Source organism: Engystomops pustulosus, chromosome 6 (genome assembly GCF_040894005.1).
Source record: "Engystomops pustulosus chromosome 6, aEngPut4.maternal, whole genome shotgun sequence".
Taxonomy (NCBI): domain Eukaryota; kingdom Metazoa; phylum Chordata; class Amphibia; order Anura; family Leptodactylidae; genus Engystomops; species Engystomops pustulosus.
This window is the reverse complement of record NC_092416.1, coordinates 23,439,167-23,511,255: the sequence shown is the minus strand read 5'-3', so window position 1 is coordinate 23,511,255 and position 72,089 is coordinate 23,439,167. Positions and strand designations below refer to the sequence as shown.

The following is a 72,089-nucleotide window of genomic DNA, read 5'->3' as shown; positions in this document are numbered from 1 at the left end:
GAACCTTTTAGAGACCAGGAGCCCAAACTACAACCGAGACCCAACATGACAATTTAAACAGTAACTTATTGCTCCCTGTTCTTCCACAACATTAAATCGTTTGGGCCCCCTGAGGACATCAATACAATTAAAAGCACAAGGGCAAATTTAGACATCATTATAGCTTCTCTCCAGACTCTCTCTGTACAGGAAGAATCATAGGGCCAGCAAGGGGACCTCCAAAGATAATCTGGCCCTGTTTATACCTTTTCACTTTTCCTGCAGTTCCAATCAGTCAAGGGTGTGTCACCTTAAAAGAGCATTGAGAATAGCATCTCAAGATGTCTGGAACTGCAAGAAGATTCAAGTCTTGTCTGGTGAACTTTGTCCTGGGGTGACAGCCTGGGTGCCCACTGAAAAGACTCACAGTGCCACCTCTGGCACCCGTGCCATAGGTTCGTCATCACTGGTCTATGGTAACCATTTACAGCTCAGAGCTCATATTAATGACCTGTGGCAGAATAGCAACCAATCACAGCTCAGCTTCTAACCGCTACAGCAGCAGACAATGGCTTCTGTATCGTGGCTAATAAGTGTATTTTGGAAAGCGCATTGTTAAAATTTTGGCTCAAAATCTAGTTTATGGCGTTCCCTAAGTCACAGAGAGCGTCTGTGCAAAATTTGGTGATTGTAAACGCGATGGTACAGATTACTTTAGCGGACACATACACTCAGCTTTATATATTAGATAATCTTGTGTAACTTCATTCATATATTTTATTAAATTATATTTGGGATCTTTGAGAACAAACTAAAAGTCTTCCACTAAAACCTGTTTTCTGAATTTTAAATAAAAAGTTGTAGAATATTAGGAAATTATATGAATTTCTCTCTTTCTATTTCAAGTGGAAGAAACTCGAACTAAAAGAAGTCTTAAGGAAACCGTGCAGTCAGGTAGGGGGCGCCGTCTGCTGTGACGAACTTATCCTGACACATGGATGATACATATTATAGTTTTAGATATAAAATATCCTCAACCTGCCCTGATGGGTTTATTTTGGATGCCTTTATTGTTTTTGTGTTTTCCTGCTTTCTTCCCCTCATTATACAAGTCAGGGCTTGGTTTTCTGTTTCATGTTTCCATGTACAGATCTGTATGAGGGCTCTTTATCTGCAGGATAAATTGTAATTCCTGGGGGATAATACCATGTAATGTATGGGGGAGCTGGAATAAAGCTCCAAATGTAGTGACATTCATGAAAAAAATGCAGTTTATGGACTTAGTTTTCACGGCTTTCACTGCGTGATCCAAATGACACATCTCCTACATTTTTGGGGTTAGTGTCCTCATTGACAGTATAAATGTTAAAACGTTTATTTACTAAGAAGAATTAGATATTAGATTCTATTCCTCTGATCTTCATTCAGAAAAAAAAACTGAAATAGAAATATGGTTTTTCTTCGATTCCTACAGGAGAGATATCTGTAACATATGGGCTTCTGAAATACAGTGAGTATAATAAGTATCTGCTATCAGAGGATATAATAAGACACAATCTTTAATTAAATTTAGTGTTTTAGTTTTTATGATATTTTAATTCCATGAAATGGAAAAGTTGAAACATTAAATGCTAAGACCAAAGGTCATGACCTTCTGATCGGCTCCTGTAGAGATGAATACTGTATCCCCAGCGGCTGGAAAGAGGAGCTTCAGGAATGGGCTGAGATCTCTATGTGACATAGTTAGTGATGAGCGGATTGGTTCATGTTCAGGTTGGGTGAGTTTGACTGAACCTCAAACAAGAGTGAACCGTTCAAATGCCATTAGAGCAGTTTCCTCAACACAATTACCACCCATGATCAGGGACTCAAACCTGCAATGTTTGACATATACCTGAACATGTAGTTCGGTGCCCCTTATCCCTAGACATAAGTGTTCACCAAGACAAGGTTGAGTATAAAATATGAAATATAAAATACTAAAGGGAACCTGTCACCAGGGATGTCATTTTAACCAAAGACAAGTTGCAGAAGTCCATTACAGCTGGATTGCAAATGTATTTCTGCTTTCTCTAAGCATTTGCATTTCAATATAATCATGAGTTTTAACTTACCTGGCATCCTGACAGAATGCTCTGCATAGTCCTAGGGGTTGGGCTTTGTTTTGGATGCGTTTAAAAAAAAAACAACATGTGACTTGTTTGTGCTGCTCACTCCTCAGTTCTCAGCCCCCACTTTTGTGCTCCTTTACAACTCCCCTCTTGCTTCTTCGCAGAGGTTACAGTGTGGTGAGCTGACGTCAGTGGGGGGGGGGGGGGGGGGAGGGAGGAGCTGTACAGGAGCACAAAGGTGGGGGCTGAGAGCTGAGGAGTCTGCAGCACAGGCAAGTCACATGTTGCTTTTTCAAATGCATCCAAACCAGAGGCCAATCCTTGAGACTACACAGAGGATTCTGTAAGGATGCCAGGTAAGTTGTAACACACAATTATATTGAAATGCAAATGCTTAGAGATGGCAGAAAGACATATTTGCAGTCCAGCTGTAATGGACTTCTACAACCTGTCTCTAGTCAAAAAGACAACCCTGGTGATGGGTTCCTTTTAAGTCAAGAACCAGACAAGAACTCATAAGAAGAAGCAAGACCTCACTCAGGATCTAGAACTCTTAGACTGTAAATTGCTCAGGAGTCCTGTTGAAGAAATGTATCAAAATATATTGGCAGGTCTTGTACAATGGTGTGAACACTACATATCTTTACACAACTTGTAACGCTGGCAACAGGTTCCGCCCCTGCATGCGTCCCGCTTCATGAGTTTACTTGTACTTGCCTTTTCCAGCCATGTTCATCAATACTCCCTACTCTGTCATGCGTTCTTCCTCCTCCATCTTCTTTAGGGTGCAACCCAGCATGCTCTGCTCCCCTTCACCTAAGCAAAGGTTCCTGGCTTGCTAGTCCTGCTGTATGGTGGTGTTTTTGACTACCTGTGTGTGACCCTGGTTTGTTCTAAGACTCTATGGGGGACATTTATCATATGCATATTTACATGCTTCCGCCTCTTGATGTATTGAGGTAGGAGGCTGTGCAGCATTTATTCTACGGCGGCAGCAAGTGTAGCAGCAAGTGCAGCAGCGCGGGGACAGTAGCACCCCACACCAGCCCACTCCCGGCCGGCTGCGCCCTCGGATTGGGGCAAATAATCGCAAGTGCTAGCAATAAGCAGAGATGTGGCGCAGAAGTCGTAATAAATAAGCCCCTGTGTCTGTTCTGTGCTCCTTGTATCTTGAACCTGTGCTGCCTGTGACGACCCTCTGCCTGGACATAGACACACATAGGTTGAAGATCTTGTGATACCAAATCAATTTTTAAAAATCAGATGTGCCTGAAAATGTATCATGACATGGACAACCAAGAGAGGAGATTACAAGGATCTCTATAAGGATATTCTTACACTTTACAGCCTATTCCTAAAGGTCCGAATGGAAGGACAAATTGTGATTAAACATGAGCAAACCTGAAGTTTAGGTTCGGGTGTGTCCTGCTGACATGGACATATTGTCAGACTGTAAGACATGTAGACAATCTGGCAAATTGGCTGTACGTCCACAAATCCTGCAAAATGTCTGGGTCGTGTGGGATGCACCCGAAACATTGTAACTGTGATTAGATTATTATTGAACAAAATACAATAATGGGGTTGGGTTCCTTCAAGTGTGTAAATAGGGGTAACCCGAAAAAAATCACCTATAAGTATCAAAAAAGAATACAACGCGTGATTTATAGTTGAAGGAGTGCTGTTTTATTTACAAATATTTACAAAGGAGTATATGAGTGGGGTATTTGTTAGACGTATTCGATTCCTCGGCACTGATGAGTGGTCTTTGAATAAAAAGAGATAGATGAGTGTGTAAAAAGTTTACCCAGGATGTCTTCTTGTGTGTAATGAGTATCTATCCAGAGGACTCACCTCATGGGTTTGTTTATACGTCTCAAGAATCACAGATGGGTCATCTATGTTGCTCCTTGAGGAGATATCAAGAATGGTTCACCCCAGTGTGGGTGACTGTCTGTGGAGTCAATATAGGAAAGGTAGATAGGAAATACATGTGGAGTGCATAGAAATCCCTAGAATAGCCCTGATTTAGGCTATTGCACCCTGATAGCCTAGCTTCGGATCAGTGGTCCTATTTAACCACCGTTCCGACAGGAACCTGACCCTGCAATATCTGGCCCTATTACAGACCTATTCAGCAGGTATAGTCAGGTAGTGAGTATTACTTGCGTCAAAAAGAGTCACAGGTAGGATATAGGTACTGTGTCATAAAGTTATGTCACAGTTAAGGAAAGAACCCCTATTCCCGACAAGGCTTATTTCGCCCTATTGGGCTCATCAAGGGACTGCTGGGTTCCTCAACAGAACCCACTGGTTCACATGGCTGACACCGGGAGCTCTACTAACTTCCTCAGCCATCTCCGCCTGCCTGGCCGCCATTTTTAACTTTTCATCGCCCTCCACAGGGATAAGGACGTTTTTTGAGGAACCCAGCAGTCCCCTGATGAGCCCAATAGGGCAAAATAAGCCTTGTCGGGAATAGGGGTTCTTTCCTTAACTGTGACATAACTTTATGGCTATTCTAGGGATTTCTTATGACTAACGAGTCAGCAAGACCCAAGCCCATACGGACATCCATCACTCCTCCCTGGATTTTTCATTCTATGCACTTCACATGTATTTCCTATCTACCTTTCCTATATTGACTCCACAGACAGTCACCCACACTGGGGTGAAGCATTCTTGATATCTCCCCAAAGAGCAACATAGATGACCCATCTGTGATTCTTGAGACGTATAAACAAACCCATGAGGTGAGTCCTCTGCATAGATACTCATTACACACAAGAAGACACCCTGGGTAAGCTTTTTACACACTCATCTATCTCTTTTTATTCATAGACCACTCATCAGTGCCGAGGAATCGAATACATCTAACAAATACCCCACTCATATACTCCTTTGTAAATATTTGTAAATAAAATAGCACTCCTTCAACTATAAATCACGAGTAGAGATGAGCGAACATGCTCGTCCGAGCTTGATGCTCGTTCGAGCATTAGCGTACTCGAAACTGCTCGTTGCTCGGACGAATACTTCGCCCGCTCGAGAAAATGGCATCTCCCGCCGTGTTGCTTTTTGGCGGCCAGAAACAGAGCCAATCACAAGCCAGGAGACTCTGCACTCCACCCAGCATGACGTGGTACCCTTACACGTCGATAGCAGTGGTTGGCTGGCCAGATCAGGTGACCCTGGAATAGACTAGCCCCTGCCCGCGCTGCTCGGATCATTCTGTGTCTGGATGCCGCTAGGGAGAGAGCTGCTGCTGGTCAGGGAAAGCGTTAGGCTGTTCTATTAGAATAGTGTTAGGCAAGAACCCAACAGCCCTTCTTAGGGCTACAATAACGTTATACTTTTTTTTTTTTTATTTGCTTGTGGCTGGGCTTGCTGGCACTAGTAGTGCAGCTAGTACCATATTGTGAGGTATTTGCAAGGGGACTTGCTACCGTTGTGTTTAGCTCTTAGTGACACACATATCCACCTCAAACACCAAAGTGGGACAATTTATTAGGGGTTTGAGTAGAATTAGGCAGAGTCTGCTGATTTTTTTTTTTTTCAGCTGTATTTCATTTTATAGCTCAAACTCATCTTGCAAAGCAGTGTGCTCTCATTGTAGGCTACAAAATAGCCATAGGAGAACCCCAACGGCTTACTTAGGCCTACAATAGCGTTATATTTTCCTTTTTTTTTGTTTGCTTGTGGCTGGGCTTGCTGGCACTAGTAGTGCAGCTAGTACCATACTGTGAGGAATTTGCTGGGAGACCTGCGACCGTTGTGTTTAGCTCTTAGTGACACGCATATCCACCTCAAACACCGAAGTGGGACAATTTATTAGGGGTTTGAGTAGAATTAGGCAGAGTCTGCTGATTTTTTTTTTTTTAGCTGTATTTCATTTTATAGCTCAAACTCATCTTGCAAAGCACAAAATCCAGTTGTGTGCTGTCAGTGTAGGTTAGAAACTAGCCAAGTTTACACTTTAATTTGGAAAATGTTTAACCCGAGGGCTAGGGGTAGAGGACGAGGGCGTGGACGTGGGCGTCCAACTACTGCAGGGGTCAGAGGCCATGGTCCTGGGCGGGGTGAGACACCACCTGCTGATGGGGGAGCAGGGGAACGCCGCAGAGGTACACTCCCTAGGTTCATCATGTCTCAAGTTACTGGGACTCGTGGTAGAGCACTGTTGAGGCCAGAACAGTGCGAAGAGGTGATGTCGTGGATTGCGGACAATGCTTCTAGCCATTTGTCCACCAGTCAGTCTTCCACGCAGTCCACCCATGTCACCGAAATCGGCACTCCTCCAGCTCCTCCACCTCAGCCTCCTCCCCCCAGTCTGCCCCCTCCCAGCAAAATTTGGCATTTGAACCGGCATACTCTGAGGAACTGTTTTCTGGACCCTTCCCACAGTCACAAACCACTTGTCCTGCTGCTGCTGAGCTATTTTCCGATGCCCAGGTTTTCCACCAGTCGCAGTCTGTGGGTGATGATGACATTATTCACGTAGTGGAAGAAGTGTGTAAAGAGGTGTCGGACGATGAGGAGACACGGTTGTCAGACAGTGGTGAAGTTGTTGTCAGGGCAGGAAGTCCTGAGGGGGGAGCAGACTGAGGGATCGGAGGATGATGAGGTGACAGACCCAAGCTGGGTTGAGAGGCCGGGTGAACACAGTGCTTCTGAGACGGAGGAGAGTCCTATAGCAGAACAGGTTGGAAGAGGCAGTGGTGGGGCCAGACGGAGAGGCAGGGCCAGAGCAGCTGCATCAGCGCCAAATGTGTCACGTAGTGAAGCTCCCGTGGCGAGGGCTCCCGCGGCGAGGGCTAGATTTTCAGAAGTCTGGAGGTTCTTTAAGGAAACACCGGATGACCGACGGACTGTGGTGTGCAACCTTTGCCAAACCAGGATCAGCAGGGGTTCCACCACTACTAGCTTAACTACCACCAGTATGCGCAGGCATATGAATGCTAAACACCCCACTCAGTGGCACCAAGCCCGTTCACCTCCGGCCGTGCACACCACTGCTCCTTCCCCTGTGTCAGCTGATAGTCAGCCCCCTGCCCAGGACCCTGGCACAAAAACCCCATCGTCGCCTCCACGATCCTCCACAGCATCCACCAGCGTTCAGCTCTCCATACCCCAGACGCTGGAGCGGAAACGGAAATATAGTGCAACCCACCCACCCGCACGCCCAAGCCCTTAATGTCCACATCTCCAGATTGCTTAGCCTGGAGATGCTGCCCTATAGGCTAGTAGAGACCGAGGCCTTTTGCAACCTCATGGCGGCGGCCACCCCTCGGTATTCGGTCCCCAGCCGCCACTACTTTTCCCGATGTGCCGTCCCAGCCCTGCACCAGCACGTGTCAGACAACATCATCCGTGCCCTGACCAACGCCGTTTCTGACAAGGTCCACCTGACCACGGACACGTGGACGAGTGCTGCCGGGCAGGGCCACTATATATCGCTGACGGCACATTGGGTTAACTTGGTGGAGGCTGGGACCGAGTCTGACCCTGCGGCTGGTCATATACTGCCGACGCCGAGGATTGCGGGGCCTACCTCGGTCCAGGTCTTTCAGGCCTACTATGCCTCCTCCTCCTCCCACGCCTCCTCCACCTCCTCCCCCGAACTACCATCCGTGGGCATGGCGCCATCAGTCGCTAGCTCTAGGCACAGCAGCAGTGCCGTCGCTAAGCGACAGCAGGCGGTGCTGAAACTGCTGAGCCTAGGCGATAAAAGGCACATCGCCCAAGAACTATTACAGGGCATCACGGCGCAGACTGATCTGTGGCTGGCACCGCTGAAACTGAAGCCAGGCATGGTTGTGTGTGACAACGACCGTAACCTGGTGGCGGCTCTGCAACTCGGCAGACTGACACATGTGCCATGCCTGGCCCATGTGTTAAATCTGATAGTTCAGCGTTTCCTCAAGACATACCCCAATCTGTCTGATTTGCTCACGAAGGTGCGCCGCATCTGTGCGCATTTCAGGAAGTCCAGCACAGATGCTGCCACTCTCAGGGCAGCGCAGCGCCGCCTCCAACTGCCTGCTCACCGACTGTTGTGCGACGTGCCCACGAGGTGGAATTCAACATTAACCATGTTATCCAGAGTTTACCAGCAGCGCAGAGCGATTGTAGACTGCCAGATGTCAACTTCCACCAGAACTGGTAGTCAGGTCAGTCAGCTTCCTCAAGTCTACAATGAGGAGTGGACATGGATGTCTGATATCTGTCAGGTGCTGAGTAACTTTGAGGAGTCAACACAGATGGTCAGTGGCGATGCCGCCATCATCAGCCTCACCATCCCGCTGCTTGGCCTGTTGAAAAACTCTCTGATCAGCATGAAGTCGGAAGCTTTGCGCTCGTCACAAGAGACGGGGGAAGAAGATTCCCTTGTTGATAGCCAAAGCACCCTCAGGTCTGTTTCTCAGCGCATATCGGAGGAGGTGGAGGAGGATGAGGAGGAAGAGGAGGAGAATGTTGGCGAGACACAAGAGGGGAGCATTGCTCAGACCTTCACTGTTCAGCGTGTATGGGCAGGAGAAGAGGAGTTGGAGGAGTTGGAGGAGAAGGAGATGGACAGTCAGGCCAGTGAGGGGAGTGAATTCTTGAGAGTTGGGACTCTGGCGCATATGGCAGATTTCATGCTAGGCTGCCTATCCCGTGACCCTCGCGTTCAAAGAATTTATTCCAGCACCGATTACTGGGTATTCACTCTCCTGGACCCACGGTACAAGCAAAATCTTTCCACTCTTATCCCTGGAGAGGAAAGGAGTGTGAGAATGCATGAATACCAGCAGGCCCTGGTGCACAAGCTGAAACAGTATTTCCCTTCTGACAGCGCTAGCGGCAGAGTGCGTAGTTCTGCGGGACAAGTAGCGAGGGAGAGTAGGCGAGCAGGCAGCTTGTCCAGCACTGGCAAGGGTACGCTTCACAAGGCTTTTGCCAGCTTTATGTCACCCCAGCAAGACACAGTCACCTGTCCCCAGTCTCGGCAGAGTAGGGCTGATCTTTACAGAAAGATGGTGAGGGAGTACGTAGCTGACCATACCATCGTCCTAAATGATCACACAGCTCCCTACAACTACTGGGTTTCAAAGCTGGACATGTGGCACGAACTGGCGCTGTACGCCTTGGAGGTTCTTGCCTGCCCTGCCACTAGCGTGTTGTCCGAGCGGGTTTTCAGTGCAGCTGGTGGCATCATCACCGATAAGCGTACACGCCTGTCGACTGACAGCGCTGACAGGCTGACGCTTATTAAGATGAATAAAGCCTGGATTTCTCATAATTTCCAATCTCCACCAGGTGAAGGAAGCTCAACCTGAATAATTTATGCACTCCTCCTCCTCATTTTCCTCCTTCTCCTCCTCTTTGTACACTAAAGCAGAGGAAACTGGCTATTTTTTGACAGGGCCCACTGGCTCTAGCTATAGTACTCTATGCATTTAATTTTTCTGGACGGCCACCTACCCGGTCCTCTGTTCTAAACAATTTTTGGGAGTGCCACATACAGGCACTCAATCTATTTAATTTTTCTGGAGGGCCACCTACCTGCTCCTCTGGTTTGAAAACTTTTTTGGACTGCCACATACAGGCACTCAATCTATTTCATTTTTCTGGAGGGCCACCTACCTGCTCCTCTGGTTTGAAAACTTTTTTGGACTGCCACATACAGCACTCAATCTATTTCATTTTTCTGGAGGGCCACCTACCTGCTCCTCTGGTTTGAAAACTTTTTTGGACTGCCACATACAGGCACTATCCAAATTAAATTGTCTCCATAGCAGCCTCCACACGTTGTCTCCATTGCTACCTCCAAAAGTCGTCCATATAGCTGCCTCCATACATCGTCCCCTTATCAAACGAGGTGTGTCAGGCAGAAATTTGGGTTGCTTTCATGGATTCCACATCAAAGTTGTTAACTTTGTCGCCACCCTGCTGTGTTATCCACAAAATATACTGGCAAACTTTTATGATTAACCGATATTATTTCAGCGCTTCTTGCGCATCTGTTGATTACACTGCTGTGTAATCCACAAAATATACTGCCAAACTTTTACCATTTACGGATATTATTTCAGCACTTCTTGCGCATCTGTTTACATTCCCCTCACCCGCCATATCCCAAACTTATAAGAACGCTACTACACTTAACTTGGTGGAGGCTGGGACCGAGTCTGACCCTGGGGCTGGTCATATACTGCCGACGCCGAGGATTGCGGGGCCTACCTCGGTCCAGGTCTCAAAGGCCTACTATACCTCCTCCTCCTCCCACCCCTCCTCCACCTCCTCCTCCTCCGAATTACCATCCGTGGGCATGGCGCCATCAGTCGGTAGCTCTAGGCACAGCAGCAGTGCCGTCGCTAAGCGACAGCAGGCGGTGCTCAAACTGCTGAGCCTAGGCGATAAAAGGCACACCGCCCAAGAGCTATTACAGGGCATTCCACATCAAACTTGTTAACTTTGTCGCCACCCTGCTGTGTAATCCACAAAATATACTGCCAAACTTTTACCATTTACGGATATTATTTCAGCGCTTCTTGCGCATCTGTTTACATTCCCCTTACCCGCCATATCCCAAACTTATAAGAACGCTACTACACTTGATCTTATACAAAAGGTTCTTAGAAGTGCTGTTTGGGGAGTAGCCTAGAGACAGGGGCTTGGATTGGCGAAAGATCGCCTGGAAGCGGAGCGCCAGCTCCATCCCAAGATCCAACTAACATAGTTTTAACTGCAGCACCTTTAATCTACTACTAGTTCACTGCCTCCATAATAATAATAATAATAATAATCTTTATTTATATAGCGCCATCATATTCCGTAGCGCTTTACAAATCATAGGAAACAAATACAAATGTAATGTAACAGAGCACAACATTTGTATGGAACAACAGGAGTGAGGTCCCTGCTCGCCAGAGCTTACGGTTTATGAAGATGATGGGGTAACACGAGGTAAAAGAATATTTAATGGTAAAGCCATTCTTCTTAGGGAATAGAACAAAATATAATAACTGGAATTGCTGTTGCTTGAACCACTCAGCCGTCATCTTATATACCAGGTCCAGGGTGAATGGGACTGCAGAGAAGTCTGGTGCCTGTTGGTTGCTGGATAACAGATGGGAGGACGACACAGGAAGGGTTAGTAGAAGAGTTAAAACTTCATGCAGTTAATGAGTGTTATAGGCTTGCCTAAAGAAATGGGTTTTAAGAGCACGTTTGAAACTTTGGAGGTTAGGTATTAGTCTGATAGTCCGGGGCAGAGCATTCCATAGAATTGGTGCAGCTCTAGAGAAGTCTTGGAGACGCGAGTGGGAGGTCCGCACTAGGGTAGAGGTTAATCTAAGATCACTGGCGGATCTAAGAGCACGGGTTGGGCGATAGACTGAGATAAGAGAGGAGAGGTAGGGGGGTGCAGCATTATACAGAGCTTTATGGATGAGGGTTATTATTTTAAACTGTATTCGAAAGGAGACTGGCAGCCAGTGCAGCGACTGGCATGAACTGTAGGCATACATGGTCCCCTTATCAAACGAGCTGTGTCGGGCAGAATTTTGGGTTGTTTTCATGGCTTCCACATCAAACTTTGTCGCCACCCTGCTGTGTAATCCACAAAATATACTGGCAAACTTTTATCATTTACCAATATTATTTCAGCGCTTCTTGCGCATCTGTTTACATTCCCCTAACTCGCCATATCCTAAACTTATAAGAACGCTACTACACTTGATCTTATACAAAAGGTTCTTAGAAGTGCTGTTTGGGGAGTAGCCTAGAGACAGGGGCTTGGATTGGCGAAAGCTCGCCTGGCAGCGGAGCGCCAGCTCCATCTCAAGATCCAACTACATAGTTTTAACTGCAGCACCTTTAATCTACTACTAGTTCACTGCCTCCATACATCGTCCCCTTATCAAACGAGCTGTGTCAGACAGAATTTTCAGGTGTTTCACCAGATACATAGAGGCCCATCTGTCGCCGCCATGCTGGAGACCTGAAGTTGCAATCATAGCAGCGCAATATGAATGCCCCATACTGTCGCTCTTAATCATGGAAGTTGTCTCCATGGCTGCCTCCACATGTCGTCCCCTTATCAAAAGAGCTGTGTCAGGCTCATTTTTCGGGTGTTTCACCAGATACGTTATGGAACTTGGTCACTATGTCGCCACCATGCTGTGTTATCGACTAAATATACCTTCAACCTTTTGTTCACATAGGAAATCATTTCACCTCCTTTGGTGAAACCTGAGTCCATTTAGGGTATGTCGCCATGATACTCTCTAGCCTGCCACTGCTGCCGCTGCCTCTGCATGCCGTCCCCTATAGTGTCAGGGTCAATTATTGCATGTTTTAGATGCTATCTAGCCTCATTCTGTCACTCTGTCATGGCCATGCTGTTGCCCATAATTTTGGCATAATGGTGCGATTAAGCAGCCTCAGAGGCATCCATGCATGCTGCCCCTGCTGTTTCCTGTCCATTTCCGTGGTGTTTCCATCCTTTTCTGAGGTTCCCAGGTGTTTGGCCAAGCTTCTCTGTGCAGAGCCTTGGTCCCCTTGAAAAATGCTCGAGTCTCCCATTGACTTCAATGGGGCTCGTTATTCGAGACGAGCACTCGAGCATCGGGAAAAGTTCGTCTCGAATAACGAGTACCCGAGCATTTTAGTGCTCGCTCATCTCTAATCACGAGTTGCATTCTTTTTAAGATTATAATTGAGACATATATTGGGGGTTGATTCCCTTTAATGTTCTACAATAGGATATTATATGTAAAGATTTGAAATATGTGAATATAATATATACACCAAAACATATTTCCTTCTTTTATTCATCTCAGGTGCAGAATTAAATGAAGGTAAGTGTAATGAAGAGCCGTCAATTGCATTCAACATATGATGTTGGGAAATTAGGACGATCTCTTGTGGTATGTTTTTCCATAATTCCCCACTACTAGGCCCTACATGGTCTTTCCTGGGCTCCATTCTCCTTCTTTGTAGTCATTTACCTAGAGGACATGTTTTACTGCAACACAGAACTTGTACCGATGACCCTTCATCCAGTTGCCCAATTACTGAAGATCCAGATCCAGCTAGATTGAAGCCTAAATGTCTAGGACACTTATTGAGGGACATATATCTTTATTTCTGCTAGTTTTTTCTTTCATTTTTTGCTGTAGTTTTTCAAGTACACCTTGGTCTGCACCTTGCGTCTTATGTATCTCTATTTTTCAGATGTTCCGTGCAACTTTTCACTTAGGTATCACTTTCTTTGCCTATTTTTGTGACTTGAAGGAAGAATTTTTCATGGACCCTGTTTTAACATGTAAATTATTTCATATGCTTTAAATGTTTAAAATTTTGCACTCAAACCTGTTTCGGTCACACTTGGCGATAGCACATGCATTTTCAAAATCATCCCAGCAGTTGAGAAGAACAAATTTGCCTAATTACATTGCCGTCAACATGGCGTGGCATGCGTCAACGCAATGTTAACATGTATATCAAAATGGGTGTTAACACATTGTTTACACATGCGTTTTGTAAACGCACTGTCGACAGCAATGGAATTAGGCAAATCTCAGCTGTTGTCATGTGTTTGAAAACGCATGCTTGACCACAGCCTCATATGGCATCATCTCCCTAGGGTGTGACTACAATGCTTAAAAATGCTAAAACTAAACATGTATCACAAGAAAAAACTTCTGGTGCAATAAGGTGCAAAAAAGATCTTCCAAATGTCTCAAGTATACAACAAAAGAAACAAAAACTAAGACACATGTCCCCCAGTGAGTCCACTGACCTATCTGCCCCCTACCACAGCCCAGCTGGGAGTGTGACATCGGACAAGTGTTATTACTCAGTAATTAGTTTCCCTCAATTGACCCAAATGTAGAAGGTAATGAGACAATTCAGTAAGTTATGGCCAATAGACTGGATGACCGTAGAGGAGCGACATGATTTTTTGTTATTTCTTACAGAAGGATTAGCTGTATCCGTTTGGTACTCAACATATCAGGATCTTTGTGAGTATAATAACTCTGTGTTCTTCCAGTAAAACCCATTTAGTGACGTTTCATTATAAAGTTGTAGAACATTAAGAAACAATAACAATTTCTATGTTTTTATTTCAAACAGCTCCATCTCGTACTAGAAGGAGTCGTGAGGGACCAGCGCTATCAGGTAGGGGGCGCCACCTAATGTGAAGTGTTTATCCTGACACCAGGATGATACACTCTCTAGTCCTAAATACTATATATGCTGTTATGGCATTAGAGGGAATGTGTCCTTGAATTTTGAGCCCCACAATTTCCTTGATGTTGGTTTTGTTTCTGAAAGTTGAGTTTAGAATCAATGGGGCTCATTTACTAAGGGTCTGCAGATGGCACTTTCGTCGGATTTTCCGTCGTTTTCGGGGATTGCGCCGCTGTGGCAGGTACTTAAAAGTAGATTGTGTCACACGTGATCGGTTTTTGGCGCAGCTGCGCTGGGTTTTATGCAGCACAAATCAGGGGGCAGTCAGTCGGACGATCCGACTGATTCGGACTGAGCGCGGGATTTAACTTTCAAGTTGTGTCGCAAGCCCAAGCGCTTACATGCATCGGGAAGAAGAAGGTGAACTCCTGCGGACCTGAGCGGGGAAGCGACACATGCAGGATATCGGGTGCACGATATTAGTGAATCGCATCACAGTGCATGATAGTCGGACACTCCATATTTTAGGAAATCCTGTGGCCAGGTAAGTAAATGTGCCCCTATATATTTTAACCCCTTAGGACAAAAAATCGGCCATGTGTCTTCCATTTTTAGGAAGGACGGCACACTGATGCAATTGTTTATGGAACTGCGCCCATTGGCATTATATTATTTGATAGAGCAAATCAACTGATCCGTAAAGAGTAGCATTTACCCAAATCAGAATACCATATTTTTCGGACTATAAGGTGCACCGGATTATGAGGCGCACCATCAATAAATGCCTGCTAAATCATCTAGGATGATATATAAGGCGCACCGGATTATAAAACACATCAGATTATAAGGTGCAGCGCAATAAATGACCAGCAGATGGAAGACCTGTGCACAGTTCAGGGCAGTACGTGTTGTCTGTACAGTGCGGTTCATATATTAGGCGCACCGGACTATAATCACTAAATCACTCATAGACTATAGAATGTACAAGGATCTCTGAAAAACAGATGCTAGACTGAAGCAGATCACCCGTGTGCAGGTAGCATTAACCCCTTTAATGTCCTTTTTAGTTAATTGCTATACAATTTTTGCTCCCCTCCTTTAAAAATCCCAAACTTTAACATTTTCTATACAGAGCTGTGTGAGGGCTTGTTTTCTGTGTAACAAATTGTACTTTCTAGTGATGGTATTTCATATTTTATGTCTTGTACTGGGAAGTGGGACAAAATTCCAAATGTGGACTCTGCTTTTACATCTCCTCTTTAATCTTTGGGTTGGTAAAATCACAAAGATAACAATGTTAGATTTCAAAAATTTATAACGTTTTCTACGAAAAAATTCTTTGTTCTTGCTATATTCTGACGCCAATAACATTTTCATACTTCAGTTTAAGGAGCTGTTGAAATTCCCATTGCTATTGGAGACTGTTTCACCTTTTGATCACTTTTTATTCCAATTTTTCTTAGTTTCAAAATGGCAAAAAGTGACGCAGATATTGGGGTGCTATTTCATTTACAGGGTTCAGTGCCAGGAGTAACTGTTTTTATATATTGATGAATCAGGACTTGGAGATACCTAACATTTTTATGATTTCAGTCATGATACTATATTTGTAGAACCCTAGTGTATAGAGATTTTGCTACGGATATATAACCAGCACCCATATACCCCTGTGATTTGAAGCAAACCTGGGAATGTGATTTTTTTCCATTTTTAATTTTTTAGCCTATGTTATGCTCATTTTAAAGATAACAGAGACGGTAGTGCTAACTACCGCACGGTTATCCTTTTTAGGAGATGGTTATTTAGGAAACATAGAGGTATCAGACTAACCTTCGGGAGTTGTGCTGATCCTCAGGCACAACTCTGGTTTTCGCTTATGATAGGTGTTTTGGCGCAGTCCTGGCATGGCCTGTGGCCCCTGGGGTATATTACACCGAACCAAATGTATAGTGGAGCATTGTGTGGCGCCAAATGGACCTATACCAATGGCGCTGGCATGTTCTTTTCGTTCAAAGTAGGATGCATTTATTTCCAGAAACAAGTGTTTCTTCTGGAAATAAACGGATCCTAATTTGAACAAAAAGAACACGCCAGCGCCATTCGTATATGTCTATTTTTTCCCAATAGCGCCACACGACGCACCACTATACATTTGGTTCGATAAAAATGCCTTTGTCAGAATTCTGAATAATTTCATAGTCCTTCCTCTCCTCCACACCATCTCCCTCCCTCCCCTGACTGCTCAATGCACATAACAGGAGATGGGCGGAAAGCAGCAAGAGTGTAAAGAAGAGGAGACTTAGAAGGGCAAGCAGACAGCAGTAGCTTCCCACTCCTCTAGGACTAATAATACACTGCTGGCAGGGAGCCAATGTCAATTAAACCTATATAAAGTACAAAAAATGATTCAGAATGCGGACATTCTGAATTCACAAACTAATGGAACCTGTCACCAGCTAAAAACGACATTCCTGGTGACAGGCTCACTTTAAGTACGACTGTTACAGATCACTGGTGTTACATGTGGGTGTTTGCTGCATAATACGTCAAACACTCTTCATGTTTGAAGAGCGTTCATCCTGTGAGCCCTCTTCAGACATCCTGAACAGCATTATGATATATTATAATGTCAAGAATCTCGCCATTTAGTGTTATTATTGTTAAATGTTTTACGTTACTTTCCAGAATTTTTTGAATTTTCTTTTTATAGAGATGTGTGAGGGCTCATTACCTGCAGGAAGAATTATACTTCCCTATGGCTCAATTTACTATGCTATGTGATGTGTGTTATTGTGTCTAAAGTTGGAGTTCTGGAATGTGTTGATATTATTTATACAAAAAGGTATTTTTCTTTTTTTCTCAGATGTGAATGGACAACAACCAATAACAGGTAAATGTCCTGGACAAATGTCTATGTTATTGATGTTATTGCTAATTGAGGAAATGGCATTGTGGTATACATTGGGGCTTTTTTTACTAAGGGTCCGCGGATCACATTTCCTTTGGACTTCCCGAAGTTTTCAGGTTTTGCGCCGCTGGGACAGATATTTAGAAGGGATTGTGTCGCACATGATCGGATTTTGCCGCTGCTGGCTTTCATGCAACAGCAATCGTGGGGGCCGGGCCGTCGGCCGATCCGACTGATTCGGATTGAGCACGGGATTTAACTTTAAAATTGTGTGACAAGATCAAGCATTTACATGCACCAGGAAGAAGAAGGTGAACTCCGGCGGACCTGAACGGGGAAGCGACACATGCAGGATATCGGGCGCACAATCTTAGCGAATCACAGCACAGTGCATTATCGTCAGAACAATGCACTTTGGTTGAACTCCTTGGACAGGTAAGTAAATGTGCCCCATTGTGTGTGGAGACATATCAAACAAGTCATGCAACCTGCCTCTGGTGCAACTATTCAGCGGCATGGCTATGCTGTCGTAAAATTCTACACCACATCCTACCTGGCGTAGAATTGCTCTATTACCAACAACCATTCAGGCTTCAACAATCGCTAGATGTAACGCATCCTCAGGCATAGGGCAAGTGCACCCCATACCGGCCCACTCAGCTGCCGTCCGTACCCCCTCTTTACACCCCTCCACAGCCAGTTGGCATGGTGATGGTAGTATAAATGGAAAATATTTGCAAAATATGCTAAATCCCCCTATGTATTTTTACAATGGAGGTCGTGTTGCTACAGACAATAAATCAACAAAGGGGCCTTAGTGCTTTTATTAAAATATATCTTATGATAAATGATGCAGAATAGATTTCTAATGATAGAACATTGATCCATGGGATTATTCTACCATGTTAGCAGGTGTAGAGAATTTTTTTCTTCTAGTTTTAATACCTGCAGTAGAACTAGAGGTTGTATTCTATTAGATGTTTTGGAAGTTTCTGAGAGCTAAAGTTTTGAAATTGCTCATAGCAACCAATCAGAGGTCAGCTTTCTAAAATGTTATGGGAAAAGGCAAACTGAACTCTGATTGGCTTCAATGAGCAGCTAGAACAGTTTTGCCGTCAGACACTTCTGATAAATCTCCCCCTATGTTCATCATTCAGCGAAGTCTATAATATAAGTCATTGGGGCAGATTTACTTACCCGGTCCATTCACAATTTAGCGGCACGTTCTCTGCTGAGGATTCGGGTCCAGCCGGGATTCACTAAGGCAGTTCCCCGATGTTCACCAGGTGTGGCTGCTGCGCTGAAGTTCGTCGGATTGCACTGAAGTTCACAATCCGATCGCGTGCGCCAAAATCCCGGGGCAATTCAGGGAAAACCGATGCGAATCGGAAATATACGGATAACCCGTCGGAAAAACGTAAATCGGGCCCGTGGTAAATGACCCCCATTTTGTTCCAATGTTCTATATTCCTTATAACAGGATTTCTTATCTGTTCTCTTAAAATACCGAAAAAGGAATTATAAATTTGATGCTTATTCAGAAACAGCCGAAGTAAAGATATTATTTTATTTTCTTTCATTCTTACAGGCGTGATGGCTGAAAAAAAATGGTCTATTAGTATGCAAACTACAAGTGAGTATGAATAAAAAATATATATGGTATGTAAAAAATACATTTTAGCCGATTTAGAATTTAAAATTTCTAATTTAAAAAAAAAAAAAAAAATTTTTTAACGATATTAAGCAATACTATGACCACTTGGTCGCTACCTCTTGAATTGGTTTTCTATAGGTGAGAACTGGGCTAAAGCCAAGAAAATGTGTTTCAAAAGACCAGGGAGCAGGCAAGAGAAACTTCAGGAATGCGCTGAGGTTCTCTGGTGGTATCAAAATGTAGGTTGGGGCAGACAGTGCAGGTTTGGAAGTCATCCATAAGCCTCAGTTTAAACATCATAAAAACAAAGCTGAGTAAATAAAATTAACTTGGAAAATAGTAAAAGAGCAGAAGCAAGAAGCCTTTCAGGCTCTGGCACCCAAAGATCTCATCCAAACGACCATGTGGTTGGCTAAGACCATTTATAAGACCTGTTGAGGGACGACCGTATATACTTGAGTATAAGCCGACCCGAGTATAAGCTGAAACCCCTAATTTTACCACCAAAACTGGGAAAAACTATTGACTTGAGTATAAGCCGAGTCAGACTGGCTATATACTGCTGGGAGATGGCTGGCTATATACTACTGGGGGCTTGCTGGCTATATACTGGAGGGGGGCTGTGACCCATGCATTTCCCACCCTCGGCTTATACTCAAGTCAATAGTTTTTCCCAGTTTTGGTGGGAAAATTAGGGATTTCAGCTTATACTCGGGTCGGCTTATACTCAAGTATATACGGTTGCCCCTCAACAGGTCTTATAATTGGTCTTAGTCAACCACATGGTCGTTTGGATGAGGTCTTTGGGTGCCAGAGCCTGAAAGGCTTCTTGCTTCTGCACTTTTACTATTTTCCAAGTTAATTTTATTTACTCAGCCTTGTTTTTGTGATGTTTAAACCGAGGCTTATCGATGACTGCCAGCCAGCCTCCAGTAGTATACAGCCAGCCAGCCCCCAGTAGTATACAGCCAGCTCATAGTAGTATGCAGCCAGCCAGCCTCTTTTAGTATACAGCCAGCCCCTAGTAGTATACAGCCAGCCAGACCCTAGTAGTATACAGCCACCCTCTATCAGTATACAGCCAGCCACTAGTAGTATACAGCCAGCCAGCCCCCATGTAGTATACAGCCAGCCCCTAGTAGTATACAGCCAGCCAGCCCCTAGTAGTATAAAACCAGCCAGCCCCTAGTAGTATACAGCCAGACAGCCCCTAGTAGTATACAGCCAACCAGCCCCCAGTAGTATACAGTCAGCCCTTAGTAGTATGCAGCCAGCCAACCACCATCGAGTATCTAGCTAGCCCCTAGTAGTATACAGCCAGTTCCTAGTAGTATACAGCCAGCCAGCCCTTAGTAGTATGCAGCCAGCCAGCCCCTAGTAGAATCCAGCCAGCCAGCCCCTAGTGGTATACAGCCAGCCCCCAGTAGTATAGAGCCAGCCTGCCCCCTTTAGTATACTGCCAGCCAGCCCCTAGTAGTATACAGCCAGCCCCTAGTAGTATACATCCAGCCCTCAGTAGTTTACAGCCTGCCAGCCCCCAGTAGTTTAGAGCCTGCCAGCCCCTAGTAGTATACAGCCAGCCAGCCCCATGTAGTATACAGCCAGCCAGCCCCTAGTAGTATACAGTCATCCCCCAATAGTATATAGCCTGCCAGCCCCTAGTAGTATACAGCCAGCCTGTCCTCTGTACTATACAGCCAGCCAGCCCCTAGTAGTATACAGCCAGCCCCTTGTAGTATACAGACAACCAGCCCCTAGTAGTATACAGCCAGCCTGCCCCCAGTAGTATACAGCCTTCCAGCCCCCATGTAGTATACAGCCAGCCCCTAGTAGTATACAGCCTGCCCCCCCAGCATGTAAAAAAAATAAACTTATATACTCACCCTCCGATGCTCAGCACGGCTTCCCGATGTTGGCACGGCTCCCCGATGTCGGCGCGGCTCGTCTTCTTTCTTCTGTCTTCTTTAACAGCCGACATGGACGCATGTATACATGTATTAACAGCCCCTTTACTATGCATTATGTAAACACAAATGTTAACAATAATGTAATAAGGCAAATCACCTCTCCTCAGCAGTTGTAATGTGTTTCAAAACATAATCAAAAAGCAACATGTTACCGCAGCCTCATATGTCCACATCTGCCTGGGGTGTGACTAGAGGGCTTAAAAATGCAGGAGACAGCCTCAACCCAAAATTTTAAGTAGTGACCACTCCTGCATGTAACCCCCTCACATGGCTTGTGTCCTCTCCTGTATAATACCCCCTCACATGGCTTGTATCCTCTCCTGTATATATCCCCTCACATGGCTTGTGTCATCTCTTGTATATAACCCCTCACATGGCTTGTATCCTCTCCTGTATAGTATCCCCTCACTTGTCTTGTGTCCTCTCCTGTATATAAATCCTTACATGTCTTATGTCCTCTCCTGTATAGAATCCCCTCAGTTGTCTTGTGTCCTCTCCTGTAAATAACCCCCTCACATGGTTTGTATCCTCTCCTGTATATAACCCCTCATATGGCTTGTGTCCGCTCCTGTATATAAACCCTCATATGGCTTGTGTCCGCTCCTGTATATAACCCCTCACATGGCTTGCATCCTCTCCTGTATATATCCCCTCACATGGCTTGTATCATCTTCTGTATATAACCCCTCACATGGCTTGTATCCTCTCCTGTATATAACCCCCTCACATGGCTTGTATCCTCTCCTGTATGTAACCCCTCACATGGCTTGTGTCCTCTCCTGTACATAACCCCTCACATGGCTTGTATCCTCTCCTGTATATAACCCCTCACATGGCATGTGTCCTCTCCTGTATATAACCCCCTCACATGACTTGTGTCCTCTCCTGTACATAGCCCATCACATGGCTTATATCCTCTCCTGTATATAACCCCTCACATGGCATGTGTCCTCTCCTGTATATAACCCTCTCACATGGCTTGTATCCTCTCCTGTATATAACCCCTCACATGGCTTGTATCCTCTCCTGTATATAACCCCTCACATGGCTTGTATCCTCTCCTATATATAACCCCTCACATGGCTTGTGTCCTCTCCTGTATATAACCCCTCACATGGCTTGTATCCTCTCTTGTACATACCTCCTCACATAGCTTGTGTCGTCTCCTGTATATAACCCCTCACATGGCTTGTATCCTCTCCTGTATATAACCCCTCAAATGGCTTGTATCCCCTCCTATATATAACCACTCACATGGCTTGTATCCTCTCCTGTATATAACCCCCTCACATGGCTTGTATCCTCTCATATATATAACCCCCTCACATGGCTTGTATCCTCACCTGTATATAACCCCCTCACATGGCTTGTATCCTCTCCTGTATATAACCCCTCACATATCTTGTATCCTCTCCTGTATATAACCCCCTCACATGGCTTGTGTCCTCTCCTGTATATAACCCCTCACATGGCTTGTATCCTCTCCTGTATATAACCCGCTCACATGGCTTGTATCCTCTCCTGTATATAACCCTCACATGGCTTGTATCCTCTCCTGTATATAACCCCCTCACATGGCTTGTATCCTCTCCTGTATATAACCCCATCACATGGCTTGTGTCCTCTCCTGTATATAACTCCTCACACGGCTTGTATCCTCTCCTGTATATAACCCCTCACATGGCTTGTATCCTCTCCTATATATAACCCCTCACATGGCTTGTATCCTCTCCTATATATAACCCCTCACATGGCTTGTATCCTCTCCTATATATAACCCCTCACATGGCTTGTATCTACTCCTATATATAACCACTCACATGGCTTGTATCCTCTCCTGTATATAGCCCCTCACATGGCTTGTATCCTCTCCTGTATATAACCCCCTCACATGGCTTGTATCCTCTCCTGTATATAACCCCATCACATGGCTTGTGTCCTCTCCTGTATATAACTCCTCACACGGCTTGTATCCTCTCCTGTATATAACCCCTCACATGGCTTGTATCCTCTCCTATATATAACCCCTCACATGGCTTGTATCCTCTCCTATATATAACCCCTCACATGGCTTGTATCCTCTCCTATATATAACCCCTCACATGGCTTGAATCTACTCCTATATATAACCACTCACATGGCTTGTATCCTCTCCTGTATATAACCTCCTCACATGGCTTGTGTCCATGTGGATTTGAGACATTTGCAACAAAAAGTCTCAAAAAGAAGCCAAAATGGCAGGATAGGAAAAGCTGAACATATATCACAAGTAAAATGACAGGATCATACATAAGGTGCAAAAAAGAGCTGCCAAATGTCTAAAAAATTCACCAAAGAAAGAAAAAGCTATGATACATGTCCCCATATGGGATAATGGGAATAATGCAGTACACAAGAAAAGTATTGTGCCCGGGCTTCGCACATAGTGAGATTTCTCACTTATTCTAAACTAAGAAAATATACCTATACGCCAAGCAAATACGCCCCCTCCATGCCAGATGGGTATATAGGGGGTATAGTCGGGCACGGCTGTCGCTGTTCTTTAAGAAATACTATGCCAGGTTGGACCTGGCCTAAGCCTCTCGATGTATCTGACATGAGAAAGGGGCGTGGTCACAATCATTTGCCAGCCCTCCATATTGGGACATTTATGACCTTCCAGCCACTCTCGTGCTGCCAGACACATGAGGAGACTCCTGACGCTTGATTTTTCAGGTGGCCAAGTGCTATTCTCTATGCACGTTCCTAGTTTGCCTAACAATTTGCGCAGCAGGTTAACTTTCACCTGCAAAAGTCTGCCTGCAGCAGCCAGTGCACAAGAGTAAGACAGTTACAATCCCCGCCAGCCCCCACCTCTGGCCCCTGCACCCTCTTTATGCCCTGTTGGTGTAGAGAAGGCAGAAAGAGGGAAATAATACAATGGGTGATCACAATTGCGATTTTTACACTTCCACACTATTTTTCTGGCGTAGAAGCCCATGTCCCCCTATTTGTACATGTTTTTTGAAATTTGTTTGCAAATGTATCTGGACATGGCCAGCGGAGAGATATGGCTCAGTCAAAACTCGGTCTGGCTCTGTCTCAGCACCTTGCCCATGTATAATGTAAGTATAATGGTCGTGTATATGAGGCCTTTGTATATGTGATAGGCAGAGCACAAACAGGGATAAAATATCCTCAATTCTCATCAAATTGTGTTCATGAAGTTGAGAATTGTGCAATCCGGAGATTCCCTTTAAGGTACCAATAAGGGTTATTATATGTCAAGTTTTTGTTCTAAAATATGAGGATATTATAGACTCTTAGGCTACATGCACACTGCCGTTGCCTGTCGTACCGTAGCACGGCGGGCAGACAACAGCCCGCGGGGAGAGGAGAAGGAGGTGAGCGCTGCTCACCCCTGCCCCTATCCATAGGAACATATGGCGCACGGCGCCGTAACACGGGGAGAGATAGGACATGTCCTATATTTTCCTGGACTACGGAGCGGTACGGTGCCACACATGTGTTGTGAGCCCATAGAAATGTACGGGGGACGTATATCGGCCATATATATGTAGCCCGTATATATACAATCACCGGCCACTTTATTAGGTACACCTGTCCAACTGCTCGTTAACACTTAATTTCTAATCAGCCAATCACATGTCTGTAACTCAGTGCATTTAGGCATGTAGACATGGTCAAGACAATCTCCTGCAGTTCAAACCGAGCATCAGTATGGGGAAGAAAGGTGATCTGAGTGCCTTTGAACGTGGCATATGTCGCCCGTATATACACACTCACCGGAAGGTGAGTGGCAGAAGGGCTGGTCTGAGTATTTCAGAAACTGCTGATCTACTGGGATTTTCACGCACAACCATTTCTAGGGTTTACAGAGAATGGTCTGAAAAAGAAAAAACATCCAGTGAGCGGCAGTTCTGTGGGCGGAAATGCCTTGTTGATGCCAGAGGTCAGAGGAGAATGGGCAGACTGGTTAGAGCTGATAGAAAGGCAACAGTGACTCAAATCGCAACCAAGGTAGGCAGAAGAGCATCTCTGAACGCACAGTACGTCGAACTTTGAGGCAGATGGGCTACAGCAGCAGAAGACCACACCGGGTGCCACTCCTTTCAGCTAAGAACAGGAAACTGAGGCTACAATTTGTACAAGCTCAACGAAATTGGACAGTAAAAGATTGGAAAAACGTTGCCTGGTCTGATGAGTCTCGATTTCTGATGCGAAATTTGGATGGTAGAGTCAGAATTTGGCGTCAACAACATGAAAGCATGGATCCATCCTGCCTTGTATCAACGGTCCAGGCTGATGGTGGTGGTGTCATGGTGTGGGGAATATTTTCTTGGCACTCTTTGGGCCCCTTGGTACCAATTGAGCACCGGTGCCATGCCACTGCCTACCTGAGTATTTTTGCTGACCATGTCCATCCCTTTATGACCACAATGTACCCAATATCTGATGGCTACTTTCAGCAGGATAATGCGCCATGTCATAAAGCTGGAATCATCTCAGACTGGTTTCTTGAACATGACAATGAGGTCACTGTACTCAAATGGCCTCCACAGTCACCAGATCTCAATCCAATAGAGCATCTTTGGGATGTGGTGGAACGGGAGATTCGCATCATGGATGTGCAGCCGACAAATCTGCGGCAACTGTGTGATGCCTTCATGTCAATATGGAGCAAAATCTCTGAGGAATGCTTCCAGCACCTTGTTGTATCTATGCCACGAAGAATTGAGGCAGTTCTGAAGGCAAAGGGGGTCCAACCCGCTACTAGCATGGTGTACCTAATAAAGTGGCCGGTGAGTGTATGTCCCCCATACATGTGTGTGAATGTAGCCTTTAGATACATATACACACTTATACACCGATATATACATTTATACACTTACACAGATGTGTCCCAGTAGCTTCTGACCACATGGGGGAAGTACGCGGCAAAATTGGAGATGAGAGATCCCTAGTCCCATCATTCTGCTGTCCAATGATGTTAGTGACTAGAGGGGCGAACACATTTTTGTGCTATCACTATTTTATGTATATTTATTTATTCATCTTTTTTCTCTTTTATTTTTCCTTTTTTTTTTAATTTCACTGGACCTTTTGGAAATGTATTTTTTAATTTCCTTTTCTTTTACATTTCAAGCAAATCTGTCACCATCTGTCATGTTTAGTAGCTGACAGATTTATAAGAACCTGATATATGCTGATTTAAATGTTTTTGTCAGCATTCTGAATCATTTCAATACTTCATAAAACTTTATCTCACATAACCTGGCTCCCTGCCAGCCGTGTGAGGTTACTTGCCTTTGTCTCCTCATATATTCTTCCTCGCCTCCACACCACCCCCCTCCCTCTCCTGCCTTCTCAATGCACATGCCAGGAGGTGGGGAGGGGGAAGGAGCTGCCTGAGACGCAGGATGCAGTTAGTTTAGAAATATGTATAAAAAAAACCTAAACTAATTTCTAAACCCTGATTTTAATAGAAATGATTGGACCCATTAATATTCGGGTCTGGCAGGTTTGGCCACCTACCTGTATGCACTTGCAGCCTGTAATTAGAGGTGGCCTTCTTGTTCCCCATTGTGTCCCGGCCACTATGATCATCATTGCCAATTCCATCCAGGAGGTGGCACGCAGCATTTAAAGGATAACACCTACAACTGTTGTCAGCACCGATCCTGGGTGTTACCGATGTGAGGGTGAACCTAACCTAATTTTCTGACTGAAGTCCAGGTTTGTGTTCTGTTTACCCAAACCTTAAATGTTTAGAACGAACCCGAACCAGAATGTTCTGCTCATCAATATTCTCTGGTTCCCAATTTCTGCATCAGGACAGATTTATAAAAATGAGACAACTGGTAATAAAGGAAAGATATATTGGGTGACTATTAAGAAAAAGCCGGATAACCGACATGTTTTTCTTTTGCTTCTGCAGAACCATTATTTGAATTGTTGATAAAACTAGGTGAGTAAGATATTTATCTGTTTTCTGTGTAAATAATAATAAGAAATATTTTTTAGTAAAATTAACATTTTCATTTCCAAGATATGTATAAAAGTTGAATTCCATGATTCTGTGCCACGCTGCAGGGAGACCTCCGGGTCACTATCTGTGGTCCTGTGTAAGTTACACGTGGCCAAGGGTTTATAGACCCTGTTATACAGCAGCAGAAGACAGGCAGGAGAATCTTCAGGAATAAGCGGAGTTCTAGGTTGGATCATGATTGTAGAGTTGGTGGTCAAGGTCTACCTGGTGACCGGCAGTAGGAATCAGAATAAACCTGGTCAACACCAAGACTTAGCACAAGTACAAGGGAACAGTCAGAATACAGAGGGGAAAACCATCTCCGGCACTACCAGTGTAGGACTTTATATTGCTCAGGAGTAGAGATGAGCAGACCATACGTTCCCGTTCATGTTTGGCCGAGTGACCAGGACATGTTGCCGGATTGGACGCTTAACAGCCAATGTAGTAAATTGAGGCAACTACCAACAAGCCATAGCTACAGGTTTCCCTCTGGCCAATCATAGCCATGACTAGTTACCAAGGCATCAATCTCCTGGAGCGGCTGTTCAGCTGCCAATATTTCTGGGTCACATTGCCGAACCCAAACCCAGAATGGGAACATAGGGTCCACTCATCTTATTAGTTAATTTTATTGGCCAGTAGTGAAGAATACTTGTAGACTCTACACATCTTTAAAACAGTTTACACCACCAACAGTGTTTATATTTTTTATGGATATTAATTTTTCAGGAAACCAAATCAATACCCAAAACCGATACCTTATTGCAAAGTCCTTGAGATACAGTTATTATATTGTTGGGAGAGGCTCTGCAGATGCAGCTCCAATCACTGACTATGTTTTAACAAGTCATTAGCATCTGAAGTGAGAAATCCTTCCAGCCTCTCAACATGACTCACCTCAGGGAAAAAGTGACTCTTCTAAGCTCATTTGCATTGAATAAAAAAAGAGAATGTAAAAAGGATATGTCATACTCTATACGAAGGTGATTTCCATTGAGTTTTGTAAATTCCAGTATAAAGTGTCCTTTATCTCCTATTAAGTGTCTTAGAAGGTTTGATAAACACTCCAAAGTGATTCTATGATCACAGCTTGTGGGTGAAGGTCCCAATGGAAGGACACATCCAGATCAGATCTGATCAATTATCAAGAAATATTTTATGTTAAATCAAATCACAAAAAAGTAATCCCTTCTGTCTCCATTCCAGGTACAGATCCAGACCTCGTGGCTGCAGGTAGGTGTCAAGAAGAAATATCAATTGAGTTTGAGACTTGATGACATGAAATCCCAGGACAATGTTTTGTGATAACTGATGGGGGAGAAGCTTTTTGTAGTATTATAGTCAGGAGGCTCATTCCTGTCCCTTTGTAGCTTCCTAAATATTCTCATCCTCAATGTTTACAACCACAAGGTGGATTTATCATACACTGAAAGACTCTGGCTGTAACCTGTCCCAGGTACCGGTGCAGGGGCCGTCCCACTCCACCACCGGGCACCGCCCCTTCTCGCCCCTACACTCCCACTTGGCTAACAGGAACTCTATGACCTATTGATCAGTTATTTGTTTATTCATTTATATAAACTTACTAGGGAAGGGGGAGTTGGAATGTTTACATTTTTAAAAAACTTTATTTCTATATTTATTCAAGTCTCCTCCGATGTTTAACCCCTTATCACCGACACTAGTTTTCATCTCAATGACCAGACTCGTTTTTTCAATTCTGACATGTCTCACGATAATTGGTTATAACTTCGGAACGCTTTAACATATCCCGGTGATTTTGAGAATGATTTCTCGTGACACATTGTACTTCATGTTAGTTATAAAATTTAAGTGATAAATTTTGCGATTCGTTCTGAAAAAAAGTGAAAATTTGGCAAAAGTTTGTAAAAATTCTTCATTTTCCAAGTTTGAAATGTTCGGCTTTCCAGACAGGAAGTAAAACTACCCAAAAAGCTTGATAATTAACATTTACAGAATATCTGCTTTATGTTGGGATGATATTTTATGCTTCCTCTCACTTTTCTAGGATGTTATGAGGTGCAGAACTTTAGGTGCGATTTTTCTCATTTTCATGAAAATTGCCAAAACTCACATTTTGAGGGACAACTCAGCTTTCAAGTGACTTTGAGAGGCCTAAATAATAGTAACACCCCATAAATTACCCCACTATAGAAACTTCACCCCTCAACATATGTAAAACAACTTCTATTAAATCCATTAACCCTTTAAGTGTTTCACATGGGTTAAAACAATATGGACCTGCGATTTAGAAACTCTAGAATTTTTTTGGAAAATACATTCATTTAGGCCAAACTGACAGTTTCAGAATAAATTAAATGATGAACCGCACTGCTACGTTTGATGCCAAATTCCTCCCGAGTGTACTGATACCCCATATGTGGTGGTAAACTGCTGTACGGGTGCACGGCCAAGTATAGAATGAATGGAGGCGCGATTCACTGCAGATTTGTTTTGTCACATTGTACGACCTGTAAATTTTTATTTTTTTTGGTAATGCAAACATATGAGGCTTATTATTTACGGGATGAGATACAATGTATAGATAATTCATTTTGGGGGTCTAAAGTTTATTCATGAGATTTTATTAACTATTTCAAGGGGGACACAAACAAAATCATCAATTTTTATTTTGGATTTTTAGCATTCCCCCCAATCCCCCCCCCCCCGCTCACCGTAACGTAAAAATAATATTTTATCTTTATTCTCTGGTTCACTACGATTGCGGTGATACCTCATTTATATAGTTTTTCTTATCTTTGCTCAATTTTCCTGACCAAAACCAATATTGGAGAAAATCGCATTGTTTTTACTATTGACAACTTTTTAGGGCCATAACTTCTGTATTTTTCTGTTGTCAGATCTGGTTGAGGGCTTATTTTTTGCGAAAAGAGTTGTTCTTTTCAGTCGTATCATATTAGGGAACGTAACTTTTTTTGATCACTTTTTAGAACATTTTTTGTGATGGTGTTTGATGAAAAATTGTATATTACGGGAAGTTTTTCGAGTTTTTTTTATGTCGTTCACCGAGCGGGTTCAATATTGATTTAGATTTATTGTACAGATTAATACGGACGCGGTGATACCAAATATGTACGTGTTTTGTGTTTTATATACTTTATTTGCACTTTATGTGTAACTGGGGAGATTATGGGACTTTTATTTTATTTATTTACTTAATTATATAATAAAATGATTTCATCTTTTTTTTTTTAACTTTTTTACATTTTCTACTTCTTGGCATGGTAAGCACACCGGGGGGGTCCGATCCACGCAGGACACTCTTACACGCCGCGGTCATGCTTGACCGCGGCGTGTAAGGGGTTAAACACCCGGGATCTGAGTTTTTCCGATCCCGGGTGTTAGTGCCGGGTCTGGGCTGTAAGATCACAGCCCGACACCGGCACCAGCGAGACCTGGTGTCCCGAAATCTTCTTCTGACGTGCTGCCGTAGAAAGGTGTACGCGTCAGAAGAAGTACCCTTAATGACCACTGTAAAAAGCCGATAGGGCGGTCATTAAGGGGTTAAACCCTAGGGGGGGGGCTGTTTGCATACATTATATACAGACATACAACTGTAAAGCACAACATTGGACCACATTTACTTACCCATCCTGTCCAAGAAAGTGCATTTTCCAACCGGAATGGACTGTGCTGCGATTTACTAAGATCGTGCGCCATCTGAATCTTAAATCCTGTGCGTAGTCCGAATCAGTCGGATTGTCCGACGGCCCGCCCCTCGACTTCTGTCACATGAAAGCAGTGCAGCTGTGCCAAAATCTGATCGCGTGCAACACAATCCCCTGGTAAATACTTGTCACAGTGGTGCAAATCCCGAAAACTTCGAAAATATGATCCGTGGTCCCTTAGTAAATAAGCCCTATTGTTACGGTACTGCTTATCTATAATATAATAATATATAATTATATATATATATGTATATATATATATATATAAAAAATTTTTAGCTAGTGACAGGTTCCAATAGCCTATGCTATGCTGATTTTGCCTTTGTCAGCATTCTGAAACATTTCAGTGCTTAATAAAACTTTATTTCACATTAACTGGCTCCCTACCAGCTTTATGTGGTAAGTCCAGGGGGAGGGGCAGCTCCTGCATCAACCTCTTTTGCCTGTGTCTCAGCATCCCCTTCCCTCCCCTGCCTGATAAATAGATATAACAGAAAGTGTCAGATGAAGCTGGAGGAGAGTGGATGCCAGAAGACTGAAACACATGCACACAGGCTGCTGCAGCTGCCCCTCACCCACTCCTGGGACTCACCATATGCTGCTGGCAGGGAGCCAGGTAATGTGAAATAAAGTTTTATAAAGTACTGAAATTTTTCAGAATGCTGACATTTTTAAAATCAGCATAGCTTATGCGATTGTAACCTGTCAGCAGCTAAAAATTATTTTCTTGTGACAGGATTGTTTTCAGTCTTTAGAGACAAAATCTGGATAGTCTAATCAGAGCCGATTCTAGCTAATTTGCTGCCAGAGGCGAAAATTAAAATGTCGCCCCCGTGTCATCGTCCTGTTCAGTATAGTTTTTATAATGTTTTCATACATTTAAAAAAATTAACACCTTCTGTACAAAAAACAAATTCTTCCTTTTGCCATGTTCTGGCACTAATAACTTTTTCATACTTCAGTGCATGGAGCTGTGGGTAGTGTCATTTTTTTTTTTGCGAATTTCGATGACGTTTTTAATACTATCATTTTCAGGACTGAATGGCCTTTTGATCACTTTTTATAGAATTTTTTATATTTTTCAAAATGGCAAAAAAGTGGCATTTTCGACTTTTGGCGCCATTTTCCCTTACGGTGTTAAACACCGGGAAAAATCGCTAATATATTTTGATATATCGGACATTATGGGATGATACCAAACATGTTTATGATTCTTACTGTTTATTTGCTTTTATATGTGATCTAGGGAAAGGGGGTGATTTAAACTTTTACTTTTTTTACTATTTTTTCATATTTTTAAAAAACATTTTTTAGTTGTGAGCTCTCTCCACAAACCCTTTGCAGCACGAGGGCGATATAGTTCGTCCACGGTCACGAAGGTGTTAATGAAGTGTTTTGTTTTCATATACTCTGCTTGTTGTGGAAACTACTTTTACTTATATGAATTGGCAACCAATCACAGAGCAGCTTTCATTTTAAGAGAGAACTTTTAGGAATGAAAGCTCTTCTGTGATTGGTTGTTATGGGTAACCAGCACAATTATTGCCTATGTTAGGCCTCATTCCTTCAGGGATGTGTGTACACGTGATACCTGTGCAGTATGTAAGGGGCAACCACTGGGGTAGATGCATCCAGGGGCAGTTACTGGACTATGTTCCCTCATGTGTTTTCCTTATGACCCTGTGAGATGTCATGTGCACAGACCTTGTATTCACCTGCCCAAGAAACCACCAAGAAAAATGAATTAAACCAAAGAAGACCAAATAAATATATCAAAGACAAATAATTGGGAATTAAATAACCAAATATTTATTTATAATCCCATCCCATGGCAGACCCCCGACTCACGAAGAGTCACCCTTCAGCACTCAGGAGAGGAAAAACCCCCTGTGGAGGAAACCTCTAGGGAAGCCATGGCTGAAGGATCGCCCTTCCTCTGGGCTTAGAGGGTTACTGCCAATAAATATCTGTCACCCAGGGAGTTGGGTGTCCAGAGATCTAGGGGTCCAGGCTCCATATGTCCAGGGGTCCAGGCTCCATACATCCAGGGGTCCAGGTTCCATACGTCCAGGGGTCCAGGCTCCATACATCCAGGGGTCCAGGCTCCATACGTCCAGGGGTCCGGGCTCCATACATCCAGGGGTCCAGGCTCCATACGTCCAGGGGTCCAGGCTCCATATGTCCAGGGGTCCGGGCTCCATATGTCCAGGGGTCCAGGCTCCATATGTCCAGGGGTCCACACGTCCAGGAGTCCAGGCTCCATACATCCAGGGGTACATAAATCCACGATTCTTCACACCTCAACATCTCACCACCCAGTGCCTGCCCCTATTGACCAGCACAGATATTTATACTTGAGGCAGGTGGACGTGGCAGCATGATGTGGCTTCTGATTGGCCACTTCAGGCAGGTGGGGCTGTATGATCTTGCTTCTGATTGGTCAGTTTCAGTGTCTAAGTGGGAATTGTGACATCAGTGCATCTATGACACAAAATTCTGAAGAATTAACCCTTTAATGTCTGACTAGAGGGGGAATTAAGTTGTCCTTGTCTCTTGTACAGTAGTATAATATATACATATTTACAAGTGACAGCCTCACAGACTCTTTCAATGTTATTTATTGGAGCACACAATAATTCAAGTTTTTTGGGAAAAAAATATGATATAATAATCTTTATTCACACATATTATACAAGGCTGCAGATTTATCTGGGACCACGTAGAAATTCTTTCTTGTAATTGTGGGGTTTATTTTTGGGGATTCTTTCATAAGGATTGAGGTTAGTCCTATGATGAGTTGCGGGGAGGACAACCACCACTGTGGCCAATCCTATGTGATCTTAGGGCTCATGCACAGACATGATGTGGGGTCGTGTCAGTGGTTATTACACATCCCAATGTATTTCTATGGATTCTACTGAACCGACTACCAAGAGGCACAAAACAAAGAGGGTCTTTAATATTTTTTTTTTTCTGTTTCTGGGGGGGGGGGACAATGGGGGAAATATCAGGGGGAAAGGAGAGGCCACAATATGAAGGGGAGATGAGGGGCCACAATATGAGGGAGACATGAGGGGCCACAATATGAGGGAGAGATGAAGGGACACAATATCAAGGGGAAAGGAGGGGCCACAATATAAAGGGGAGATGAGGGGCCACAATATGAGGGAGAGATGAGGGGCCACAATATGAGGGAGAGATGAGGGGCCACAATATGAAGGGGAGATGAGGGGCAACAATATAAGGGAGAGATGAGGGTCCACAATAAGAGAAAGAGATAAGGGGCCACAATATGAGGGGAGATCAGAGAGGGGTGGTTGGGAGGCGACACAATATGAGGGGGAGATGAGCAGGTCCCAATATTAGGAGGGGAGGAGGGGGGCCACTTAGAAGTTGCACATGACATTAAGAGGAGCATCACAGACTGCAGAGCAGAGAGAAAGAACCTGATAACCTAGCTGGACAATATGGGGGATGCAGGGCCGATTGTAGCCCTTTGGCTGCCTGAGGCAAAAATTCAAATTGTCTCCTGAGATCAGTATATTCTCCCTCTCCAGGAGGTGGAGGATACAGCTCACTCCAATACCCGAGGTGCAGCACAGCCACCATCACCCTTCTCCCCCTTCTTCTCTGACGAACTGCAGTAATTTCTTGCATTAACATGGAGGGCTCGGAACAGAGTATGAACAGGGGCAGAATAAGTGGCAGCTATTTGTCCTCACTTTTCCCCAATGGCCTGGTCAATAGAGTATAAATAAGCCCCTGCCTGGCTCCTGCTATCACACAGGGCTAGATACTGCTAAAAGCTCTTCTCTTTCACTCGGGACAGGAGAAGGTCACATGACCTTCTATTGCCAGTTAAACCTTTAAGGACTAAGCCTATTTTGACCTTATGCACACAGCCAGATTTTTCTAATCTGACATGTGTCAACTGTCAATATATATTGTAATAACATTGGAACACTTAAATATACCGAGTTGTTTTGAGATCGCAGATGGGAGAGGTATGCAGCTGGGCAGTGAAGGGGTTAATTGAATGTGGTGTGCAGGTGATTTATGGTGTGTAGGGTCACTCTAGACATTTGATCTCCTTCCTCTGTGAAGTAGAATGAGGAGATCGGATACTGATAAGGTGAGTTCAGCCAGGGAAAGCTGCTTTCTGCTGTGATTTGTCTGTCTGTACTAAATGACCAGTCACAGCAATCACATGAGGGGGGGGGGATTCTATTCTTCCCCTGACATGTTGCTTAGAGCCTTGGCTCTCAGATACTACAGGATCGGTCCTGTTACCCTGCGTTTTGTCAGAGTGACAGACAGAAGTCATGACGTTCCACAATGTCATGGTGTCTTTATGCACTGCTGCAGATAATGTTGGGGAACGTCATGGTGGCTTGAGGGGTTAATTGGTTCCTAGCTAACAGGATCCTAACTAAATACCATATGACCTGTGCAGGGGGGAGCAGAGAGCAGCCAGCAGGAACTTCTGCTGGGTGATAGATCAGGTCACGGGCTGCCTCCTAAATATCCCAGGCTGCCATTCTGCCACCTCTGATATCTGCCGCCTGAAACAAGATTTCATCCTGCCTCATGCCAGATGCAGCCCTGAGTGGAATCATCAATGGAAATATTCTCTGGGTATGGAAAGTTATTCATCAGCCTCCTTATCTGTCTGAGGTGGACAGACCTTAGAAGGCTTTCAGATACACTGCTCCCTACAGGAGAAAAAGAAGAAAAAATATGCAGAGAAGCTTCAATAATCAGTAAAGCTTAAAAAGTTAGGAACATGTGTAAGGCAATTAAACAATTCATGGATGATTGATTGGAATATTTTTTGTTAATTTTTACAGGAATTTCATTGTCGATAAGGGCACCTTCGTTTATTAGTAAGTATAATGGGAGCCATTGTAAGTATGTGTTATCCAAGCTTTTAGTGTGAAACTTATTGGGGCTCATTTATCTGACGCCAGTTTTCTGTCAGACTTTGAACATTCTTTCATGTGCAAACTGCTTGCACGGGTATTTAAGAAGTGTCCATGCCATATGTGCAAAAAATGACTCTTCAAGGCTCTTTTTATATAACTTGAGGCTCTTTGCATATGACTTTAGAGCTGTTTTGTAGGTTAATGTGCTACATTTAAGATAAAATGAATGTTATAAAGGATTTGAGGGTTTGCTAGCGCTACGTTTACAAACACAAACCTAGCACACGGGGGCGGGCCTTGTCCCGATCGCAGTAGCGTTTCCAGTGATCGGTAACCAATCGCATGTGGTAGGCTAGCGGTGCCTGTGACCGCACCCTCAGTTGAGTTTGGTAAATTCTGGTACTATGAGTCACGGCAGGGATGATAAACACTCGATTATTTTTCTATAATCACAGATTTTGGATGAAGGTTCCTTATTTTTAATCTGACCTGCGTCTCTTCCTGTGGTAAGAAGTTAAAGTGTTGAAAAAAGTCACAATGTTTTGTCATGGAAAACTTTTGCCATTTGTCTTAATTCAATTTGTATATTTTTTTGTTAAGTTATTTTTATCGGATGCTTGAAGATTTAAAAAAAACTATATTTTAGGTGACCAATGTTCTTTGGACGTTCCCTATAGAGGCTTATGTACTATCACCCCCTCTCAAGTAATACCATTTTATGAACTTAAGGGGAACCTGTCACTAGAGCGCTATTTTTGAAAGGTGATAGGTTCCAATAGAAACAGAAAAGTCCTTATCGCACGTGTTTTTACATCATCTCTAAGTTACTTAGTTTTAGTAATATCTGATTATAAAATGCACCTGATTCCCTGTGAGCTCGCGCATCATACTCCCGGGGGCTGTGCCTCTCATATTGCAATGGGCACCTGCTTGTTTGAATCTTTGCTCCGCTTGTCCCCCCACTCATTAGTATTCACCCCAAACCCCTCCCACATCCTCCCTCTATTCCTCCTCCCACCCATGGGCTCGCTGCAAAAGCAAACCTCGAGCTTCCCAGGTGAGCATTGTGATTCTGACATGCGCAGTGAGCAGCTAGGCGGCTTGCCGTACCTCACTGCCACTGCGCATGCGTCGCTTCATTCTCCGGCTTTCTAGGCACTGAGGAGGTACAAAAGCTCCCTGCAGTTACTATACGTCTTTGGTGCCTATAAAGCCAGCGTACGAAGCGTCTATGTCCATGAACAATTCCTAGTTAGAGATCACATGACCCTCTATCTGCGGTCATTTTATGGACAGGAATCTCTGGCTGATGGGGTAAAATACAGGAGACTTCACGTTACATATCAGGAAAGCAGAGCAGAACTATTACTAGATGTATATTGGTAAATAACCTAATATCCTGCTCCCCCCACCCTCACACACATTACATAAAACATGATGTAAAGTGTCCAACTCCTTTAAATCACCGATCATAACTGGGGTCATCTCTGGGTGGGCCCTGTGTGTCGTTGGCATAAAGCAAAAATTTATGGATGGCTTCAAAGTGCATCCTACTCTTAGCCATGCGGAAAATTGGGGTGTGGTACAATATGTCTGGGGTCCAATAGTCCCTGATTGTTGGCTCCTTTATTAGTCCCATAAGAAGTATTATACCCCAATATTTTTCCATTTCTGCTGCGGTGACAAGGGGCCCCCTGTTAGGTTGTGCATAAAAAGAAGTGGGGTTTGGGCAATATGCTGAGCAGCATAGAGATTAGTCTGGAATATGATTAAATTTATCAGCTCGTAATCAAAGAAAAATCTAGAAAAGTTCACGGATCTAAACCCTGTTGTGTCAAACTGTGTTCCAGGGTAATCTATACAGTCTTGAAACCTGAGGGGCAAATTATCTGGGGCCACCCATATGGGGTCAGTAGAAGCCCCAGGCACTTCGCCCACAGAAATCCTAGGGTACCTTCTCATAGGCTTTTCCAGTTCAGCGGAAGATGAGGGGGAGGAGAGGGAACAGAGGCCATCATCTCAGAGGTCGGCATGTTGTATGTCCCCAACAAAGTGTACATTTTCTGACAGTGTACACCTAATATATGGCACACAGAATTAAATTATATGAAGTGCACTAGACTACTCGGAGGTGCTACAGATGCACCTAGTCAGCAGTGGTGGAATAAGTGTTCCATGGGCCTTGGACTCTTCACACGACTAGGGCCCCCCAGCATCCAAATCAATGTGTGACTGGATGCGCATGCGCCAAACCCAGATCACCATGGATAAGTGAGCGCAGCTTAGTAAATTTGTATATTAGGGCAATTAAAAATGATAAAAATTTAGGGCGATCCTACTAAAGATTAGATGAAACTGCCACTGAATCACAGTTAATAGGTAGATGGGCTGACACACCGGATCATCAGGGCGAGAATGCTCATCTTAATGCGGCAGCGGCTGCTCAGTAGGATGAGCGTTATCTTCCTGAGGTTTCAAGCAGTTAAATACATGGTCCAGTCTAACACTTTCCATCAAATTTTTGGACTGTTTCGATAAATCTATAAATCTGCCACAATGGGGCTCATTTACAAAGTTTCCCGACGATTTCCGTTTTGCGCTGCATTGCGCCGGGAATTGTGTTGCATGCGATCGGATTTTGGCACATCGGCGCCAGCTTGCATGCGACAGAAATCGGGTCGTGGCCGTCGGACAACCCGACGGATACGGACAACGTGTAAGATTTAACATTTAGAATTGTGTCACAAGACACGCACTTTCATGCAACGGGAAGAAGAAGGTGAACTCCGGCGGACCTCGGCGGGGAAGCGGTGGATGCAGGAACTCGGGTGCACGATCTTCATGAATCGTGCCTGACTTCATCCTCGTCGGACCGTACGAAACAGGGATCGCGACAGGACCAGGTAAGTAAATTTGCCCCATTGTGTTCTATAGAAACTTCTGAAAAAAAGGGATCATATATCTTCCATTTTTCCAGTCTCTTTATTCCAAAACTTAAATGCTGAAACGGTAGAGGTCTTATCTGCCAAGGTCCAAGGTAGCTGGTTGGATACAGTCTGGTAAAGTAAGTTCACAGCCCAGATTTAGAATCTTGAACCTGGACACCATTGGTCAACAATTAAACCCTCTCTTCACAGATAATATTTAGCTGCATTACCAGTTATAGACAGTAGATGGCGGACAGATGAGATCAGTCTCTGCGGACATTTGCAGTCTAAAAGGAACACAATAGTTCATAATGACTGCATTGGCAGGGCCATTACAATTCTAATAAAGGACATGTGACAAATTTGCCAGAAAATGGTTCAGGGAATAAGCCAGAACACAAAAAATACAAACAGTGAAACAAATCTTTCTGTGACAATCTCAAAGTGTCTTTGTGGGAAGGAGGGCAGAAAATTTAGGATGTTTAGTGTTAGTGATTATTGTTATATACAGGAGGTCCCTGACTAAAGGACACCAGACGACTCCTACTTACAAATGGAACCCTCTGCCACATGTGACCTCTGGTGAAGTCTCGGGATGCAAATTTTTAGTCCCCGGCTGCAATGATCAGCTGTAAGGCATCTGTAGTGAAGATTCATTGTTTATCTTTTTTCCCTTGACATCCCAAAAATTTGAATATTGGATGTTCACAGGGAAAATAAACATTTTTATGTGGAGTTACAATTATACTACTTAACCCCTTATCACCGACACTATTTTTCAGCTCAATGACCAGACTCGATTTTTCAAATCTGACATGTCTCACGATAATTGGTTATAACTTCTGAACTTCTGAACACTTTAACATATCCGGGTGATTTTGAGAATGTTTTCTCGAGATACATTGTACTTCATGTTAGTTATAAAATTTAAGTGATAAGTTTTGCGATTCGTTCTGAAAAAAAGTGAAAATTTGGCAAAAGTTTGTAAAAATTCTTCATTTTCCAAGTTTGAAATGTTCTGCTTTCCAGACAGGAAGTAAAACTACCCAAAAAGCTTGATAATTAACATTTCCGCAATGTCTGCTTTATGTTGGGATGATATTTTATGCATCCTCTCACTTTTCTAGGATGTTATGAGGCGCAGAACTTTTGGTGCGATTTTTCTCATTTTCATGAAAATTGCCAAAACTCATATTTTGAGGGACAACTCAGCTTCCAAGTGACTTTGAGAGGCCTAAATAATAGTAAAACCACATAAATTACCCCACTATAAGAGTTCACCCCTCAACATATGTAAAACAACTTCTATTAAGTCCATTAACCCTTTAAGTGTTTCACATGGGTTAAAATAATATGGACCTGCTATTTAGAAACTATGGAATTTTTTTTTGGAAAATACATTCATTTAGGCCAAACTGACAGTTTCAGAATAAATTAAATGATGAAACAAACTGCAAAGTTTGATGCCCAATTCCTCCCGAGTGTACTGATACCACATATGTGGTGGTAACTGCTGTACGGGCGCACGGCCGGGCATAGAATGAATGGAGGCGCCATTCACAGCAGATTTGTATTGTCACATTGTACATCCTATACCTTTTTATTTTTTACAGGATGAGATACAATGTATAGATAAATAATTTTGGGAGTCTTTAGCTTATTCATGAGATTTTATTAACTCTTTCAAGGGGGACACAAACAAAATCATCAATTTTTATTTTGGATTTTTAGCATTTCCCCCCCCCCCCCGCTCACTGTAACATAAAAATAATATTTTATCTTTATTCTCTAGTTCACTACGATTACAGTGATACCTCATTTATATAGTTTTTCTTATCTTTGCTTAAAAATTGCTTAATTTTCCTGAGCAAAACCAATATAGGAAAATATTGCATTGTATTTACTATTAACAACTTTTTAGGGCCATAACTTCTGTATTTTTATGTTGTCAGACCTCGTTGAGGGCTTATTTTTTGTGAAAAGAGTTTTTCTTTTCAGTCGTATCATATTAGGGAACGTAACTTTTTTTTATCACTTTTTAGAACATTTTTTGTGATGGTGTTTGATAAAAAATTGTATATTACGGGAAGTTTTTCGAGTTTTTTTTTACGTCGTTCACCGAGCGGGTTCAAGATTGGTTTAGATTTATTGTACAGATTGATACGGACGCGGTGATACCAAATATGTAAGTGTTTTTGTGTTTTATATACTTTATTTGCATTTTATGTGTAACCGGGGAGATTATGGGACTTTTATTTTATTTATTTATTTATTTATTTAATTATATAATAAAATTATTTCATCTTTTTTTTTTTTACTTTTTTACATTTTCTACTTCTTGGCTTGAACAAACGATCATCCGATCACTTATTCAAGCCTTTACATTGCAATACACTTGTAGAGTAGCTGGAAGCCCTGGGTCACTCGTCGGAACCTGGGGCTGCGGCAGGAGGGATCGGATCCCCCGGTAAGCACACCGGGGAGGTCCGATCCACGCAGGACACGCTTACACACGTTTTTCCGATCCCGGGTGTTAGTGCCGGGTCTGGGCTGTAAGATCACAGCCCGACACCGGCACCAGCGAGACCCGGTGTCCCAAAATCTTCTTCTGACGTGCCGCCGTAGAAAGGCGTTGCGTCAGAAGAAGTACCCTTAATGACCGCCGTAAAAAGCCGATGGGGCGGTCATTAAGGGGTTAAATTATATATAAAAGTTAAAATATACTAGTTCTGACTTATGTACAAATTCAACTTATGAACAAACCTACAGAAACTTCCTTGTATGTTACTTCTGCTTCGTCAGTCCCCGGGGATGAAAATGTGAAGCAGAAAGTTAGGTTATTATGAGATACACAAGACGACCTAATGGATTTACTGTTTGCATTATATTTTTATAGGTAATTAGTAAGAGATAACAGCAAAGACTGAAAACTGATTATTGTGATTTTTGTGAGTAAATCTACATTTATTTCCTATTATCTATCTTTCTATATTTGTCAACAAATTTAAAGAGAAACAGTCACCAGGGAGCCGCACAAAAAGCACTCACAGTACCTGTTAGATGTCTTTACACATGTACCACTGATGCATCTATACATGGGATTAAAGACATTGGGGCACATTTACTTACCCATCCCTGTGCGTTCCCCGAGGTGCGTTGTCCTACGAGAATGCACTGTGCCATGATTCACTAAGATCGTGCCCCCGATATCCTACATGTGTCGTTTCCCCGCTCAGGTCCAACGGAGTTCACCTTCTTCTTCCCGGTGTATGTAAGTGCTTGGCTTTGACACAATTTAAATGTCAAATCACACTCCCCCAGTCCGAATCAGTCAGATCGGGAATGGTTTCTTATATAGCAGAGCCGAAAAATAGATCCACTGTCTCTCACTCACTGCTCCCCCACCCTCAGGAATTTCAGCACCAGTGAGGAGGGTAGCATGACTGTACATTGCAGCTGCCCGTCACCATGACTGTACACTGCAGCTCCCCGCCTCCATGACTGTACACTGCAGCTGCCCGCCACCAGGACTGTACAGTGCAGCTTCCCGCCTCCATGACTGTACACCGCAACTGCCCACCTTCATGACTGTATACTGCAGCTGCCCGCCTCCATGACTGTACACTGCCGTTTCCCGCCTCCATGACTGTACACTGCAGCTCCCTGCCTCCATGACTGTACACTGCAGCTTCCTGCCTCCATGACTGTACACTGCCGTTTCCCGCCTCCATGACTGTACACTGCAGCTCCCTGCCTCCATGACTGTACACTGCAGCTGCCCACCTCCATGACTGTACCCTGCAGCTCCCCACCTCCATGACTGTACACTGCAGCTTTCTGCCTCCTAGACCGTACACTGCAGCTTCCTACCTCCATGACTGTATACTGCAGCTGTCCGCCTCCATGACTGTACACTGCAGCTCCCCACCTCCATGACTGTACAATGCAGCTGTCTGCCTCCATGACCATACACTGCAGCTTCCTACCTTCATGACTGTATACTGCAGCTGGCCGCCTCCATGACTGTACACTGCAGCTCCCCACCTCCACGACTGTACACTGTAGCTGTCCGCCTCCTTGACTGGAACAGCGGAATTAGTAAAAGCATTTCTTACAAGAATGGTAGCCCTTGTATAGAGGCATCATTGGAACATGTGTAAAGACATCTAAAAAGTTCTATATTTAGTTTGTTGGAGGGGGTCCCTACTGACATGCATCCCCCTCTAAGTTATGTTTCTTATTAAATATTTGTAGACCGGTTGAAGTCACATTGCAACTGTCTTGGCTTCAGCTATTTTGCAAGCTTTTTTCCAAGGGGGATTTTTTCATCTGGTTTCATAGTTAATCCCAAAACAAAAATTTGTATATTCACTAAGTCACTATTTCATTAATCACTATCTAAAAATAGATTCTAGATTAGTGATGGTAAATACACAGAGGCCAGGAAACGGCTGTTCAAGCAAATGTTGCAAAAATAGCATGAACCATTTGTCAGGGGGAGGCGTCCTAAATGAACCTGGAATTTGGGAGGATATCTGGGCCAAACTGTAGAATTGCAGGGAGTCTACAAAGAACACCGGACCATACAGTCAGACCTGGGAGACCTGGAAGGATACGTGAAGTGTTGTGTTAGTGCAAAGACAAAAAAATGAACCCTGCACAACCAATAAAGGGTATCTACGTAATGCCAAAACACAAAAATGAGTACAAAACACAGGAGAAAACACTATGGGGCAGATTTATCAAGCTGTCTGAAAGTCAGAATATTTGGCCATGGCAACCAATCACAGCTCAGCTTTCATTTTACCAGTGCTCATGAATATTTTAAAGGGGAGCTATGATTGGTTCTCTGCGCTGGATTCGGGTCCGGACGGGATTCACTAAGGTAGTTCCTCCGCCGTCCACCAGATGGCGCTGCTGCGCTGAAAAGCATAGTAAGGCGCTGGAGTTCACCGACCCGGGCTGAGTGAAGGTAAGTGCAAGCTCCACGACAGTTTTTTTTTTTTTTTAAATGCGGGGGTTTTTCCAAATCCATCGGGTTTTCGTTTGTCCACGGCCCCCGATTTCCGTTGCGTGCATGCCAGCGCCGTTGCGCCACAATCCGATCGCGTGCGCCAAAATCCCGGGGTAATACAGGGGAAATCGGCGCAAATCGGAAATATTCGGGTAACACGTCGGGAAACCGCAAATCGGGCCCCTAGTAAATGACCCCCAATGTGTTATATGGCAAACAAAGAATAAGAAAGTTTATTTAAAGAGATACAAAAAAACACACACCACACGGACCATAATAAAAACAATTAAAACGCACACAAGTTGCTTCGAATGGGTATACAGAGCAACAAAACACCTCCTATTAAGGTCAAATGTGACCCTCGCCATCCCAAGGTGATTATAGTACTGTAAACATATTCACGCTGTAAAAAGAACCGCTGAGATATAAAATGTCCTGACAAGCCAATGGGTAAAGCATCAGATACTAGGTTAATAATAAGACCTGGCAGAAAGATAGTAACAAAAACAACAATAATGAATTGAAAATCCCTATTATATGTTACAAATAAGGCAGCGGTAAATTCGGTCACAAAAAAGAAGGAATCACAGCATCAATTCAGGATGGTGGAGGTACAGGAGATGTGGGACACCCAATGCGCTACGTCTCCAAAAGGAGACTCCCTCACTTAGTATTGGGTTAGGTGATCGCTGGACTCTGACATTACATATATCTCATATTTATCTAGAAAATGAAACTTTACACAAATTACTTTAGTTTGCAGATAAAATCTCTCCGCTCTGTAATTTCTTTATATGAAATAACAAAAATCATGAAATAACGAAATCCTTGTCTCTCTTTCGCAGATTTGGTGATTTGACGACCAAACTACAACTTTACCAAGAAATCTAATGCCTGGTAGAAACCAAGAAATCAGAAAAAATGTTATCAACTAAAATCAACATCACAATCAGGAATTTGGGGAGGGGGTGACAAATATCTCTGTATCAATTTATATATTAATTTAAATCTTAATTTACTTTCACTTGGAACTGAAATCAATGATCTTTAATTCTCTGATGAACTTGTAACCTAATGCAGTAAAATCAATAAAAATGATGCAACAATGAAATGTGTCATTAACATTCAATTCTTTAGGTTTACACTAATAATAATTACAAGAATGTTATAAATTATAATTATTATGTGATACCAGGACTGAAGCAGCTCAAAATATAAGCAGAGAAAGAAAACACTTCCACTGCTACAATGCAACAAATTAAGAAGATTCTTAACTTTAGTTATTAAGGAGAACAACTGCCAAGAGCAAAGCACTTATGGGGGTTGGTCTCTCTACCTCATGTTTTTTGTAATGGGTGTAAGTGGGGGGGGGGGATATTAGGTAATTTACATCTAGTAATAGTTCTGCTCCGCTTTCTTGATATGTAAAGTTAAGCCTCCTGTCTTTTACCTCATCATCCAGAGATTCCTGACCATAAAATGGCCACAGATGGAGGGTCATGTGATCTCTAACTGTCCTTGAGCAATCGGCAGTAAGAGATCGCATGACCTTCCTCGATGATCTTCACGAAAAAATCTCATTCGCTTTTTTGCAGAGATATTGGGGCACATGTATCATAGTTTGGTCTCTCTGAGGTGCATTTGAGAGACATTTGGAGGCTAGTTTTTGTACCTTATGTATGATCCTGTCTTTTCACTTGTGATACATTTTCAGTTTTTCCTATGCTGGCAGGCATAAATTTTGGCTTCTGTTTGAGAATTTTTGTTGCAAATGTCTCATATCCACATGGACACAAGCCACGTGAGGGGTTATATACAGGAGAGAACACAAGACATGTGAGGGGGTTATATACAGGAGAGGGAGAGGATACAAGCCATGTGAGGGGGTTATATAAAGGAGAGGATACAAGCCATGTTAGGGGTTATATACAGGAGAGGATACAAGCCATGTGAGGGGTTATATACAGGAGAGCAAACAAGCCATATGAGGGGTTATATACAGGAGAGGACAAAAGCCACGTGAGGGGGTTATATACAGGAGAGGATACAAGCCATGTGAGGGGTTATATACAGGAGAGGATACAAGCCATGTGAGAGGTTATATACAGGAGAGGATACAAGCCATGTGAGGGGGTTATATACAGGAGAGGATACTAGCCATTTGAGGGGTTATATACAGGAGAGGATACAAACCATGTGAGGGGGTTATATACAGGAGAGGAAACAAGCCATGTGAGGGGGTTATATACAGGAGAGGAAACAAGCCATGTAAGGGGTTATATACAGTTGAGGATACAAGCCATGTGATGGGTTATATACAGGTGAGGATACAAGCCATGTGAGGGGTTATATACAGGAGAGGATATAAGACATGTGAGGGGTTTATTACAGGAAAGGACACTAGCCAAGTGAGGGGGTTATATGCAGGAGAGGATACAAGCCATGCGAGGGGGTTATACACCGGAGAGGAAACAAGCCATGTGAGCGGTTATATACAGTTGAGGATACAAGCCATGTGAGGGGTTAGATACAGGAGAGGATACAAGCCATGTGAGGGGGTTATATACAGGAGAGGATACAAGCCATGTGAGAGGTTATTTACAGGAGAGGATACAAGCCATGTAAGGGGGTTATATACAGGAGAGGATACAAGCCATGTGAGGGGTTATATACAGAAGAGGATACAAACCATGTGAGGGGGTTATATACACGAGATGATACAAGCCATGTGAGTGGTTATATACCGGAGAGGACACTAGCCATGTGAGGGGGATATATACAGGAGAGGAAACAAGCCATGTAAGGGGTTATATACAGTTGAGGACACAAGCCATGTGATGGGTTATATACAGGTGAGGATACAAGCCATGTGAGGGGGTTATATACAGGAGAGGATACAAGCCATGTGAGTGGTTATATACCAGAGAGGACACAAGCCATGGGAGGGGTTATATACAGGAGAGGATACAAGCCATGTGAGAGGTTATATACAGGAGAGGATACAAGCCATGTGAGGGGGTTATATACAGGAGAGGATACAAGCCATGTGAGGGGTTATATACAGGAGAGGATACAAACCATGTGAGGGGGTTATATACAGGAGAGGAAACAAGCCATGTGAGGGGGTTATATACAGGAGAGGAAACAAGCCATGTCAGGGGTTATATACAGTTGAGGATACAAGCCATGTGATGGGTTATATACAGTTGAAGATACAAGCCATGTGAGGGGTTATATACAGGAGAGGATATAAGACATGTGAGGGGTTTATTACAGGAAAGGACACTAGCCAAGTGAGGGGGTTATATGCAGGAGAGGATACAAGCCATGTGAGGGGGTTATACAGGAGAGGAAACAAGCCATGTGAGCGGTTATATACAGTTGAGGATACAAGCCATGTGAGGGGTTAGATACAGGAGAGGATACAAGCCATGTGAGGGGGTTATATACAGGAGAGGATACAAGCCATGTGAGAGGTTATTTACAGGAGAGGATACAAGCCATGTAAGGGGGTTATATACAGGAGAGGATACAAGCCATGTGAGGGGTTATATACAGGAGAGGATACAAACCATGTGAGGGGGTTATATACACGAGATGATACAAGCCATGTGAGTGGTTATATACCGGAGAGGACACTAGCCATGTGAGGGGGATATATACAGGAGAGGAAACAAGCCATGTAAGGGGTTATATACAGTTGAGGATACAAGCCATGTGATGGGTTATATACAGGTGAGGATACAAGCCATGTGAGGGGGTTATATACAGGAGAGGATACAAGCCATGTGAGGGGTTATATACAGGAGAGGATACAAACCATGTGAGGGGGTTATATACACGAGATGATACAAGCCATGTGAGTGGTTATATACCGGAGAGGACACAAGCCATGTGAGGGGGATATATACAGGAGAGGATACAAGCCATGTGAGGGGGTTATATACCGGAGAGAACACAAGCCATATGAGGAGTTATATACAGGAAAGGAAACAAGCCATGTGAGGGGTTATATAAAGGAGTCGACACAAGCCATGTGAGGGGTTATATACAGGAGAGGATCCAAGCCATGTGAGGGGGTTATATACAGGAGAGGATACAAGCCATGTGAGGGGTTATATACAGGAGAGGATACAAGCCATGTGAGGGGTTATGTATAGGAGAGAATACAAGCCATGTGAGGGGGTTATATACAGGAGAGGATAAAAGTCATGTGAGGGGTTATATACAGAAGAGGATACAAGCCATGTGAGGAGTTATACACAGGAGATGATACATGCCATGTGAGGGGTTATATAAAGGAGAGGACACAAGCCATGTGAGGGGTGATATACAGGAAAGGACACAAGACATGTGAGGGGTTATATACAGGAAAGGACACAAGCCATCGGAGGAGGTTATATACAGGAGAGGATACAAGTCATGTGATGGGTTATATACAGGAGAGGATACAAGCCATGTGAGGGGGTTATATACAGGAGAGGATACAAGCCATGTGAGAGGTTATTTACAGGAGAGGATACAAGCCATGTGAGGGGGTTATATACAGGAGAGGATACAAGCCATGTGAGGGGTTATATACAGGAGAGGATACAAACCATGTGAGGGGGTTATATACACGAGATGATACAAGCCATGTGAGTGGTTATATACCGGAGAGGACACTAGCCATGTGAGGGGGGTATATACAGGAGAGGAAACAAGCCATGTAAGGGGTTATATACAGTTGAGGATACAAGCCATGTGATGGGTTATATACAGGTGAGGATACAAGCCATGTGAGGGGGTTATATACAGGAGAGGATACAAGCCATGTGAGGGGTTATATACAGGAGAGGATACAAACCATGTGAGAGTGTTATATACACGAGATGATACAAGCCATGTGAGTGGTTATATACCAGAGAGGATACAAGCTATGTGAGGGGGTTATATACAGGAGAGGATACAAGCCATGTGAGGGGGATATATACAGGAGAGGATACAAGCCATGTGAGGGGGTTATATACCGGAGAGGACACAAGCCATGTGAGGGGTTATATACAGGAAAGGAAACAAGCCATGTGAGGGGTTATATACAGGAGTCGACACAAGCTATGTGAGGGGTTATATACAGGAGAGGATACAAGCCATGTGAGGGGTTATATACAGGAGAGGATACAAGCCATGTGAGGGGTTATATATAGGAGAGGAAACAAGCCATGTAAGGGGTTATATACAGTTGAGGATACAAGCCATGTGATGGGTTATATACAGTTGAAGATACAAGCCATGTGAGGGGTTATATACAGGAGAGGATATAAGACATGTGAGGGGTTATATACAGGAGAGGATACAAACCATGTGAGGGGGTTATATACACGAGATGATACAAGCCATGTGAGTGGTTATATACCGGAGAGGACACTAGCCATGTGAGGGGGGTATATACAGGAGAGGAAACAAGCCATGTAAGGGGTTATATACAGTTGAGGATACAAGCCATGTGATGGGTTATATACAGGTGAGGATACAAGCCATGTGAGGGGGTTATATACAGGAGAGGATACAAGCCATGTGAGGGGTTATATACAGGAGAGGATACAAACCATGTGAGAGTGTTATATACACGAGATGATACAAGCCATTTGAGTGGTTATATACCAGAGAGGATACAAGCTATGTGAGGGGGTTATATACAGGAGAGGATACAAGCCATGTGAGGGGGATATATACAGGAGAGGATACAAGCCATGTGAGGGGGTTATATACCGGAGAGGACACAAGCCATGTGAGGGGTTATATACAGGAAAGGAAACAAGCCATGTGAGGGGTTATATACAGGAGTCGACACAAGCTATGTGAGGGGTTATATACAGGAGAGGATACAAGCCATGTGAGGGGTTATATACAGGAGAGGATACAAGCCATGTGAGGGGTTATATATAGGAGAGAATACAAGCCATGTGAGGGGGTTATATACAGGAGAGGATAAAAGTCATGTGAGGGGTTATATACAGGAGAGGATACAAGCCATGTGAGGGGTTATACACAGGAGATGATACATGCCATGTGAGGGGTTATATAAAGGAGAGGACACAAGCCATGTGAGGGGTTATACACAGGAAAGGACACAAGACATGTGAGGGGTTATATACAGGAAAGGACACAAGCCATCGGAGGAGGTTATATACAGGAGAGTATACAAGTCATGTGATGGGTTATATACAGGAGAGGACACAAGCCATGTGGGGGTTATATACAGGAGAGGATACAAGCCAGGTGAGGGGGTTATATACAGGAGAGGATACAAGCCATGTGAGGGGTTATATACAGGAGAGGATACAAACCATGTGAGGGGGTTATATACACGAGATGATACAAGCCATGTGAGTGGTTATATACCAAAGAGGACACAAGCCATGTGAGGGGGATACATACAGGAGAGGAAACAAGCCATGTAAGTGGTTATATACAGTTGAGGATACAAGCCATGTGATGGGTTATATACAGGTGAGGATACAAGCCATGTGAGGGGTTATATACAGGAGAGGATATAAGACATGTGAGGGGTTATATACAGGAGAGGATACAAGCCATGTGAGAGGTTATTTACAGGAGAGGATACAAGCCATGTGAGGGGGTTATATACAGGAGAGGATACAAGCCATGTGAGGGGTTATATACAGGAGAGGATACAAACCATGTGAGGGGGTTATATACACGAGATGATACAAGCCATGTGAGTGGTTATATACCGGAGAGGACACTAGCCATGTGAGGGGGGTATATACAGGAGAGGAAACAAGCCATGTAAGGGGTTATATACAGTTGAGGATACAAGCCATGTGATGGGTTATATACAGGTGAGGATACAAGCCATGTGAGGGGGTTATATACAGGAGAGGATACAAGCCATGTGAGGGGTTATATACAGGAGAGGATACAAACCATGTGAGAGTGTTATATACACGAGATGATACAAGCCATGTGAGTGGTTATATACCAGAGAGGATACAAGCTATGTGAGGGGGTTATATACAGGAGAGGATACAAGCCATGTGAGGGGGATATATACAGGAGAGGATACAAGCCATGTGAGGGGGTTATATACCGGAGAGGACACAAGCCATGTGAGGGGTTATATACAGGAAAGGAAACAAGCCATGTGAGGGGTTATATACAGGAGTCGACACAAGCTATGTGAGGGGTTATATACAGGAGAGGATACAAGCCATGTGAGGGGTTATATACAGGAGAGGATACAAGCCATGTGAGGGGTTATATATAGGAGAGGAAACAAGCCATGTAAGGGGTTATATACAGTTGAGGATACAAGCCATGTGATGGGTTATATACAGTTGAAGATACAAGCCATGTGAGGGGTTATATACAGGAGAGGATATAAGACATGTGAGGGGTTATATACAGGAGAGGATACAAACCATGTGAGGGGGTTATATACACGAGATGATACAAGCCATGTGAGTGGTTATATACCGGAGAGGACACTAGCCATGTGAGGGGGGTATATACAGGAGAGGAAACAAGCCATGTAAGGGGTTATATACAGTTGAGGATACAAGCCATGTGATGGGTTATATACAGGTGAGGATACAAGCCATGTGAGGGGGTTATATACAGGAGAGGATACAAGCCATGTGAGGGGTTATATACAGGAGAGGATACAAACCATGTGAGAGTGTTATATACACGAGATGATACAAGCCATTTGAGTGGTTATATACCAGAGAGGATACAAGCTATGTGAGGGGGTTATATACAGGAGAGGATACAAGCCATGTGAGGGGGATATATACAGGAGAGGATACAAGCCATGTGAGGGGGTTATATACCGGAGAGGACACAAGCCATGTGAGGGGTTATATACAGGAAAGGAAACAAGCCATGTGAGGGGTTATATACAGGAGTCGACACAAGCTATGTGAGGGGTTATATACAGGAGAGGATACAAGCCATGTGAGGGGTTATATACAGGAGAGGATACAAGCCATGTGAGGGGTTATATATAGGAGAGAATACAAGCCATGTGAGGGGGTTATATACAGGAGAGGATAAAAGTCATGTGAGGGGTTATATACAGGAGAGGATACAAGCCATGTGAGGGGTTATACACAGGAGATGATACATGCCATGTGAGGGGTTATATAAAGGAGAGGACACAAGCCATGTGAGGGGTTATACACAGGAAAGGACACAAGACATGTGAGGGGTTATATACAGGAAAGGACACAAGCCATCGGAGGAGGTTATATACAGGAGAGTATACAAGTCATGTGATGGGTTATATACAGGAGAGGACACAAGCCATGTGGGGGTTATATACAGGAGAGGATACAAGCCAGGTGAGGGGGTTATATACAGGAGAGGATACAAGCCATGTGAGGGGTTATATACAGGAGAGGATACAAACCATGTGAGGGGGTTATATACACGAGATGATACAAGCCATGTGAGTGGTTATATACCAAAGAGGACACAAGCCATGTGAGGGGGATACATACAGGAGAGGAAACAAGCCATGTAAGTGGTTATATACAGTTGAGGATACAAGCCATGTGATGGGTTATATACAGGTGAGGATACAAGCCATGTGAGGGGTTATATACAGGAGAGGATATAAGACATGTGAGGGGTTATATACAGGAGAGGATACAAGCCATGTGAGAGGTTATTTACAGGAGAGGATACAAGCCATGTGAGGGGGTTATATACAGGAGAGGATACAAAGCATGTGAGGGGTTATATACAGGAGAGGATACAAACCATGTGAGGGGGTTATATACACGAGATGATACAAGCCATGTGAGTGGTTATATACCGGAGAGGACACAAGCCATGTGAGTGGGATATATACAGGAGAGGAAACAAGCCATGTAAGGGGTTATATACAGTTGAGGATACAAGCCATGTGATGGGTTATATACAGATGAGGATACAAGCCATGTGAGGGGTTATATACAGGAGAGGATATAAGACATGTGAGGGGTTATATACAGGAAAGGACACTAGCCATGTGAGGGGGTTATATGCAGGAGAGGATACAAGCCATGTGAGGGGGTTATATCCCGGAGAGGACACAAGCCATATGAGGGGTTATATACGGGAAAGGAAACAAGCCATGTGAGGGGTTATATACAGGAGTCGACACAAGCCATGTGAGGGGTTATAAACAGGAGAGGATACAAGCCATGTGAGGGGGTTATATACAGGAGAGGATACAAGCCATGTGAGGGGTTATATACAGGAGAGGATACAAGCCATGTGAGGGGTTATTTATAGGAGAGAATACAAGCCATGTGAGGGGGTTATTTACAGGAGAGGATAAAAGCCATGTGAGGGGTTATATACAGGAGAGGATACAAGCCATGTGAGGGGTTGTAGACAGGAGATGATACATGCCATGTGAGGGGTTATATACAGGAGAGGACACAAGCCATGTGAGGGGTAATATACAGGAAAGGACACAAGCCATGTGAGGGGTTATATACAGGAAAGGACACAAGCCATCGGAGGAGGTTATATACAGGAGAGAATACAAGTCATGTGATGGGTTATATACAGGAGAGAACACAAGCCATGTGGGGGTTATATACAGGAGAGGATACAAGCCAGGTGAGGGGGTTATATACAGGAGAGGACACAAGCCATGTGAGGGGTTATATACAGGAGAGGACACAAGCCATGTGAGGGGTTATATACAGGTGAGGATACAAGCCATGTGAGGGGTTATATACAGGAGAGGACACAAGCCATGTGAGGGGGTTATATACAGAGGAGGACACAAGCCATGTGAGGGGGTTATATACAGGAGAGGATACAAGCCATTTGAGAGGGTTATGTACAGGAGAGGATAAAAGCCATGTGTGGGGTTATATACAGGAGAGGGCAGAAGCCACGTGAGGGGGTTATATACAGGAGAGGACACAAGCCACGTGAGGGGGTTATATATAGGAGAGGATACAAGTCATGTGAGTGAGTTATATACATTAGAGGACACAAGCCATGTGAGGTGGTTATATAAAGGAGAGGACAGAATCCATTTGAGTTGATATATACAGGAGAGGATACAAGCCATGTGAGGGGTTATATACAGGAGATGATACAAGCCATGTGAGGGGTTATATACAGGAGATGATACATGCCATGTGAGGGGTTATATACAGGAGAGGACACAAGCCATGTGAGGGGTTATATACAGGAAAGGACACAAGCCATTTGAGGGGTTATATACAGGAAAGGACACAAGCCATCGGAGGAGGTTATATACAGGAGAGAATACAAGCCATGTGATTGGTTATATACAGGAGAGGACACAAGCCATGTGAGGGGTTATAAACAGGAGAGGATACAAGCCATATGAGGGGGTTATGTACAGAGGAGGACACAAGCCATGTGAGGGGGTTATATATAGGAGAGGATATAAGCCATGTGAGGGTAATATACAGGAGAGAACACAAGCCATGTGAGGGGGTTATATACAGAAGAGGATACAAGCCATGTGAAGGATTATATACAGGAGAGGGCACAAGCCATGTGATGGGTTATATACAGGACTGGATACAAGCCATGTGAGGGGTTATATACAGGAAAGAATACAAGCCATGTGAGGGGATATATACAGGACAGGATACAAGCCATGTGAGGGGATATATACAGGAGAGGATACAAGCCATGTGAGAGGTTATATACAGGAGTGAATACAAGCAATGTGAGTTCTTATATACAGGAGAGGATACAAGCCATGAAAGGGGGTTATATACAGGAGAGGATACAAGCCATGTGAGGGGTTATATACAGGAGAGGATACAAGCCATGTGAGGGGTTATATACAGGTGAGGATACAAGCCATGTGAGAGGTTATATACAGCAGAGGATACAAGCCATGTGAGGGGTTATATACAGGAGAGGACATAAGACATGTGAGGGGTTATATACAGGAAAGGACACAAACCATGGAGGGGGTTATATGCAGGAGAGGATACAAGCCATGTGAGGGGGTTATATACCGGAGAGGACACAAGCCATGTGAGGGGTTATATACAGGAGAGGATACAAGCCATGTGAGGGGGTTATATACAGGAGAGGACACAAGCCATGTGGGGGGGTTATATACAGGACAGGATGTAAGCCATGTGAGGGGTTACATACAGGACAGGATACAAGCCATGTGAGGGGTTATATACAGGAGAGGATACAAGCCATGTGAGGGGTTATATGCAGGAGAGGATACAAGCCTTGTGAGGGGGTTATATACAGGAGAGGATACTACTGTTAATTTGGGATTTGCATTTTAAATGCATTTTGAAACCTATTACAACAGCTGAGGAGAGTGGATTTTCCGAATTACATTACTGTTAACATCTGAATTTACAACACGCAAAGTAAACATAATGTTAACAATTAGAGATGAGCGAGCACTAAAATGCTCGGGTACTCGTCATTCGAGACAAACTTTTCCCGATGCTCGAGTGCTCGTCTCGAATAACGAGCCCCATTGAAGTCAATGGGAGACTCGAGCATTTTTCCAGGGGACCAAGGCTCTGCACAGGGAAGCTTGGCCAAACACCTGGGAACCTCAGAAAAGGATGGAAACACCACGGAAATGGACAGGAAACAGCAGGGGCAGCATGCATGGATGCCTCTGAGGCTGCTTAAACGCACCATTATGCCAAAATTATGGGCAACAGCATGGCCATGACAGAGTGACAGAATGAAGCTAGATAGCATCTAAAACATCCAATAATTGACCCTGACACTATAGGGGACGGCATGCAGAGGCAGCGGCAGCAGTGGCAGGCTAGAGAGTCTCATGGCGACATACCCTAAATGGACTCAGGCTTCAAACCAATGGGTGGCAGAGAGGAACCAAAGGAGGTGAGCAAGAAGCGCTGAAATTATTTCCTCTGTGAACAAAAGGTTGACGGTATATTTAGTCGATAACACAGCATGGTGGCGACATAGTGACCAAGTTCCATAACGTATCTGGTGAAACACCCGAAAAATGAGCCTGACACAGCTTGTTTGATAAGGGGACGACTTTTGGAGGCAGCCATGGAGAGGACTTCCATGATTAAGAGCGACAGTATGGGGCATCCATATTGCGCTTCTATGATTGCAACTGCAGGTCTCCAGCATGGCGGCGACAGATGGGCCGAGTTCCACTATGTATGTGGTGAAACACCTGAAAATTCTGCCTGACATAGCTCGTTTGATAAGGGGAGCATGTATGGAGGCAGTGAACTAGTAGTAGATTAATGGTGCTGCAGTTAAAACTATGTTAGTTGGATCTTGGGATGGAGCTGGCGCTCCGCTGCCAGGCGAGCTATCGCCAATCCAAGCCCCTGTCTCTAGGCTACTCCCCAAACAGCACTTCTAAGAACCTTTTGTATAAGATCAAGTGTAGTAGCGTTCTTATAAGTTTGGGATATGGCGGGTGAGGGGAATGTAAACAGATGCGCAAGAAGCGCTGAAATAATATCGGTTAATCATAAAAGTTTGCCAGTATATTTTGTGGATAACACAGCAGGGTGGCGACAAAGTTAACAACTTTGATGTGGAATCCATGAAAACAACCCAAATTTGTGCCTGACACACCTCGTTTTATAAGGGGACGATGTATGGAGGCAGCTATATGGACGACTTTTGGAGGTAGCAATGGAGACAACGTGTGGAGGCTGCTATGGAGACAATTTAATTTGGATAGTGCCTGTATGTGGCAGTCCAAAAAAGTTTTCAAACCAGAGGAGCAGGTAGGTGGCCCTCCAGAAAAATGAAATAGATTGAGTGCCTGTAAGTGGCAGTCCAAAATAGTTTTCAAACCAGAGGAGCAGGTAGGTGGCCCTCCAGAAAAATGAAATAGATTGAGTGCCTGTATGTGGCAGTCCAAAAAAGTTTTCAAACCAGAGGAGCAGGTAGGTGGCCCTCCAGAAAAATGAAATAGATTGAGTGCCTGTATGTGGCAGTCCAAAAAAGTTTTCAAACCAGAGGAGCAGGTAGGTGGCCCTCCAGAAAAATTGAATAGATTGAGTGCCTGTATGTGGCACTCCCAAAAATTGTTTAAAACAGAGGACCGGGTAGGTGGCCCTCCAGAAAAATTAAATGCATAAAGTACTATAGCTAGAGCCAGTGGGCCCTGTCAAAAAATAGCCAGTTTCCTCTGCTTTAGTGTACAAAGAGGAGGAGAAGGAGGAAAATGAGGAGGAGGAGGAGTGCATAAATTATTCAGGTTGAGCTTCCTTCACCTGGTGGAGATTGGAAATTATGAGAAATCCAGGCTTTATTCATCTTAATAAGCGTCAGCCTGTCAGCGCTGTCAGTCGACAGGCGTGTACGCTTATCGGTGATGATGCCACCAGCTGCACTGAAAACCCGCTCGGACAACACGCTAGCGGCAGGGCAGGCAAGAACCTCCAAGGCGTACAGCTCCAGTTCGTGCCACATGTCCAGCTTTGAAACCCAGTAGTTGTAGGGAGCTGTGTGATCATTTAGGACGATGGTATGGTCAGCTACGTACTCCCTCACCATCTTTCTGTAAAGATCAGCCCTACTCTGCCGAGACTGGGGACAGGTGACAGTGTCTTGCTGGGGTGACATAAAGCTGGCAAAAGCCTTGTAAAGCGTACCCTTGCCAGTGCTGGACAAGCTGCCTGCTCGCCTACTCTCCCTCGCTACTTGTCCCGCAGAACTACGCACTCTGCCACTAGCGCTGTCAGAAGGGAAATACTGTTTCAGCTTGTGCACCAGGGCCTGCTGGTATTCATGCATTCTCACACTCCTTTCCTCTCCAGGGATGAGAGTGGAAAGATTTTGCTTGTACCGTGGGTCCAGGAGAGTGAATACCCAGTAATCGGTGCTGGAATAAATTCTTTGAACGCGAGGGTCACGGGATAGGCAGCCTAGCATGAAATCTGCCATATGCGCCAGAGTCCCAACGCGCAAGAATTCACTCCCCTCACTGGCCTGACTGCCCATTTCCTCCTCCTCCAACTCCTCCAACTCCTCTTCTTCTGCCCATACACGCTGAACAGTGAAGGTCTGAGCAATGCTCCCCTCTTGTGTCTCGCCAACATTCTCCTCCTCTTCCTCCTCATCCTCCTCCACCTCCTCCGATATGCGCTGAGAAACAGACCTGAGGGTGCTTTGGCTATCAACAAGGGAATCTTCTTCCCCTGTCTCTTGTGACGAGCGCAAAGCTTCCGACTTCATGCTGATCAGAGAGTTTTTCAACAGGCCAAGCAGCGGGATGGTGAGGCTGATGATGGCGGCATCGCCACTGACCATCTGTGTTGACTCCTCAAAGTTACTCAGCACCTGACAGATATCAGACATCCACGTCCACTCCTCATTGTAGACTTGAGGAAGCTGACTGACCTGACTACCAGTTCTGGTGGAAGTTGACATCTGGCAGTCTACAATCGCTCTGCGCTGCTTAGTTTCTACGGTTGAAAAAAGACACTTGTCCATCAAGTTCAACCAAAGAAGGTTGCTGGTAAACTCTGGATAACATGGTTAATGTTGAATTCCACCTCGTGGGCACGTCGCACAACAGTCGGTGAGCGGGCAGTTGGAGGCGGCGCTGCGCTGCCCTGAGAGTGGCAGCATCTGTGCTGGACTTCCTGAAATGCGCACAGATGCGGCGCACCTTCGTGAGCAAATCTGACAGATTGGGGTATGTCTTGAGGAAAGGCTGAACTATCAGATTTAACACATGGGCCAGGCATGGCACATGTGTCAGTCTGCCGAGTTGCAGAGCCGCCACCAGGTTACGGCCGTTGTCACACACAACCATGCCTGGCTTTAGGTTCAGCGGTGCCAGCCACAGATCAGTCTGCACCGTGATGCCCTGTAATAGTTCTTGGGCGGTGTGCCTTTTATCGCCTAGGCTCAGCAGTTTGAGCACCGCCTGCTGTCGCTTAGCGACGGCACTGCTGCTGTGCCTAGAGCTAGCGACTGATGGCGCCATGCCCACGGATGGTCGTTCGGAGGAGGAGGTGGAGGAGGGGTGGGAGGAGGAGGAGGCATAGTAGGCCTTTGAGACCTGGACCGAGGTAGGCCCCGCAATCCTCGGCGTCGGCAGTATATGACCAGCCCCAGGGTCAGACTCGGTCCCAGCCTCCACCAAGTTAACCCAATGTGCCGTCAGCGATATATAGTGGCCCTGCCCGGCAGCACTCGTCCACGTGTCCGTGGTCAGGTGGACCTTGTCAGAAACGGCGTTGGTCAGGGCACGGATGATGTTGTCTGACACGTGCTGGTGCAGGGCTGGGACGGCACATCGGGAAAAGTAGTGGCGGCTGGGGACCGAATACCGAGGGGCGGCGGCCGCCATGAGGTTGCGAAAGGCCTCTGTCTCTACTAGCCTATAGGGCAGCATCTCCAGGCTAAGCAATCTGGAGATGTGGACATTAAGGGCTTGGGCGTGCGGGTGGGTTGCACTATATTTTCTTTTCCTCTCCAGCGTCTGGGGTATGGAGAGCTGAACGCTGGTGGATGCTGTGGAGGATCGTGGAGGCGACGATGGGGTTTTTGTGCCAGGGTCCTGGGCAGGGGGCTGACTATCAGCTGACACAGGGGAAGGAGCAGTGGTGTGCACGGCCGGAGGTGAACGGGCTTGGTGCCACTGATTCGGGTGTTTAGCATTCATATGCCTGCGCATACTGGTGGTAGTTAAGCTAGTAGTGGTGGAACCCCTGCTGATCCTGGTTTGGCAAAGGTTGCACACCACAGTCCGTCGGTCATCCAGTGTTTCCTTAAAGAACCTCCAGACTTCTGAAAATCTAGCCCTCGCCGTGGGAGCCCTCGCCACGGGAGCTTCACTACGTGACACATTTGGCGCTGATGCACCTGCTCTGGCCCTGCCTCTCCGTCTGGCCCCACCACTGCCTCTTCCAACCTGTTCTGCTATAGGACTCTCCTCCGTCTCAGAAGCACTGTGTTCACCCGGCCTCTCAACCCAGCTTAGGTCTGTCACCTCATCATCCTCCGATCCCTCAGTCTGCTCCCCCCTCGGACTTCCTGCCCTGACAACAACTTCACCACTGTCTGACAACCGTGTCACCTCATCGTCGGACACCTCTTTACACACTTCTTCCACTACGTCAAGAAGGTCATCATCACCCACAGACTGCGACTGGTGGAAAACCTGGGCATCGGAAAATTGCTCAGCAGCAACCGGACAAGTGGTTTGTGACTGTGGGAAGGGTCCAGAAAACAGTTCCTCAGAGTATGCCGGTTCAAATGCCAAATTTTGCTGGGAGGGGGCAGACTGGGGGGGAGGAGGCTGAGGTGCAGGAGCTGGAGGAGTGCCGATTTCGGTGACATGGGTGGACTGCGTGGAAGACTGACTGGTGGACAAATTGCTCGAAGCATTGTCGGCAATCCACGACATCACCTGTTCGCACTGTTCTGGCCTCAACAGTGCTCTACCACGAGTCCCAGTAACTTCAGACATGAACCTAGGGAGTGTAGCTCTGCGGCGTTCCCCTGCTCCCTCATCAGCAGGTGGTGTCTCACCCCGCCCAGGACCACGGCCTCTGACCCCTGCAGGAGTTGGACGCCCACGTCCCCGCCCTCGTCCTCTACCCCTAGCCCTCGGGTTAAACATTTTGAAAATGAAAGTTATAACTTTAATTTTTTTTTTTACTTTTTTTTGTGTTTTTTTTTTTTTGGTTTTTTTTTGTGTTTTTTAGTTTTTAAAACCAAACGATGCTATCCTATTGCTATGGCTTTCTAGCCAAGTATGAAAGCACACTGCTATGCCAGATGAGATGACGCTGAGTTATCAAAAAATAAACGTAAAATAAAAAGTAAATGGCAGACTGTGCCTAATTGAAATCCAACCCCTAATAAATTGCCCCACTTCGGTCTTTGCGATGGATATGTGCGTCACTAAGCGCTAAACACAACGGTCGCAAGTCTCACTGCAAATTCCTCACAATATGGTAGTAGATGCACTACAGCAAGGCCAGCCACCAGCAGATCAACCAGAAATAAAATATATAACGCTATTGTAGGCCTAAGTAAGCCGTTTGGATTCTCCTATGGCTATTTTCTAGCCAAGTATGAAAGCACACTGATGAGATGACGCTGAGTTATGAAAAAATAAACGTAAAATAAAAAGGAAATGGCAGACTGTGCCCAAATGAAATCAAACCCCTAATAAATTTTCCCACTTCGGTCTTTGCGATGGATATGTGCGTCACTAAGCGCTAAACACAGCGGTCGCAAGTCTCACTCCAAATTCCTCACAATTTGCTAGTATATGCACTGCAGCAAGGACAGCCAGCAGCAGATCAACCAGAAATAAAATATATATAACGCTATTGTAGGCGTAAGTAAGCCGTTTATATTCTCCTTTGGCTATTTTCTAGCCAAGTATGAAAGCACACGGATGAGATGACGCTGAGTTATGAAAAAATAAACGTAAAATAAAAAGAAACTGGCAGACTGTGCCTAATTGAAATCAAACCCCTAATAAATTTTCCCACTTTGGTGTTTGAGGTGGATATGTGCGTAGCAAGTCTCCCTGCAAATTCCTCACAATATGGTACTAGCTGCACTACTAGTGCCAGCAAGCCCAGCCACAAGCAAACAAAAAAAAAAAGTATAACGTTATTGTAGCCCTAAGAAGGGCTGTTGGGTTCTTGTAGACTCACTCCTGCCTAACAGTAATCTACTAGCACCCTAACGCTGTCCCTGACCAGCAGCAGCTCTCTCCCTAGCGGCATCCAGACACAGAATGATCCGAGCAGCGCGGGCAGCCGCTAGTCTATCCCAGGGTCACCTGATCTGGCCAGCCAACCACTGCTATCGACGTGTAAGGGTACCACGTCATGCTGGGTGGAGTGCAGAGTCTCCTGGCTTGTGATTGGCTCTGTTTCTGGCCGCCAAAAAGCAAAACGGCGGGAGCTGCCATTTTCTCGAGCGGGCGAAGTATTCGTCCGAGCAACGAGCAGTTTCGAGTACGCTAATGCTCGAACGAGCATCAAGCTCGGACGAGTATGTTCGCTCATCTCTATTAACAATGTTTTGTAAATGCAAATGTTAACATTAATGAAATAAGGCAAATCACCTCCTAAGCTGTTGTAATTAGTTTCAAAATGCATTATAAATGCAATTAAACTGCTACATGTGACCTCACCCTTAGAAGTAACCAATTAAAAAAAAATTAAAAATTTTGACAAAAGAGGTTACTGCGTAATATGTAAAACAGCTAAAGCATGTGAAATAATTCCAATTCACATGTTAAAATCGGGTCCATGAAAAAAAAAATTTCTTTGCACCTGCCCTGGACCAGTTGCAGAATTGCACAAAAATTGGAGCAAAAATGCCGCAGAAACGGCAAAAAGTCACACGGAACATCTGGAAAACTAAGATACATGAGGCACACTGCACAAGGTGCAGACCAAGGCGTACTTAGAAAAGAACTGAGTTAAAAGTCGCAAAAATGGCGCAAAAACGGCAAAAGTCGCTAAAATTAGACAACTTGGCTACCTGAAACTATGATACATGTGCCCCATTGAGAGATTTATACTGAGAGCTTATTTAGGTCTCATTTTTTGTCATTAGAGCTGTTATTTTTCAGCGGTACCGTTTCAGGAAGAGGCAAATTATTCTAAGAGGTTTTCACAATCATTTGCTATAAATCGTCGCATTGTTCCTCTGCCAGACTCCGCACAATGACCTGTATATATGTATTTCACAACAGTGACAGGCGATGCACCGCAGGGGTTATTGTTAATTTTTTTTTTTTATTGGCTTTCATTAGCTAAGAATCTAAAAATACTTTATAAAACACTACCCCATGTCATAAGAGTCACAGTCTGGAGAAGAAGAGGAGCAGGTAAGTAGTGACATTTATCTCTAGTCATGTAGCAGTTTACACATTCACTCGAAATGTTTTAAAATTCTTTTAAAATAGTAATTTTTTTCCCCTTAATTTCCAAAAATATGCACACAAATTTAAATGTAAAATTTTTAAATACTTAAATAATATACCTTTGGGGGGGAAAATGCAATAAAAGTTAGTTAAGAGGTGATTTGGTTCCAGAAATGAATTATAATTGTCGCCAGGTTTTACCCCACTAAACTACTGCCCCCCTCAGGTAGGGGATGAAATGTCATTTCTAGAATTCCTTCTTTTATGTAATATTTCCTATTAAAAAATAAGAAGATTTCTCACTTTTTTTTTCACAAGAGATGAGTCAAGTTTAGTGATTCCAGGGGTTGTGTCACTGTAGGAGCCCCTAAACCTTCTTCTATAGGACATGGAAACATGTTGTGGATGACATATTAAAGATAAGATCATCTTATGACTTTGTTAGCTACAGAACCAGAGATACAGACAGCTAAAGACACGGTTGGAAATATAATCTGTGTTTAACAATCTTGCTCCTGCCTATTTTTTCAACTGCATGTCCTGTATGTCCAGTTCTGTAACTCACAGAGCAATAAGCCTGATCTAAAAGATGATTTTATCTTTAATATGTCACCCACAACATGTTTCTATGTCCTATAGAACAAGGGATAGGGGCTCCTACAGTGACACAACCCTTGCAATCACGAAACTTGACTCATCCCATGTTTCTAGGTGATACAGAACCATAGATAGGGGTTCTGAACTGACACTACCTTTGTAACCACTAAACTTGACCCTTCTAATGTTGAAATGGTGTGAGAAGAGTCATATTTGCCTGATTATGGGGTAGATTTTTTTTAAGAGGTAAAAGAGGGTAATAAAAGTTCTTATATTACTGGGACTATTACTAGGACTATTACTAGGGCTATTGCTAGGGCTATTACTAGGGCTATTACTAGGACTATTACTAGGGCTATTACTAGGGCTATTACTAGGACTATTACTAGGGCTATTACTAGGGCTATTACTAGGGCTATTACTAGGGCTATTACTAGGACTATTACTAGGATTATTACTAGGACTATCACTAGGACTATTACTAGGGATATTACTAGGACTATTACTAGGGCTATTACTAGGACTATTACTGGGACTATTACTAGGACTATTACTAAGACTATCACTAGGACTATTACTAGGGCTATTACTAGGGCTATTACTAGGACTATTACTAGGATTATTACTAGGACTATTCCTAGAGCTATTACTAGGGCTATTACTAGGACTATTACTAGGAGTATCACTAGGACTATTACTAGGGCTATTACTAGGACTATTACTAGGAGTATCACTAGGACTATTACTAGGGCTATTACTAGGACTATTACTAGGACTATTACTAGGGCTATTTCTAGGACAATTAGTAGGGCTATTACTAGGACTATTACTAGGGCTATTACTAGGACTAATACAAGGTCTATTACTAGGACTATTAAAAGGGCAATTACTAGGACTATTAAAAGGGCAATTACTAGGACTATTAAAAGGGCTATTACTATGAGTATTACTAGGACTATTACTAGGACTATTTTTAGGGCTATTACTAGAACTATTACTAGGGCTATTACTAGGACTATCACTATGACTATAACTAGTAGTATTACTAGGACTATTACCAGGACTATTACTAGGACTATTACTAGGACTAATACAAGGTCTATTACTAGGACTATTAAAAGGGCAATTACTAGGACTATTAAAAGGGCAATTACTAGGACTATTAAAAGGGCTATTACTAGGACTATTACTATGAGTATTACTAGGACTATTACTAGGACTATTATTAGGGCTATTACTAGAACTATTACTAGGGCTATTACTAGGACTATCACTATGACTATAACTAGTAGTATTACTAGGGCTATTACCAGGACTATTACTAGGACTATTACTAGGACTAATACAAGGTCTATTACTAGGGCTATTAAAAGGGCAATTACTAGGACTATTAAAAGGGCAATTACTAGGACTATTAAAAGGGCTATTACTAGGACTATTACTATGAGTATTACTAGGACTATTACTAGGACTATTATTAGGGCTATTACTAGAACTATTACTAGGGCTATTACTAGGACTATCACTAGGACTATAACTAGGAGTATTACTAGGGCTATTACCAGGACTATTACTAGGACTATTATTAGGGCTATTACTAGAACTATTACTAGGGCTATTACTAGGGCTATTACTAGGACTATTACTAGGACTATTACTAGGACTATCACTAGCACTATTAGGACTATTACCAGCCTACTACTTGGCCTACTATTACTTATCACTGCTGTCTGTTCTTATGTGTAAAATTGCCTTCTTTCTCTTTCTTCACAGAAATGCGGAGTCTCTGGATCTCTCAGTTATGGATATTGGCTGCAGTATTTTATGGTGAGAGATCACATGGTGCTGGTTATTTATTCTGGGATATTTTCTATTACAAGTTACAATCATTCCACTTAGTTGCCCCCTTAGTAACCACCACATCACATGCGCAAAGTAGTCAGAGGGGCTCAGCATAGACACGGCCGGGGACAATGTCCTGCCCATAAGGAAGTATCAGGACAATGCGGCTACAACTAAAAAACATACAGGAGACAGGAAACCCGACCCGATCATAACCGATCACATGTAGTGATTCTTGGCTAAAGCCACATTCACTACAATGGGCAATATGGTCGTCCTTTTAAAGAGCCCATTATACCTTGAGCGATAGATAATAAAATATAGAGCTTGTCTTTCTCTTGTATCTCTGTTCCATACACCTCATAGAAGCTTATGGGAATGTTATGTGCTAGATACCGCTCTGCACCATATGCTGCCAGGGATTTTGGAGTTAAGTGACATCATTTTCCAAACCACAGTATTATATACACAAACAGAATGGATACAGTGACATACGTGCGCATACAAATTAGTTAATTAGTTAAAAAACATAATATTAACCGGTTAAGGACCGGGCCCTTTCCCATTTTTTCATTTCCATTTTTCACTCTCCATCTTCAAATATCTATAACTTTTTTATTTTTACACATAAAAAGCTATGTGATGGCTTGTTTTTTTGCGTAACAAATTGCATAGTGATCGCATTGAATATTCCCTTCCATGTACTGGGAAGCAGGAAAAAAATTCCAAATGCAGTGAAAATGGTGAAAAAATGCATTTGTGCCGTATTCTTGCGGGCTTGGATTTAACGGATTTCACTGTGCACCCCAAATGACAGGTCTACTTTAATCTTTGGGTCAATATGATTACCGGGATACCAAATTTGTATAGTTTTTATAATGTTTTCATACATTTACAAAAATTAAAACCTCATGGTTTTTTTTATTTTGCCGTCTTCTTGCGCTAATAACTTTTTCATACTTCATTGTACGGAGTTCTGGGTGGTGTCATCTTTTGCGACTTTTGATGATGTTTTCAATTATATTATTTTTAGGACTGTACGACCTTTTGATCACTTTTTATAGAATTTTTAATTTTTTTTTAAATGGCAAAAAAGTGCCAGTTTTGACTTTGGACGCTATTTTCCGTAACGGGGTTAAACGCAGTGAAAAACATTTATCATATTTTGATAGATCGGGCAATTTCGGACGCGGCGATACCTAATGTGTTTATGATTTTTACTGTTTATTTATATTTATATCAGTTCTAGGGAAAGGGGGGTGATTTTAATTTTTAGTTTTTTTATTATAATTTTTTTTTAAACTTTTTTTATTTTTATTTTTACTATTTTTCAGACCCCCTAGGGTACTTTAACCCTGGGTTGTCTGATTGATCCTACCATACACTGCCATACTACAGTATGGCAGTATATGGGGATTTTACTCCTCATACATTTCAATGTGCTGATAGCACATTGTAATGAATGGGTTAATCCGAAGTAGCTCCGGGTCTTCGTGAGACCTGAAGCTACCATGGCGACGGATCGCCGCTCCCCGATGACGTCACGGGGAGCGACGATCCTCGGTTTGAAGCCTCCGGCAGCTTTGCCGGCGGCGATCAGCAGTAAAATATGCAATATGCAGCAGAGACTTACCGGCTATGGAGAGGGTTCGGCCCGCGAGCCCTCTCCATGCATCGCAACGCGACCGCCGCCGTGAATACACGGCGGGCGGTCGCGAACCAGTTAAATATTGCTAAATACGGCACTGAAATACATGACTGAAAGACGTGAAAGAGGCCTTAGTACTTTTATTACAGTAATAGTAAGTCTCTCCCACCTCCACATAGAACCCACTGTCATACCGAACATCGCCAGAGGGGGCACTGCAGGGAAATTCACACAGGATGATTTAGGAACCCTATAGATTACAGATGATCACTGAAGGTCCCAGCAGCTTGTGGTCAGATTATTATCAAGAAACCTGTCATGGATGGTGCAAAATACAGATCCCCTTAAAGATGGGATAATATATATGTCTTTCTACAGGTTATGTATATGAGATAGGGGATTTATGAGACCCTTTGGGACAGGTCCTTACATGGGTTATATTATCTTATATATGATTTCGGGAATATGTTGATCCTATTTTCCCAAAAAGATAATTCCTCTGTTTCTATCTCAGATGCTGAGGGAAAAATATCAATATCAGGTAAATGTACTGGAAAAATGTCTATTTATGTAGAAGATTTTCGGTTAGGAATCGATGACCCTCTTTTGTGATCCATTGAGCTGGAATATGGAATTATGGGTGTATCACCAGTGTATTGAAAAGATGTCATTGCTTATTTAGGAAATCACATCTTGTAGGATACACTCCATGGGGGGACATTTATCAGGACTTGTTAGCCAGTTTTTGGGCATAAAATAGCATAGCCTTGCCAGGTGGTACAGCCACCCACCAAATACATCAGTAGGTCTAAGCTTCATAATATATCAGCCATGGCAGGGGTTGGAGGGGGGGGGTGTATGTCTTCCATCATACACAGGTGCATAATAAATTCCCCCCTATGTCTTTATACATTGCAGGTTGTGTTGTCAACTTCAGCAAACAAGCTTAAGAGGGGCCTATCGGGGGCCTTTATCACATGACAAATTATATAGCATATATTTCTGATGGAGCCTTGATCCAGGGATTTATTCTGCTTTAATAGCAGTTCCAAAAACATTACTGAGAATTGTAACTATTTTCCTGACTAATGCTGCCTCCACCTTAAGTAGTGAGTAGTGGACCCCTTTCTCCCCGCACAGCACATTAGCCATTGCTTGTGCCAGTTCCGGGCAGGGTCTAACACAGAAGTAACTGGCAGGAGCCTCTTGATATATCCGGAGCCAGAACTTGCTAAATCTCCTCCCCCACAGAATACAATGGCCAATTGTGTAACATGTTCTACAAAATTTATAATAAACAAAGGCCAAAGGAATAGGTAGGAGAACAGGAGGCCCTTGGGGGAAGAGTCAAAATCTATTAAGGTTCAGGATAATTTTTAAAAATGTATAAAACACCAGGTCTATGTTCTCACTTACTTCCCTGCAAGTTGCACATTTCCTTAAATCAGGGACCATTTATAAGAAAAGGAAGCAACTATTAAAATAAAGGGATCAATTGGAAGGTTTTTCAAAAAGAGATGGAGCAGAGATACTTCATTCTGAATTCTTCATTTCTTACAGGAAGGGCATTTGGAAAACCATGGGCAATGAATTTCAGTGAGTATAAACATAAAAAGTATTTGCTTAAAAAAACCAACATTTTAGTAGATTTTGCATTCTCCAAGACATAAAAACTTGAAGTACAGGCGGTCCCCTACTTAAGAACACCCGACTTACAGACGACCCCTAGTTACAAACGGACCTCTGGAAATTGGTAATTTATTGTGCTTTAGTCCTAGGCTACAGTAATCATCTATAACAGACCAAAAAAAATTCTGGCTGGAGTTACAATGATAAAATATAGAGTTCCGACTTACATACAAATTCAACTTAAGAAGAAGTCTACGGAACCTATCTTGTACATAACCCGGGGACTGCCTGTAGTTGATGCTATGACCACCGGGTCGCTACCTTTTGAATTGGTCCAATATAGGTGAAAGTTTTTCTACAGGTGCCAGCCAAGAGGAACTACAGTAATGGGCTGGGGTCATATCTGGCATCATGAGAGTAAAATCAAAATGTAGATTGGAGCATGAAGTACAGGACTGTGCCAAACCTGAATTCAATATAGATAATCAGCAGGGAAAGGTCAAGTAAAAAATAAAAAGTAAATTACTTGGAATGTAGTCAGAATGTAGAAGATGCCTCTCAGGAACTAGAACCCTAAGGGCTCATTCAGTCCGGAAACGTCCGGAAATGTGACCATGACCAGGCCACGCCAATTGCATCCAGATCACAGCCACAATGGAAGTCTATAGCTCCCTATTATGGTGCAGTTTGGACACTTGTCTACCTATGCAGGGAGGAGAGGTGAGGAGCACTCACCTCTCCGACCTCCTCCTCCGACCCCTGTTCTCACAAGGTATCCAGTCCAGGAGAGCAGAATGGACCCTAAGACCAAGTACTACTCTGGAGGTCTGTTGAGGGAGTTCAATTTTTGAGCAAGTAGCTCCCAATACTTGTGGACACCACACATCTGCATACAACGTGATACTATCAACCATTTCTTATATGTTTACATCAATTTTAATTTCTCTTGAAGCCAAATATCTGAAGATAATGGAAGAAAGGACCCATTAAAGGTCAGGTTTGGCCCAGTACAACTGAACCTGAACCTCTAAAATGATTTTAGGTTCGTAAACGAAACCACTCCATTTAACATCTGCGTTCAGCACTGGCCCAATTCAAGGGTGTCACAATCAATGCTGCCAGTGTTTGTATCATCCTGGAGATTAAAAATGTATAACTGTCAAAAAAATCTTTCTTATTGCTACCAGAATCTTTGAGCTCCAATCCAACCCTGTCCACACCTTCTTACTCTTCGGACAGGACCAAGCAGCACAGGATGGGTCACTTTAAAATAGCAGGGCACTACTTGGACTGCAGGAAGATGCCATGTCAGGCAAACTCTGTACCTGGGAGACAGCCCGTGTGCCCACAGAGAGGTCTCCGAGTGCCATCTCTGGCACCAGTGCCATAGGTTCGCCACCACTGCCCTAGGGGGTCTGATTGATGCAATATAAAGTAATACACTTTTAATAGTGCCCCCTTACATTGCTACCGTCACACAGAACACATTGTCATACTGAACATCTCCAGAGGTGGCGCTGCAGGAAAATTGAACACTTACTCCTTAGTTTGCCAATAGATTAGAGTTGATCACTGAAGGTCCAGCTGGACAGACACCTTGTGGGTAGATTATTATCAAGGAACATGTTTGTATGTGACACATTTTGAGCCTCATTAGGAACAGGGGTTATTGTATGGAAACTGAATATTTTGATATTATTTTCACTAAAAGTAATTTATGTTTTTGTCCTCAGATGCAGATGGAAATCAATCACTGACAGGTAAATGTACTGGAGAAATGTCTATTTATATTTGAGGACAATATTTTGTGATATGATGAGATGGAATATTTATTGAAAAGTGTAGAAACGCCATCTTATAGGATACAATGTATGTCCTTACAATGGAAGTCGTGTTACCACGGGCAACAAATAAGTTCAAAAAGGGCTTGGGGGACTTTATTGAATTTTATATTATATATATAATATATCAATAAACAGCCCATATAAGCTAATGCAGGCTTTGACTGGTCCACAGGTGAATACACCGGTAGGCCCTTGAGCTTCATGGGCTCCCTGACCCTACTTATATTGTGCAGAACCAGCACAGTGTTTCATACAGACATTCATCATAGAGAATTTCATAATCACATGGGTAAATTATCTAGCAAACCCTCACAGACACATAGGGGCACATTTACTAAGGGTCCGTAGACCGCATTTCAGTCGGGTTTCTGGTCTAGCCAACCAGATTCCTTCCTCTATATTCTCTATCACACTGCAGAGCCCAATAACATTGTAGCATCTTTCTGCTGCCTGAGGCCTGTTACTTACAGAGCTAACAAAACTGAAGAAAGGGACGGCACTCGCTATCCACCACCCTTAAATTTTATTATCGATTAAAAGCAAATACACAGGAACGCTGGAGCTCTTCAGATAACAGCCCATTACCTCAAGCTCTCCAGTGTTCCTGTGTGTCTGCTTTTTATCGCTAATAATGTTGCAGGATGATGGATAGCGAGTGCCGTCCCTTTCTGCCGTGGTGTTTGATCCATGAACTCATCTTTGGAGCAATAGCCCTGTATAAGATCCATTTACAACAGAACCTCTAAATACCGGTCTCTCTAGATGGGAACAAGCTGCCGAGCCCAAAAATAAAATAAGAAGGTTGTGCTTGTTCCTGTTTTGTTTACTCACAGGGGGAGGTGTCCCTTGAAAAAAAAAATTATGTGGGTCCTAGACATTCCAATATGACCATAATATTAGCAATTCTCTCCCAATGTTCTGTATTCCTGGTTTTTATCAATTCTCACTGTAATTTTTTGCTATCAATTGAGTCTCCTGGGGCTAAAGAGCAAAAGTTCAAATTTTAATAAAGAATTCAATAACAAATTCAGTGAAATTTTTTTTACAAAAATAATAAAGGCCAAAGGAATTAAAACCAGAACAGATCCAATTTCTATAGTTTCCTACAAGTTCTGCTTTTTATGTGATCAGGGAACATTCACAGAGAAATGAGGAAACTCTTGTTATTGTCACGGGTGCTCCCACGACCCATATCTCTGGTCACTGGCTCACCCGTGCCTCTCTCTGTACGCCAGTGTGCCACTTACCTGTCCCCATTCCTGTTCCGGTGGTCGTGCACGTGCGTTCCCGACACTTAGGGCACGTGTGCGCCAGCTCTCTTAGATTTAAAGGACCAGCGCACCTATGATTGCTGTTGGCCCTTCCCAGAATATTTTATTACCCAGCCTCTCCCTGTACACCCCACCAAATCTCCGTGCCTTGTGCCCTAGAGAAAGCACTGTTCCTTTCTGCTGTTATTGCAAATTCCCGTTGTGACCCTGGTGCCATTCCTAACTATGCTCCTCTGCTGCCTTCCCTGACCTTTTTCTACGACTCTGATGTTGTGCCGCCCTTCCTGACATCCTGCCTGTCCCCAACGACGATTCTGCTCAACGTCTGTGTACCTCGCCACCATTGTAGACAAAGTCGCACCTGTGGAACGACCTGCTCTGGTGAAAACCAGGTACCACTTAGACCCAGTCCCAGGTGTCGGCTTATGTCATCGTTCGCAGTGGTCCAGTTTCTTCACTACCCCTGGGGCCTGACAGTAATAAGGGGATGATAAATGGGTCAGTAATTCCGAAAAAAAATTGAAACAGAGACATGTTTTTTCTTCCATTCTTACAGGTGAGATATCTGGAATGCGATGGGGTGTGAATTACAGTAAGTGTAATAATATAACAAATATCTGTTTAAGTGGATATCATAAAACCAAACCTTTTAGTAATTTTAGCATTTTAGAAAACTTTAATTATTCAATGCTACAACCACCAGGTCAAAAGCTGTTGAATTGTTCCTGTGTAGGTGACATGCTGTATCAACAGTGGTCACGAGCCAGGAGACACTTCATGGGCTGAGGTCAGGGCTGGTATCATGAGTGTAGAATATAACAAGAAAACCCAAGCAATTTCTTTTATTAGGTAAACATGTTATCCACAACTGTGTAACGTTTTGGCACAAAGACCTTTACAAAACACATTAGAAAGTGTGTAAGGTAGAAAGAGGTAAAGTAGGGCTGCTGGTGGATAGGTACCGTAGTACAAATG

General features: G+C 43.8%; 1 long non-coding RNA gene across 2 annotated transcripts; it reads left to right on the top strand.

Annotated features, from left to right (window-relative positions):
- Window positions 1–14,054: 14,054 nt before the first annotated feature.
- Window positions 14,055–44,387, top strand: LOC140065590 (uncharacterized). 2 transcript variants are annotated; one of them, XR_011847968.1, is made up of 10 exons: window positions 14,055–14,101; window positions 14,214–14,258; window positions 17,134–17,160; window positions 18,767–18,811; window positions 26,738–26,767; window positions 28,037–28,063; window positions 35,388–35,423; window positions 35,918–35,968; window positions 41,286–41,337; window positions 44,249–44,387. It is a non-coding gene; the product is annotated as an uncharacterized lncRNA (long non-coding RNA). The 2 variants fall into 2 exon arrangements; XR_011847969.1 differs by lacking the exon at window positions 35,918–35,968.
- Window positions 44,388–72,089: the final 27,702 nt, after the last annotated feature.